At 39.4% G+C, this 72,089-nt stretch overlaps 2 protein-coding genes across 2 annotated transcripts; one reads left to right on the plus strand and one right to left on the minus strand.

The window, feature by feature from the left end:
* The first annotated feature begins 3,263 nt into the window (after window positions 1–3,263).
* Window positions 3,264–7,666, plus strand: LOC120570863 (kelch-like protein 10). The gene is made up of 5 exons (XM_039819459.1): window positions 3,264–3,481; window positions 4,134–4,617; window positions 5,592–6,203; window positions 6,875–7,024; window positions 7,206–7,666. The coding sequence occupies exons 1-5, from the start codon at window positions 3,330–3,332 to the stop codon at window positions 7,575–7,577; spliced, it is 1,770 nt and encodes a 589-aa protein (XP_039675393.1). The 5' UTR covers window positions 3,264–3,329; the 3' UTR covers window positions 7,578–7,666.
* A 13,789-nt stretch (window positions 7,667–21,455) lies between these two features.
* Window positions 21,456–33,070, minus strand: scrt1a (scratch family zinc finger 1a). The gene is made up of 2 exons (XM_039821155.1): window positions 31,790–33,070; window positions 21,456–25,402 (listed from the first exon to the last, which is right to left on the minus strand). The coding sequence occupies exons 1-2, from the start codon at window positions 31,911–31,913 to the stop codon at window positions 24,627–24,629; spliced, it is 900 nt and encodes a 299-aa protein (XP_039677089.1). The 5' UTR covers window positions 31,914–33,070; the 3' UTR covers window positions 21,456–24,626.
* Window positions 33,071–72,089: the final 39,019 nt, after the last annotated feature.

Raw genomic sequence — 72,089 nt, forward strand, 5'->3', positions numbered from 1 at the left:
TTTTCCATGGAGAATGCATCTAAATTCATCCAACTATTGATGAGATATTTTATTTAAAACTACAAATGTCAACCCAAATGTAAAATTATTGTCAGGGTTCAATACAATTATTACAATTAATCCTGAGGGGAGCACATATTTCTTTATCAAATTTCATGCCAATCCATCAAATAGCTGCAAAGACATTTCATTCTAAACCACACGTCAAGGTGTTGGTGGTGCTGGAGGAAAGGTCATGGGATCTCCAAAGTAATTCATCACCTGGAAACCATGAATTGTCTATATATGTATATATATATATATATATATATATATATATATATATATATATATAATTTTGATGAATTTTTTCCCTTATTAATGGGGTTGGAACCATCAGTTGTGTCAGGTTGATACACAGCCGACAGCCCTATTGGACAACTGTTAGAATTCATATTATGGCAAGAACCAATCAGCTAAGTAAAGAGAAACGAGTGGCCATCATTACTTTAACAAATGAAGGTCAGTCAGTCCGGAAAATTGCGAAAACGTTGAATGTGTCCCCAAGTGCAGTCGCAAAAACCATCAAGCGCTACAATGAAAGATGAGGACCGCCCCAGGAAAGGAAGACCAAGAGTCACCTCTGCTGCTGAGGATAAGTTCATCCGAGTCACCAGCCTCAGAAATCGCAAGTTAACAGCAGCTCAGATTAGAGATGAATGCCACACAGAGTTCTAGCAGCAGAAACATCTCTAGAACAACTGTTAAGAGGAGACTGCGCGAATCAGGCCTTCATGGTCAAGTAGCTGCTAGGAAACCACTGCTAAGGAGAGGCAACAAGCAAAAGAGATTTGTTTGGGCCAAGAAACACAAGGAATGGACATTAGACCAGTGGAAATCTGTGACTTGGTCTAATGAGTCCAAATTTGAGATCTTTGGTTCCAACCGCTGTGTCTTTGTGCGAAGCAGAAAAGGTGAACAGATGGATTCTACATGCCTGGTTCCCACCGTGAAGCATGGAGGAGGGGGTGTGATGGTGTGGGGGTGCTTTGCTGGTGACACTGTTGGGGATTTATTCAAAATTGAAGGCATACTGAACCAGCATGGCTACCACAGCATCCTGCAGCGACATGCCATCCCATCCGGTTTGCGTTTAGTTGGACTATCATTTATTTTTCAACAGGACAATGACCCCAAACACACCTCCAGGCTGTGTAAGGGCTATTTGACCAAGAAGGAGAGTGATGGAGTGCTGCGCCAGATGACCTGGCCTCCACAGTCACCGGACCTGAACCCAATCAAGATGGTTTGGGGTGAGTTGGACCGCAGAGTGAAGGCAAAAGGGCCAACAAGTGCTAAGCATCTCTGGGAACTCCTTCAAGACTGTTGGAAAACCATTTCAGGTGACTACCTCTTGAAGCTCATCAAGAGAATGCCAAGAGTGTGCAAAGCAGTAATCAGAGCAAAGGGTGGCTACTTTGAAGAGACTAGAATATAAGACACGTTTTCAGTTATTTCACACTTTTTTGTTAAGTACATAATTCCACGTGTTCATTCATAGTTTTGATGCCTTCAGTGAGAATCTACAATGTAAATAGTCATGGAACTAAAGGAAACGCATTGAATGAGAAGGTGTGTCCAAACTTTTGGCCTGTGTGTATATATATATATATATATATATATATATATATATATATATATATATATATATATATCTCCAATAATCCAATAATCCTATCATTTCCCACTAGAATTGAATTTCTGACAGAGGGGAGAAAGCTCTTAGAAAACTGATTTTAGATATCATAAAGGGAAACTCAGGAACATACAACTATTAAATTATTTTAAATAAACATCAAACTGCAGAATGAACTAAACATATCCAAATCATTATGAGTTATCTGCAGGAGTAGGGGCTTGGTTGACCTCAGTATTTCTAACTAGTATTTCTGAAAGAGAGGCAGCTTACCTGATAGATCCAACAGGTAAAGAGCTATCATGCTGCAAAATACTTCGATAATAACCTTAGTAGTTGCTCCAGTATTGATCTTCCAGCAATTCAAAATGCAAATAGGCTGCTGTAAAAAAAAAAAAATAATAATAATAATAATAATATATATATATATATATATATATTCCAATTTTGGAATTGGAAAATGAGTTTTGAAAGTTATTGTTATTGAAGAACAAATATATCAGCCACATTTTGTTATTTATATTCCAGTTTTTTTGTTTTTTGGCCTTTCCCCTGTAAACAGAGTGATTTGATAACAATCACAATGACCCCGGTGAATAAGTTCAAGTAGTCTGATGAAATCTGTTACATTCAGTCATTCTTCTCCACTGCCTGTTTGTTTTTATGAACACCTCCTCGGATACTGTTTAATCAGAAGTGGCTGTATTTAGCAGCCATTTATCAACACAATGCTGTCCCTACTGTTCACACATTTCCTCTTTATCACAGTAAAATGTCGTGAACTGAGTTTAGATTTCTCTTGGATCGGGTCTTTACTCAGTCATCCAAACGCTAACTAGCTAATTAGATCTCAGGCTACCTGCTGTGTTTGCCCTCAGGAAGGCAGCGGCTTACTGTTTTACCAGGGAGTGAGTGCAGATTTTTGGGCAATGAATGTTTGACTGTGTGTAAGTCTGTGTCAACGTGTACATGAATGCCTTCCTGCATGGATAGCACTGTGAACTACTACCGATATACATGTAGTTGAATTAACAATTCTCTGAAAGTTTTAACAAAAACTAAACGATGATCATCTGGCAGATATGTTTTAGTGGATTACATTATATTGTATAGGTGTACCTAATAAAGTGGCCAGGGAGCTTAATATAATAGTCAAATGACTTAGTTGCTTACAGTATTTTTCCGGTGGACCTGGGAGATGATAATCAGTGAAGTGGACAAAACCATAATGTGCACCATTCTATGTAGCTTCTGCCAAACTCATTTATGAGCAACATCATATAATTGTTTACAGTGTTGGTTAGCATATATGCAAAACATAGCCACATTTATGTTTTTGCCACAACAATATCATCTACTGTACCTATCAGACTGATGTACTGTAAAACACATAAAAACTAAATTATAACAACAAATAATGCACAAGTTAATGCTTGTTTGTAAACTGAGGTTGAATTGGATGGTGTTCAGTCAGTTTATTAGTCATAATGATGTAATAATAATCCATTCTAGAATGAAAACTCAGGTCTAGAATTTAGAGCTCCATCATGATGCATGATTGTGTTCACATTCTCTCTCTTGACTGAGCAAACCTGTTTAGACTCATGAGATAACCCCCAAACTGAGAAAAAGCTCTCATATTTAGAAAATCAAGATGAGCGACCAAGGCAAATCTTCACACAAGTCAAACTTAGTGTTTAATGATCTCCGTCTGGAGGGAGAATTTTGCGATGCGGTCATCAAAGTCGAGGACTTCGAATTTCAAATCCACAGGGTCGTCCTCTGTAAATGCAGCCCGTACTTCCTGTAAGTTAGTTATCTGATATCACAGGGAAACTGATGCATTTATATTGTTCAAATGAGCCAGTTGACAACAGTAAATAATGAGAGAGTCTAAGAGACCGACCAATCACAATACGTAATGAGTTAAATTGTTTCATGGAGCATTTGTGATAAAACAATGTTGACATATAGAAGACAGGATATTAAACAGCTGATGGACACCTAAATCAAAATACAGAACATATTTTAAAGGATAATTAAAATTTCAAGTTTAGTAATGTTGCAGGTCTCCTGTCACATAGTCAGTATAGTTTCAGATATCAGCTCAAATGAATGTTTACAACTAAATATCCACTTCCATGATGTGAAATTTGCCATTTATCATTCAAAACTCAATGCTATACTTTACCTCATTCCAGATGTCAGAAAAGACCCTACATGTAACCATACTAATATAATATGTGTGCCATTCATTGCATTGGGTTAATCAGTGCTGTGGTTTAAAGATGTGTGTATACTGGGAAAGACCCTTTGTATCAACCATATTTCACTGTAGCTGCTGTTTTGAAAAGTGCTACAATAAGTTTTTTGTATTGTTCTCAGTGTGAATATGAGAAGAAAAAGCTGAATTTGGTTCATTTTCAGTCCTATGCTGTGCTTTCAACTTGATCCACAGAGCTCTCTTCAGACGCTGGTCAACCCCAGACAAAAAGGTCTTTGACATACCTGGCCTATCTCCTGACATGATGCAGCTCATCATTGAGTTTGCATACACCGGCTCTGTTTCTGTGACAGAGGACAACGCACAGGAGCTGCTGCTTGCAGCCGATCAGCTCAATGTAATGGACATTGTGGAAATTGGCTGTGAATTCCTGGGGGAGCAGCTATGCCCAAAGAACTGCATCGGCATTTTTCAGTTCACCAACATTTGTTTCTCCTCCGAACTGCAGCACAAGGCCTACCGCTGTATTATTGATCACTTTGAGGAGGTTGTTTTCTCTGAAGAGTTCCTGCAGCTCTCTGTGCAGGAACTCACTGACATCCTTGATAGAGATGACCTCAATGTGAGAAAAGAGAGTGCTGTGTATGAATCTATCCTTCGCTGGATCACCCACGTGCCTGAAAAACGAAAAGGACACATCACTGTACTCTTGTCTAAGGTACTGTACGAACTTTCTGTCACTACATTTAGTTTATATTTACATCTTCAGCATTTGGCTGACTGCAACCATAATCAATACTGTAAGGCCACCTGCACACTATTATTGGCTGGGGACTTTACACCCAGTGCCCACAGGCTGATGCCCAGAAACATCCTGAACACAGCAAAATAAAGAGAAAATACAGGCAGAGGGCATTGGCTCTGAAGATATAGACACTGTCACACACATTTAGTGGGTCAAGTAATGATTGCTAGGGATTGTTTTTGTAGTCTATACATGTATTTGAAGTCTATGCATTGTATTTCTTTAAAGGTCCCATGACATGGTGGTCTTTGGATGCTTTTATATAGACCTTAGTGGTCCCCAAATACTGTATCTGAAGTCTCTTCCCCGAAATTCAGCCTTGGTGCAGAATTAAAGCCACTAGAGCCAGTCCCACAATGAGCTTTCCTTAGTATGTGCCATTTCTGTGTCTGTAGCTATTGAGGAGGAGAGGGGGGGGGGGCAAGGTGGAGAGTGGGGGTGTGGCCTTGATCAACTGCCACTTTGCTCGTTTGAAAGCCATGATGTCTCTCTCTCTCATGGGTGGGCCAAATTCTCTGGGCGGGCAAAGCAGAGAAAGGGGAGGTAACCTTGCTTCTTATGACCTCATAAGGAGGAGATTCCAGATCGGCCCATCTGAGCTTTCATTTTCTCAAAGGCAGAGCAGGATACCCAGGGCTCGGTTTACACCTATCGCCATTTCTAGCCACTGGGGGCCCATAGGCAGGCTGGGGCAACGCATATTAATGTTAAAAAACCTCATAAAGTGACATTTTCATGCCATGGGACCTTTAATAAAATCCTACTCGTTCTGCCTACTGAATTTTAGTCTCAGTTAAAATAATTCTAAAATGGCAACAGAGGTCTTGACACTGGACTCAAGTACAACAGTTAAACACAAAAAATCTGTCTTGTTTTTTTCTGTGTAGGTCCGGCTGGCCTTGACGGGTATGGACTACATGAGGATTAACGTTATGTCCAATCAGCTGGTAAATAGCAACACTGAGTGTCATCTTATGGTCAAAGAAGCCATTGAGACCATATGTCACAACACAACATCCTCTGTGTCTGGCCTCTGCAACCCTCTCTCTCGGCCTCGCCTGCCTAATGCCATCCTGTTGGCCATTGGAGGCTGGAGTGGCGGTGATCCAACTAACGGCATTGAAGCATACGATATCCGCGCTGACTACTGGATCAATGTGACGAACGATCAGGAGCGTCCTCGCGCCTATCACGGCACTGCTTTCCTTAATGGGAATGTCTACTGTGTTGGTGGCTTTGACAGGGTGGAGCATTTTAACAGTGTGCGCAGGTTTGACCTGAGCACACACTTCTGGCATGAGGTGGCCTCTATGTACTACCGCCGCTGCTATGTGAGCGTCACTGTGCTGAACGGGTGTGTTTATGCCATGGGAGGTTATGATGGGCATACACGACTTAACACTGCAGAGCGCTACAAGCCCGAGAACAACCAATGGAGTCTTATTGCACCCATGACAGAGCACAGGAGCGACGCCAGCTGCACAACACTCCACAACAAGGTGGGAATAATTCAGAGAGTAACAGAGAGTATGCTAGTGACTGGAACATTGCTGATTTCATTTTTTTTACCTGTTTGAAACAAGACCGTAATGATCACACTGGAGAGAGAACCAAACTGTAAGATAAAAGTTGAGTTTCACAATTAGTTTTTGACCTTGTGCATTTATGTTGAAGTAAATTGAATATATGTACAGAGGGTAGTCTCAGACTAAAGGTCCTCAGCAACCTATATCTGAAGAATTTATGATGTTGTGTGCATTGAAGTGTTGACAGTAGGGTTAACCCTAACCCTATACTATAGTACATTTGTGTGAGGATGGTGTGAAAAGGTCAACATGTTAAACATTTATGGATGAACTATTTATTACATGTATGGCACCGGTTTTCAATTACCTCTAACATATCTTTCATTTCTGTACTGCAATTTCTTATTATTACTCATCAGCCAACACTTATATTATTGGCAATAAGTTAACATTGGAAAACAAATTTATCGGTCCAATTTATTTTTCAGTTAGAAGACTAGATTCTTTAATAGATGCATGGGTCTCAGCTGTAATTCACTAATTATCTTGCTATAGTGTAGAAATCTTTATATATTATTTATCACCAGTTGAAGCTAAGAGAAGTGTTAAATTACTCCTGTTAATGCCCCTCCTGTTCTCACCAGGTTTACATTTGTGGCGGTTTCAATGGGAACGAGTGCCTGCAAACAGCTGAATGTTACAGCCCAGAGACCAACCAGTGGACAATAATCGGCCCAATGAACTGCCGGCGCAGTGGAATTGGCGTCATTGCATACGCAGACCATGTCTATGCAGTAAGTACATGAAACACTGCTGACGCTCACATAACTCACAAACTTTAATGTGTAAAGAGATTTGGTCACCTGTTTTTTTTTTTATTCAGAGAAACTTTGAGGGCAGGTGTTCTTTGTTGCGACGGTGTTGAGAAACTTGTTCAATCTCCATTTCAACTTTATTTTACTTTTCCTCCCAAAGGTTGGTGGCTTTGATGGCAACACCCGTCTACGCAGCGCTGAGGCCTACAACCCCCGGACCAACACCTGGCTCGAAGTGTCCTCCATGTTGACCCCCCGCAGCAACTTTGGCATCGAAGTGCTCGATGATCAGCTCTTTGCTGTCGGGGGCTTCAATGGCTACACCACCTCCTATAACGTCGAGTCCTATGACGCAACCACTGATGAGTGGTCTGAGGCCTGTGACATGGAGATTTTCCGCAGCGCCCTGAGCTGCTGTGTGGTGTACGGACTCCCCAACATGGCCGATTACGTCGTCCCTCGTGACGCCCTGCTGCATTTACATGCAGAAGATGAGACTGTGGAGTCTGTGGAGTCAGGAGAGTCCGTCTAACAGAGTACTGCCCTGTGCCACCATCCATCCTGGCAAGACTTTAACATAAAGTAATGGAATAAATGTCCACATGCATCCAACTGCTGTTACTCCAGTGTTTCCTTTAACTTATCAGTTTATGTGAGTTTGAAAGTTGTATGCTATGTGAGGAGGGTGCTGTGTCTAACCTGCAGACACAGGGATTGCAACAATGACCCCTCTGTATGATAAAATGTCCCGCACCCTCCCTGCGCCCAGTTGTCCCCCATAAAATCAAGGATAGGCTCAATGTTGTTAGCAGGCTAATTTTTTAAGGTGTAAAAGTGTTTATTTTATGAGGTAACCAAACTACAAAATTAAATGTTATCTGGTAAATATGTAAGCAAGTCTGTCTGTCTGTGAGCCAGGCCATAGTTTTGTCATTTTCAATCCCCATATATGGTTGCTACACAGCAGTCGAGTACTGGTCAACAGCTAACTAACTAGTGGACAGCAAACAGTAGTCAGAACCCCTAAGTTATAGGCTACTTTAAATACATTATTAATATTTTAATCACCTTAATCAGGATCCCTGAGAATCCAGAGTTGAGCAGGAGCTTGTTCTGTCTGTAAACTTTTTACGTTAGTTAACTTTAGTTGGCCAAGTCCTGATGAAAAGAGAATTACTATCTCACCCTACTTTTTACCCATATGCTTTTGGAATATCTAAAAAGTCGCATTCCTTTAATGTAATTGAAATTGTGTGTTTTATCTAATATAATATGTCTAATATCAGTTGTCACCTCATTTCATTAGTCTTTTGAAGCACCAGTCGGGTATACATATCCCCCTTGAAAGGAGCAGTGACCTCCCTAGAAAAGTGCTAAGGGGCCAGTTTGACCTCCTCCCGGACAACCCCGGCTCAAACACTGAGACATACACATAATAGTGCATCACTGACTGACAGAGAGAGAGAAAAATCAGAGTGGGGAACTAAAAGAAATATGGCAGGAAAAAAGAGAACAGAGTGATGCAGAAAGAAAGAGGGAGAGAATATAAGTTGGTGATGTTTCATGACTTTCTGGCTGATGTCAAGGACTGGATGTTCCACAATCTCCTCCAACTAAATTTGGACAAAACTGGGATTATTCAGGGGGAAGAAAATCTTGAATGACTTCAGTCTGTCCTTCTCTATTTTGCCGCATGCCGCATGTCTCTCTCTCCCTCTCTTAATCACTCACTTCCTCTCTTTCCCTCCTTTCTACTCTCCCTTTTTTGTCTTTCTCTTTATCTCACAGACAAAGCATTGATGGCTTGTTTTTGGGCAGAGTCACCTTGAGTGTGTTGTCTTGTCTTGTGTTTTTTTGGACAGTATAGTATGAATGTGTACATACTGGACATACATTGATATGTATTTGTTTTTATATCAGCGGAGGGGAATAAACCATTTTCCTCTTCATTCACTTAAAGCATGACTGGACTCTTTATTTTGGGGTGTGCGTGTGTGTGTTGGTGTTCATGGTGATGTGCCTCAGAAAGTGTAACATTTCTCAGTTTATCTCTGAAAGTAATGGCTTTTTGGCTTTCACAATTTCACACTCGGTCATAGAAACATTTTTTTCCAATTACATTTTCAATATCAATTTGCTTTTTAACATTTGTAAATACATACATAAGTGTTACTTGACTATGTGTAGGGAGATTACCAGAGCAACTTTTAGATAAAAAATGTGATCTTTGTGACGCATTGCGGTCTCTAGTAGACCTACATGTCTGAAAGGGGTGCGTGTGTGTGTCCTGAGAAGATGTAAGGTCTTATACAAATTCAGGCTGACAATCCCAACTGTTACATCGCCCACACACATTGGGGAGGAGCCCTGACATGCACAAAGCTGAGGTTTAAAAAAATTATAAGCTAAAGTTGCTTGGCTGATGGTCGATGTTCTAAAAGCCTTGTGCAATACAACTTTAATAGCACTGGCAACAGGGTACACACATACACACACACACACAGACACACACACTCTGATTTCTCTGTCTCCTCCACGTTGTCTGTTTCTCCTTTGTCTGTTTGCCTGTTCCATAGCCGAGGGCTAACAGTAAAATTTAGCTTCTCACTCATAAAAGCAGTGAAAAACACACAACCTGTTATTTTTCTATGTGAGCAACTGTCAGCGAACTGACAAACGACACAGGATTAGTGCTTCACCGACACAGATCATGACATCAACAGTGTGTGTATTTATGCTTGTGTATGTAAGTAGATGTATATTTCATTGTGTCTGTGTGTGTGTCCTACGTATTGTGAAATTTGTATATATTACTCTAAGCTGAAGATACTGTACTATGGTGTGTGCCATGTGTTTATATGTGTGTGAGGTAGAAATAGGGATTGTGTGTGTGTGTGTGTGTGTGTGTGTGTGTGTGTGTGTGTGTGTGTGTGTGTGTGTGTGCAGCGCCTCAGGGCTTTGTTTTGTACTGGTGCAATAAAAGACACATTAGAGAAAGAGAGCGATTACAGAAAAAAAACATTATCACCCATAAATGGTGGGTTTTTTCTCTCACAGAAAAAAAACCCCAATAAATATGTGTGGGTGTGAGAGCCAACAGAGCAGAGTTTCACATGATGCATCTGCCTGGAAATCCTGAAAATACAACGATTTACAGAAACATAAATTTTTTAAGGAGTTCCACATACAGTTTGTTGTAAGATATAAGGTAAAACCAAAAAATTTTTAATGTACCGATCAATGTCCTGCGACAGCTGTGACACACTGTCGGTCGCATCGGACAAGAAAAAAAAATATCAGAGGAAGTCTGTAAAGACTGATCTGGATGATGACTAAAGAGAGAAGAAGAGGAGGATGGTGGCTTAAAGATAATGGAGGGACGATAGAGAAAGCAAGGGTTTGTGGTGTGTGTATTAAGGTAGAGGGTGGAATCAATTTCATGCTTAACACCTGTCTCACCCTTACAGTTTGTGTGTGTGTGTGTGTGTGTGTGTGTGTGTGTGTGTGTGTGTGTGTGTGTGTGTGTGTGTGTGTGTGTGTGTGTGTGTGTGTGTGTGTGTGTGTGTGTGTGTGTGTGTGTGTGCGTGCGTGTTTAAGAGAGGATGGACAGACAATACTTTGCCAATTGGAAAGGATTCAATTTATAACCAATCTATCGTCTGCCTTCCTCTCTTTCTCTTTCTCTGTCTCTTTTTCACACACACACACACACACACACATACACAACACACACACATACATACACACACACACACCCCCCACACACACACACACACACACACACACACACACACACACACACACACACACACACACTAACACAACAAGACAGCTCTTACACTCTCTCTTGACCTCTATATGACCTTTGTCTGTTTCCTCTTACCTGTGTGTCAGTCATATGACATCACACTGCTCTGCTTTAGCTCACAGTTAACATCCTGTTCACCATCCAAACGTTGCACTGGAGGAAATATCTTTTCCCCCCAAGTTTGCCAATAAAGTCAGACTGAGGATGAACATCACAGTGAAAGAACAGAGAAGAAGAATTCTGGTTTTATTACAACTTCAGGGTTATTTTCATGTTTCTGAACATCATGTCATATGGCAACATCACTATACATTACTATAAAGAAGTCAGACAGGGCAAGAAACCTGAGCAGTCAGGCATTCAGACAGATTTAAATGAACCCACAGGTTAGAAAATGGTCAGATGGTTGTAACCGTTATCATGTTAAAATGGATGTATTAGGAAAACTGCCCAGTCATTACAGTAAAAAATAGCTGTTTTCCTGTTGTCCAGCCCACTGCACATGTGCATTATGTCTCTCGCTCCAAACCTGTCAGCTCATCCCCTAGCCTTTACATTGAGATGATGTCACAAACATAAAACTATAGGTTTTATAGGCTTTAAAGGAGATTTTCATTTTTCATTTTCAGGTTCATACTTGTATTTTGGGTTTCTACTAGAACATGTTTACACACTTTAATGTTAGAAAAAGATAATATTTTTCTCATACTGTCTGTCTGAATATACCCGTATTTACCCTCAGTCTGAAACGCTCCATTTAGCGTCTGTCTCTTTGAGCCCCCCTTCTGAAAAGCCCAGTCATGTCTGATTGGCTTGCGAGAAAAATATGGCACACCTTTGCAAAGGTAGTTCTCAAGCTGTGGGGGAGAAACTCAGATGGGGGGGCGGTACATTCTAATGAGCCTGCATGTGACATGGGAAGGGGAGTCAAATCTAAATGGCTGGTTGAATCCCATGTTTTTTTCTGAGCCTAGGCAGCCCACAAAAAAAAACTGGGTTGTCTTCTTTCACAGTTATGCACATCACAGAGTAAGAGCTACTGACTTGCTGCAGTTGTGCGCACACAGTTTTCCTGTGAAATTAATGATTATTGCAAACATTTTTGATTTTACTTTCCGTTTAACCTAAAAATAGAGTGTCTATTGGCTTGTTTACAATCTGTCTTATCATCTGACAGCTCATTCCTTTTTTACCACTGCTAATTCTGTTTATCTATTGCATGTCTGTGCAAAAGTAGGAATCCCACCTTTGTTGCTCTTCCTGAACTTTGCCACTTTTCCTCCATTTTCCTCATTCAAAGGGTGTCAAGTGAAACACAAACCTTATTATGTGATATGTCTGTGTTGTGCTGCTGACACTGTTAGCTGAGCTTTTTTCCCCATACTTGAAGTGGAGTGAACTGAACTGTAAAGCCCCCTAAGACTGTGATTATGGGCTATATAAACAAAACTGACTTCACTTTAACTTGACTTATCTTGCTCGTGGACTTTGTCATAGCAATGTCTCCATGTTCCCAGATCTCAGCAATCATAACTGACAGAAATGATGTTCCAATCTACCAAAAAAAAAAGACCCAAATTAAAATAACAATATCATTATTTCATAATACTTTAATATAATGAAACTTTAGAGACAAATGATCTTGCAATGCTGCACTAACTGTGGTGTTAGTAGTATATGCACACTCTGTGCCTGGTAGGAAAGGTGCCTGCAGGATTTCCTCATCCTCCAAGCCTCAGCAGACTTGCACCCAGGGAAAGACTCCTCTATTCAGGCCGTCTGTGCAACAGCCTCCTCTGACAACCCGCGAGGTCAAACCACTGTCACTCACAGTGATAGAAGAGAGAGAGAGAGAGAGAGAGAGAGAGAGAGAGAGAGAGAGAGAGAGAGCAAAGTGAATATACAGAGGAGAGATAAATAGAGAAAGAGAGTGAAAAGAAAGGGCACATACAGAAGGGAAGTGGTAGGAGAAGAGATGAGAATCCAAATGAATCTTCTTTACCCCACGGACAGACTGTCAAGTTCTGTGTGTGTGTGTGTGTGTGTGTGTGTGTGTGTGTGTGTCTTACCTACTAATTGAAATGCGATGAGGTGTGAAACACCCCTTTAAAAGACCTATCACCACGTGTAAAGCTAAAGGTGTGTGTTTGGGGGGTTACACGTGCATGTGTGTGTGCAATGCAGATCAACTTCTTTTGAGCATAGATACGATAAAGCATGTATGTGTGTGTGTGTGTGTGTGTGTGTGTGTGTGTGTGTGTGTGTGTATGCTTGTTTGTTTGTTTGTGAGTGAGTGAGTTAAATGCAAATGTGTGAATGTCATACTCAAGTAGGGATATACCTGTTTGCATGCAACAGGAAAGTAGCAATCAAATTAATTTGTGAAACAAAAGTGTGTTTGTGTGAGTGAAACAAAATATGTTTGTATATTGTAAATATGTTATGTTTGTCCAGGTGCACAACAATAAACCGTGAAAGCTTGGTACTCCTGTGGATGTGTGTGTGTGTGTGTGTGTGTGTGTGTGTGTGTGTGTGTGTGTGTGTGTGTGTGTGTGTGTGTGTGTGTGTGTGTGTGAGAGAGAGAGAGAATGTGACTGTGACTGTGAGTGTATGTGTATAATTTCATTTTGCTGTCTCAGCCTCTTGTTAAGAAGCCATTTAGAACTCAGGTTCAGTTTCGTCAGGGCCTCCTGACACTTTTTTCCTCCTCATTGCCTCTCTGACTCCCAGCATCTTTTCTCCATCTCTGTCTTATTATCTCTGTCTCTTCCTCTTTCTGTCTTTTCTCCTCTCACCCTCTATTCTGTCTTTCTCTCCTCTCTGTATTTGGTTACTGCACTACACAATCTTTTACCATGCTTTATTGGTAATGTGCTTTATTGGCTATGTGTGTATGTATGCACCAATTACCAAGGCAAATTCCGCGTAGGGTAACTACTGTGGCAGTAAATCCTTTCTGATTCTGATGGATAAAATGTTTAAGTTGGAAAATGGACAAAAACACTGATCTTATGTGTTTCTGGCTAACGTATGCAGGATATTGCAGAATTGTCATTGCAGGTTTTTCCTATGCATCCTGTATGTTAAGTTTTCACTTGTCAGTGGGAATATTTTGGTTAATTATGAACACACTTTTTGAAAATATTCAGTTGCAGCGCAGTCCTCTAGGAGCATGTGTGTTCATGAGTATGTGTTTGTGTGCTATTTAATAAACACAAAACGTGGGTTTGGAGTAAATGTTGCGGCATTGCTTAAAATGTATTTTCATCTGTATGTTTGTGAGTATGAGTGAGTTTATGTCCATGCTTGCCTACCTACAGACTTTGTGCTGCAGGTGTTGCATATAGATATTCATGTGAGTGAGTGTGTGTGTATAAGAAGCCCTCTATATGTTCCCTATCAGATTGGTGAACCGTGATATTACACTCTAAGCTTATATACATATTCATCCATTTGCCCACACACTGGAAGTCACTTGCCCTCTAAGGCCCTATTAAAACTACACTGTGATATTTTCAGGCAAAAATATCCATACTTTTAAAGAAAAATATGCATACAGATTTTTTCACAGAGGTACATATCCCAAAGCTGGAAGGTGTCACAGCAGTTGTGTCTGCACAAATTACGAGTTCAAGACATACATTTTTATCTCGTATTGATTGCATTTTTACCTCTGCACCTTAAACTGAATAATTATCAAAAGGTTCACCGTAGATCTTAAATTGTGCAAATACGAACCTGAAATCATATCATTTGTCTGTCAAAACAGTTGCAACAAATCAAAGTTTCAAGACACATACACATTGGTTTGAAAAGAGCTGGGACACATGAAACCAATACAATGACAATAGGCAGAACTCATTTGTACCCAACATAAAAATATCTCGAGGTAACGTTTCTGATAAGTCTGCTAAATTTTTCAACCAAATACATAATTTGCAATTGCCTTCCAAAATGACACATGTAAAAAAAATTCGAATATGACGCCCTTATCTGCAGGACGCCCACATTTGACAGGGCTGTCCAAAACCGTTACATTTTTTTTTTTTTATCTGATACCACTATGTCTAAGGTTTCGTTTGATATAGGCACAAAATAAACCTGTTTGGCAGGAAACAGAAAGCAGAGAGTGTACTCCTGTTTTGTTGATCCCTCTATCCACCCCTTATCTCTTCCTTCTGTGGACTTTGTGGCACTATAATAAGGTCACCCAACCTCCTTCTTTGCTCCTGATGGACAAGGGTCATTCTGTTGTTTTTCTTGAGAGTACAGTTCAAACATTTCTGAGCAAAAAAAGCAGTTCAGATTATTAAACAGTTCAGATTATTTGCTATGACAGGTCCAATATATATATATATATATATATATATATATATATATATATATATATATATATATATATATATATATATATATATATATGTATATATGTATATATATATATATATATATATATATATATGTATATATATGTATATATATATATGTATATATATATATATATATATATATATATATGTATATATATACATATGTATGTATATATATGTATATATATATATATATATATATATATATATATATATGTATATATATATATATATATATATATATATATATATATATATAGTATGTGTAACAGTAGGTGCGGACAGCACTTTAGGGAAATTCACACCCTTTATAAATGGATGGAAACTACTAGGAGATAGTGTATACACCGAAAGCTGGAAGGAGGACAGCCAAAGGAATACAGGAATAGCATATTAAATGCGCAAATAGAAATACATATGAAGATTATGTTAATGGTTCTTTCTTATTTTTTTTTTTTGTATGTCTTATGCATGCAGACAAAGTCATTTTTATTTGGAAATATCATTTGGTTTGGTTATTAGGTTTCTGATTGAGTAAGTTATTGTGTCACAGCACCCATTCTTCCAGTTCAAAATGTTGTGAAATCAACTCAGTTGAGGACTTCATTTTAATGTGGTATTGTAATGATTTAATGAGAGTTTTGAGAATGTAAGAGTTTACGGTCCAGCAACATGCTTTGAGCTAATCGCTAATGTCAGAGTGCCAACATGCTCACAATAACAATGCTAACATGTGGATGTTTAGCTGGTATAATGTTTACCATGTTCATCATGTTAGTTTAGTCTAGTTTGGGGTGCTACCATACCAACATTTGCTAATTAGCACTGAACACAAAGTACGGTTGAGGCTAGTTGGAATGTCATTATTTTGGCAGGTATTTAGTCATAAACCAAAATATTGGACAAATTAAAAATGTTGACCTGATGATGGTGACCCTGATGACATCACTGTGACATCATCAGGGTTATTCTCTTGGATTTGACAAAGCTCCCCCAGAGCCACAAAAGACATCATACAGCTGTTTTCACTGGCTGAGTAGGACTCTTGAGAATGAGTAAACTGACCTTTTGTGTAAAATCAATAGAGTGACCCTTTACAGAAAGCATTTACGACTATGTATGTTAGCATCTGCTATACAAAAGCCATAAAGTCATTCAGACTTGGTGATCTTACAAAAGAGCCCTTCAATGCAGCAAGCTCTATGGTAATGATTAATTATTAGCATATTGATAAATCATCATGCTAAGAAATAGCATGGGCACACTGTGAACATTTTAGATAACAGTAATAATAAAATAATTTGTACAAGTTTAATACATTTAGTTTTTGGCCCCTGTGCTTTTATTACTCAGTAAATGGTTAATTGGTGTTTTGTAAAATATTAATTACGATGATTTGCCTTCAGCATAAAAAACTGATTATCATTCACAAGGCCCTTCCTCTCTCTCTCTCTCTCTCTCTCTCTCTCTCTCTCTCTCTCTCTCTCTCTCTCTCTCTCTCTCTCCCTCATTTTACCCTGTGGCGACTGTGCATAGGTCAAAATCTGCAAGTGACATCATTGCACTCTAGAACAAAGTACTGTGTGTGTGTGTGTGTGTGTGTGTGTGCGTGTGCGTGTGTGTGTGAGTGTGTTTGTGTGATTTTACTGTATTTGCTAATTTGGTGTCTTATATATGAACAGGGACGCTGATGCCAGGGCAATGTCCTTAACCCCTTGTGACATAATGTGTGTATGTGCACGTCTTAATGTGTATGTATGTGTATATGTATTAAATAAAACCATTTTTAACATACAGTTCAATGTTTTAGCAAAAATCCATTAAGGTTATAAATATGGACGTGAAAGCAATTGTGGATACAATATATTAAACTAAATGTATGCTATGTTATTGATGTAATACAGGTAATGAGATAACACTCTGTAATACGTGGTTATACAAAACCTTTAAAACCATGTATGTTATTGACACCAACTCTACAGTAACAAGTAACCAGTACAGTAATAAGCACCATAGGCAAAAGCAAACAAAAGGCCTGTATTGTGCAGCATGTGGGCACAAAATGGCCCCCCTTATATACAGTGAATGTGTACTGTATGAAGCACATAAGTTGCAAAACATAATGAGTTGCTGCCACCACAAATTGATTAAAGAGAACTTTCAATTGAATTACAGTTTTTTTCGATTGCTAAACGACAGTGGGCACAACTGGAGTCACATGTGCAAAACTCTAACTACAGTCTGCACAGCAGCAGTTCATGTGGACCAAACTCTAGTTCATTTTTCATTGCTTGAACACAGTTTTCAAAACTCTACACACTTATCCCATGACTTTAACCACAACGTGCAAAACACTGTAGATTTACAGCACTTTGTTCAAATGCTAACACACTGCTGTCAAAACTGTAAACCACACATTCAAAACAGAATAGATTTCAGTCTGGTGCCTATCAAACACTGCTGATTGCAATTTTAGCTGAAAGCCTAAGCAGGTGTCTTGTTTTAGACTAGTTAGTGAACATATATGGTATTTATACAGAGAAAGCTCAGAAAGTCTTTTTTTGTATACAAACACCAAATAAGAATGAAACAATTCTACACTGTACCGTTTGAGAGAAACAGGTAAAAGAGCAAAGATACCAATATGTCCAGGTAAGATGTCTGAGGTTATATACACAGCTATAAAAAAAAGTGAAAAACACAATATCTTTACAATAGTAAAACTGCATTCTTACTGTTTTTCAGAAAGTAATGGAGGTGAAAGCAATAGAAACACCACATTCATTTGTATTTAGAGATGATGCAGACATCCAATGTGATGAAGAGAACTTGCCACATGATGCTGGAGAGAGGCAGGATTAGTCACACTATTCGTTGGTACTGTTATGTACCTTTAGTTTTTTCCCCAGTAATTCCATAAATTACTAGAGACAAAATACTTGATTGAAGAAAACTGCTGATTTTCATTCCTTCTTGTTTACCTTATGTAAAAATTGGTATGCTATACAATCTATATTTTTTCCTTAAATAAACTGTTGAGTAGTGTCAAGTCACTCAAATTGTTCAAACTGTAAAGATGAGAAAGTTTGTAATTTCTGTATTGGTGTTTGATGCTAGTGTTTTTACCCTCAGTGTGTTCTGAGTGACAGTGTGTGTTATCTCAGTGAGGCCTGTGCATACTGTTTGAGACGTGTGTTAAGAGTTGTGTTGCTTTGAATGAGTTTTGCAGGTGATGTGAACTGTTTAGCTCAGGTGACTGTAGGTAGTGCAGACTGTAGTTAGAGTTTTGCACATGTGACTCCAGTTGTGCCCACTGTCGTTTAGCAATCGAAAAAAACTGTAAGCATGTGCATATTTTCTTGAAATGCAAGTGTGGTTTCAATCAATTGGATTGGAAAAAAAGGAGAACTGTAAGACACCAGAGATTACAGCCATTCCCAGGCATAATGTGTCTTGATTTATTGTAATTCCTTTTCACTGAGCAGCTTGTTTTCCCAAACAGAATTTGGCTAAGATTCAACATTTTTCACTCAAATGTTAAACCATCGTTTTTTTGTTCAGTTTTCCCTGTGTTTTTTTTTTTTTTTGCCATACATGCTGTTGCTGCATATTACAAGAGTCTCTTATTTGCTTGTTTATAGGTACGTGGATGTGTTTGTCTTTGCATGTGGTGTGTGTGTGTGTGTGTGTGTGTGTGTGTGTGTCTGTGTGTGTGTGTGTGTGTGTGTGTGTGTGTGTGTGTGTGTGTGTGTGTGTGTGTGTGTGTGTGTGTGTGTGTGTGAAAAGAAGCCTTTGTATCAGTGTCAACTGGTAGTTTAAAACTCCTGTTAAACTACAAGTTGGTATTTCAGTTTATGTTATTGTTAACAAGGCAGAGTCTACAGCCATGCTAGCTGCTCTTAAGCAGCTGGCTTCATCATACAGCAACACCACAGTAGCTTTAACTCCAAAGTAAAGTTAGCATCACTAACCATCACTCTGCTCTCAACAATGATTAGTATTAAAGATGGTCTCCATAACACTGTAACATAGATCACTATTGGCCACATGGAGGATCCCATTGACTGTGATTGGCCACCATCTGCCAGTAATTTACCTCTAAAGATTAATGACCTTCTATTAAAAGGTGATTGATTTTCTCCTATTGCTACTAAAAATATTGATTTTCTTATATTGCCTTTGGTTCACTAATGATACTAGTTCTAATATTCACTGGACCTGAAAAAGGGTTTTCTATCTATAATAGCTACAGTCAATATATGTGTGTGTGTGTGTGTGTGTGTGTGTGTGTGTGTGTGTGTGTGTGTGTGTGTGTGTGTGTGTGTGTGTGTGTGTGTGTGTGTGTGTGTGTTTTGTACAATCAAATCCATACTAGCATTATTTCACTTTGTTATACTCTACATTACATTACAGCAGTCTGAACCAGTATGGATCTACTGTAACAGATGGAGCATCACAGTTGAGTTTAATCGAAGAGGAAATACATTTAAAATGAAGAAATGTTGTGAACACAGAGTTGTACCTACACAACCACTACTTGTTGACATCTACAGCTGAAGAGTGCACTACTACATCTTCTGACCTCATATATTTATCTTTTAAACACAACTATCTAACAAGACACACTAAGAAATGCATTTAATATTACCCAAATGTTGAACACATTTCATCCAACTCACTGTTGCAGTATGTGTCCACTGTGTTAGTGGCCTTGTTAACAGGTTAGGTGTTAACCAACTGAATTCAGACATTACTGTAGGAATTCTGCATTGCATTGTCTTAAAGCAGTGCAGAATGTAAACAAAGGGAAATATCTCTAACTACAGTAAGTCTCTGGTTACCTTACTAGCAATGTTGGCATGGCAACCTTTTCTTTGCCTAATCAGATTGTTCAGCTAAAACGTTAGTCATTAAAGAGATGTTTTGTTGATTTAAATCATGGCAGGGCTAGTCTCGCATTGCCAGACTCCACAGCACTGCGGACGAAAGTCTGGCTAGTCCACACAGCATTGGGACACACAGGATGGGAGAAAAACGTGCTCTGGTTTATTAGCATTTACTTAAACCAATCACAATTGTCTTGGGTGGTGCTGTGCGCCGAGCGCAATAACGGTGCCTCTGCAAAATAGCCTCAGGAAGGAACTTGTTTTTGGTGGAACATGTTCTTGTTCAAAAGATGTTTTAGTCGATAAAACTCAGATTTGACAGATAGTCTAGATATCTGTCTCAATTTACCCTGCAGAGATTTGAGGAGCAGTTAACCATAGTCCTCATAAATCCACCGGAGTTTAGAATGCCAACACAAAGACAGCAGAAGGTGAGGGAAATCCGGCCAAAAATGAAGGACATCCAGGGGATTTTCCGGTGGCACCGGAGCAATCCCGTAAATGTATCGTTGTCAATATAGACTATGGCAGGGCCAACACATTCTCACTCCCAGCGTGTCAAAAAGCGACGCTTGGTCAGGTGCCTTTGCCGTTTGTAACTGACACAAAAAGTCTCCTTTAGTGTCCAGCCCTTTGGTGTAATTTTTAGACGCTCTTAGTCTGGACTGTTGGCATCTCTTTTTGACGCTCTGGGTCGGGACGTACGTTAAACTGACTTGCAGCACAAGAACGGGACAGTTAGGTTTAGGAAAACATCGTGGGTGGGGTTACAAAATGTACACTTCACTGACACATGGGTAAAGAACAGGACACAAACCACGGTCTCCTGGGTGAAAGTCCTCTGTTGTTTGACTCATCCACCACCCAACCTGCCTGATTATGTGGATTTTCGTTCTTTTATACTACTCGTAATGTCGCTCTTACTGTAATACTATGTAATCTTACAGCGCTGCGGCCGAGCTACTGCTATGCCCGGTGCATTCCGTACAAATGCTAAAGGGTGATTTCTGTGTCGGTATATGATGCTGACAGCCACTGACCAAGCCCAGCAGCGGAGATCTGCCAAGAGCCGCCAGATGATGTGAAGTGCGTCACAGAGGTCCACTGAGATCTCGGCGGACCTTGGCTGTTCCGAGCTCCATGCACTGGCGCCACGGAGGGAAACCAAACACAGTTCATCTAAACACACTGCCCAAACAAAGATGACACAGAGATAGATTAAGATCTGCACAGTATCCCTTTAATAACAAAAACAAATAGGTAGGCGAATGCTTGTTACCACTAAAAAATATTAATGGTGAATGCTTTTGAAGGATTCATTGAAAAAAAGGCATCTCAACACATGACATTTTTAAACTAATTTTTATTTAGGAAGTGAAACAAAATGCCCAGTGTTGTCTTTGTGCTTTACATTGTTTCAAACCGCCACAAGAGGTCCCAAAAAACCTCCAAGGAAGAACTTAAAACAAAGCAGGAAGCTCCAGAAAAATTCATCACCATCACCATCATCATCATCAACATCATCATCATCGTCACTGTCACTCTATACTATACAGATCTGTAGAAATAATCGGACTCCAAAGTCACATCCGTGCTTATTTACAAATCCTCTTTCCGGAAAATAGTCGAGTTTTCATTCACTCTTAAAAAAGGTGTGGTGAAGATGCTGTCACGCGAATATGTTGAAAAATGACACGACGTGTAATAAAGGTGTCCTTTAATACCTTGTGTCATTTTAAAGCATGTTTCCATGTGTTATTTAAGGACAACTCAGCCTGTGTTATTTCAGCATCTTTGTTGTTGTTTTTACCTTTAATTCATCATAGTAGAAAAAGGAGAAAGAGGTTATTTCTACATACAAGGCATTGTCTACCTGAATCTAAACTCTTTCGTTGTGCTACTATCTTTGAACAAAAAAAGTTGTAAGATATAATTCGTAACAGGAAGTGCTTTTATATAAGAATAGGTAAACTAGCTTGTGGCTATAGTAGGCTACAGTAGTTCATAGTAGAATCTAAGTGTTTGTTGATGCACTCTGGTGCTGAAATATTGACCAAATGTTTTCTCTTCTTTTTCAACAATCCTTATAATTGCATTGGGGATCGCCACAACAACCTCACAACAGCCAGAGATGATGGAAATAAAAAACAACCTGAAATTGTGCAGGCGGTTTGATGAGTGTTGTTTACTCCAGAGTCCTCATATGGAGTTTGTGAATTAACATATTGTGTAGAGCCAGAACTGTTTTTTTGATAGGATTCAAACTGAGAAGAGAGCACATATCTTTTGGGATTTTGACCCAATCATAGGAGGAAATTTCATCTTTATCACTGATTAAAACCTCACAAGGGACAAGCAGGGACCTGCTCAATGACTACTGAGGGTCTAAGAGCTTCACATTTAGCACCTGCTGTTGCAAAACTCTCAATGGTTCTTGTTCTGGGTTTGTGTTTTCATCCATGTTTCAGCACCAGAGGCCTATGGTAGTACCTTCTACTTTCTACAATATTTTAGAATAATAATACGAGGCAGGCAGTGCATAAACCATGTACAAAAAGACCCGTCCCGACCCAACCCAGAGCCCTCCACCTAAAGGAGTCGTTCCATCTGTGTGAATCCTTGGAAGCACCAATAACTCCTCATGCTTAGCTTGTTTACAAGCTAATGATGCCAATATAGACTTATAACTAGGAGGCAATTGTTTTAAATAATATTACATACTAAATTAGCAGAGATTGGAAAACTGACTCTCAGTTCTTGCTAATTTGAACTGTTCAAAAACTTCACAATCACAGAAGTCACTGGAGAAAGCCTCAAATAATCACAACAGTGTCACAATTCCTCCAAATACAGAGCTCTTAACCCAACCCTCCATATTTAACACTAACTTGGTTTGCTAACTCCCTGAAATTTCATTTCTCATAACTACATAGAATAGTGGTACTTGAAAAAATCAAGATGTAACAAGCAGTTATGACTCACGTCTCTTCAAAAATATCATGCATTATTGCTCTATCGGATATGAATGAAATATTGCCCAAGACAGAAATTTGCTTACTTTGCCCGTTGTCTTAGAGGTTTGGCAAAATATCCCAAAGATTCATAAAATTGGCATAGATTCCATTATTAGGCTATTGTCATTTTTTGCATGCAGTATTTTTTATAATTAAAGTGGCGGACAAAAGTAAAAAGGTATTCAGTAATTAAAAAGTGTCAAATGCTTTGGCATATTTCTAACAAAGGCAAAAAAAAAGTAAAGTGCAAAATGAATACATCTACAAAAACATGAGAATAAATAAATAAATAAATTAGGCAATAAATAGACATAAAAAAAAAAAAAGACCTCAAAGCTGAATACTGTGTCCCACTGGCAACAAAAACACTATTTTACAACACTTAAAAAAGGTTTGACCTTTTGAGGAAAATCAGGACATTTTTAATGTCCGGATCCTCATCTGACATTGACAAGTAAAAATAATAGCATCAGATTTAGGTTGTAGGAAAACACTGTTTGTTAAAGAATACCCTGGTGGCTCAGTGGGAGTTTTCAGACATGGAAGTCCAGTTTTTCTCCTTAATTCCCTTTAACGTCCCACTGTTTATTGTCAAGTAAAGCACAAATGCCAAAAATAAGTCAAAAAGAAAAGAAAACAGCTTGTATGTCTGTGTCCGTTTAAGACGTTGGTTTAAAGAAAAATCACAAAAAACCTACCATGTTATGGAAGGTTTGTACTTTATATTTCCATCACAGTTCAGTGTGGATGTGTCTTGAGCCAGCACAGTATACAGGAGGCAAAGCATGTCACTAGTGTAAAGGAAAACAAACTTTACACATACTTTGTTTACTTGCAGAGAACAAACGCAGTGTGCTTTCTTTGTTTTGATGCTTTATCTCCATATAAAGTCAGTCCAAGGTCAGTTTCACCAGGATACCACATGTATCCTTAGATTTGTTTAAAAAAAAACATTAAGTATAAAAGTTAATTGAATCTCTTTGCAAGAAAACTGATAATGTGATTCATGCTTTAAACTCCTGTGATATTCCTGTCACAGAAAGAGAGAGGTGAGGGAGGAATTGTGCTTTAGTGTTGTTTCGTCATGGGTTGAAAAAAAAGAGGGACGAGGATGGATATGGACATAAATAGATCTAGGTTTCTTCAAAAACGATGAGCTAGATGTGGTGTGCTTTATTTAACTTCAGAGATACTTGAAACAGCCACGGAAGGGGATGAATCTTATCGAAGCAGGTGGCAATCTAAATCAAGCATCGAAAAATGTTTGCTCCACTTCCAGATAAGAAAAAGAGGAGGCAAACAAGGGATTGGAGGGTCTTGATAAAAATGGACGTGTCCTCAATCTATTTTTGTAATTTGCCTCATGATCCTTGCAGAGAAAACACTCCTCCCTTACAGTGCTCGGGCGTACTGGTCTTCTTGTTGGGGAAAGCATGAAAAGTAGCGGGTGAGGTAAATCAAATCTGATTTAAATAAACAAAAAAGTCAACCTTTCTAAATCCATCATTCCCCCAGTGAGCTTAGAGGGGAGAAGGCCCCCTTGAAACACGCCGACTCGTAGTGCTTGTTCAGGTAACTCTTGAGTGCAAACGTCTTGTCACATCGTTTACACTTGTAGTGCTTGAAAGCTGAGTGCGTCTGCATGTGAGCACGCAGGTTTGACCGGTCAGCAAACGCTTTGCCACAGTGCGCACACCCAAATGGCTTCTCACCTGTGTGCGACCGCATGTGGCCCTGCAGTAGCCACGGCCGGCTGAATGCTTTGCCGCACACGTCGCACTTATGCTTGAGGTCGTGGGTCAGCAGGTGCATAGCCATCGCAGGCATGGAAACGTAGACTTTTCCACATGTGGGGCACTTCTTGGCCATCTTGCTGTCTATACTCCTGTGCGTCTGCTTGTGCCGGCTCAGGTTGGAGGATGTGGCGTAGGTTTTGCCGCACTCGCTGCAGGTGTGCCTCTGAATGGTTCCTTTGGGGTTATCTGTGGATTTCCTCCGTGATCGTCCATCCATGATGAAAAACGCATCCACTGTGTATCCCTCGCTCACGGCCGCATCCCCATTGATGTATCCACCAGCTGATGACGAAACTTCAGACCGCGGGCTGTCCGGCTGGTCCGAATCGCCGTGGATATCACCATGGATGCCAGAATAGGTGTCGTCGATGCGGCTATAGATGATTGACGGATGGTCAGGGGACGGTACTTTAGAGATGACAGATGAGTCACTTCCCACCACATCATCATAAGGAGATGGACTCAGATAATCACTGACATAGCCTAAAGAGAGAGAGGAAGAGGTTAATCCTTTAACCATGACAGGAATTGAAAAAACAAAAACTGATTGGTTTGTAAATCTTTACAGAGAAGCTACATGAGCTCTACAAAAGTGATACAGAAACCACAAAGGGAAAATGTTGCCTCTGTATAACAAGTTTAAAACCTCTAATTATATCAAACATTCATGTTTTTCCATGTTTTCGAGTATTAGGTTCCTTCAGGGCCAGCTCTGGCCATGCAAACACATGTCAGTCGAACTATCAGCCAAACTGCTGCAGTGAGTTATACAATAGAAAATGATTTAAATATCTTTACAGGGAAGCTACATGAGTGCCAACAAATTGTGCATGAGTCACTTTCATCCTCAAAACCACAAGAGTATGGATGTATCCACTACTACCAATACAATTAAAAAGATTTCATATAATTGTAAAAACACAAGCCACAAATCAAAGTCATTCACCGAAGTTCATTCATTATTCAGAGATGCTACTTCACATGCTGTCTCCTGATAACATTACTGATTACAGCCTGCTGTCTCTGGTTTCTAAATATCAATAGGACCCCCCCAGTGTTACATTAACAACATGTGCATTATGCTGCTAAGATGAACTTTTGTTTTCCCATCAAACACCAAAGAAAAAGTGGACACAAGAGATACAAGTCCATTCTTAAGATACACCCACACACTAAGAGGTTTTGTCCTAAACACAACCATTTTTGAAGGTGGTATAAAGCAGAGAAGAAGATGAAAAGACACATGAGAAGTTGAGGTATTTATAGTGGTAGTAAAGTGCTTTTATGTCTTTGCCAGCGAGGAGGAGACACTTTCCTCTCAGTGGGAAATCTTTATTTAATTTTTTATAGAAGGGTTCAGTGAGCATACTGTCTCCTCAACAACTGCACCTTTCCTGACAGGTCTACAGCTGCACACAGTCACACCTCTGAGCTGTCAAAACGTCAACTGTTGTACACAGAGCATCTCTATTTCAGCAGTTTGGAGTCTAGTGCTTTGCTCAAGGGCACAATGGCACGGATAACTGGAATTTGACCATAACCTTCAGTCTCCTTGAGCTAAACCATATTTCATTCCTAAGCAATTTGTGTATTTTTGCACAGCTCCCGACAAATCTGATCAATTGTTTGTTGCCGTTTTATGATGTCAGCTGCTTCATTATTTCTATTACTATTATTAGTATTGGTTTCTACACTCAACAGGCTGAACTCCAACAGACACAAGGAGAGTCTGGTAGCTAATACCCCCACAGCCATGACTCCTGTGGATCTGTGTCGATCAATAGCTCTCCATTTCAATTAGCACTATGTGAGCATTAAGACACAGGCAGCAGAGGAGATAATATTGCTGGTAATATAATTTCATGATGCAGTTCTGAGAAAAGCTCAGAAGTCGGTCGATAATATGATGAGAACAAGAGACACAGATAGATAGACGGGGAGAGAGGAAAGAGAATCATCGTGAGATGAGAGATAGCAAAGAAAAGAAGAAATGGGGCAGGGAAAAGAGTTGTGGCACAGTGAGAGTGTGAGAGTTGTGTCCAATAAGTGGTTAGGTGGTTTGGCAATACTGTTTAAAGCGCTCATGCTAATATAACGTATTAAACCAAATTAAGACGGAGCCATAGAGGACAGACAATAGATGGGGAGGAGGCAAGAGAGAGGGAGTCGGAAAGAGAAAGAAAATCATGAATCATGAGTATTCAATCATTACACTCTAGAACAAAGTACTGTGTGTGTGTGTGTGTGTGTGTGTGTGTGTGTGTGTGTGTGTGTGTGTGTGTGTGTGTGTGTGTGTGTGTGTGTGTGTGTGTGTGTGTGCGTGCATGCATGTGTGTGTTTTGTGTTATAGAGCATGAGTTCATTTTAACCCTTATTAAGTTGACTAAGAACTGATCAAGTCTTGGAGATGATGTAGAACTTAATAATCACTCAAATTGGCTGCTTCACCGTAGAACAGAGTTGTACTGGTGGACACTGAACAGCTCCACTGGAGGGGTCACTGCATTCAAAATGTTACTTGAGTACAAAAGTATTATCAGCCTAATGTACTTAAAAGTAATCACTCCTTTCAGAGTGTTATATTATTGATAATACATTGTATCATTGGATATTATTACCTAATGTCATTTGTCAATGTGTAGCCAATTTTAGGTACTTTATACAAGACTGGTTAGTTTGATAGTAATGCCCTGCATCTTGTTTCATAAGCTCCTTGTGTTTTACATGTAAATTCTTAATATTAAAAATAATTGGCGAGTAAAGCTATCAAATAAATAGCACAAGATTTCTCTCTGAAATGTAGTAAAGGAGTAGAACATAAAAGTAAAACTACTTCAAAATTGTGCCTATGTGTAGCACTTAAGTGAATGCACATCCCACCACTGGCTAAAACTGCTGTTGGCAACTAGAAACATTTTTTTTTTTACCTCCCTCCTCTAACCACTCGCTGTAGTTTAGGCTTAGTTATAAGAAAATCTAAATAAGGATGTTTGAAGTATTTATTTTTAATTTGTTTAGGGCTCCCTCTATGGTGTCATTGCAAAAGTTTACTACATCCCACTGTATTTAGGATTAAGTGTTGGATGGAACAACAAAGATTTTGTTTCTCCTGAGGGTGGCACTTAAATAGAAAAGGTAACACTCAATAGAAAGCCTTAATTTATTTGAAAACATGTTTGTGTGTTTAGTAAATGATGGCAATGTGCCTGATACATTTAGAAATATCTTGTGCACAAGTAGAAATTTTGACTAGATGGTGATGCTGTAGTAAAGGAAAGGGTCATTGAATTCATCCTCATAGGAGCCACTACGATCTATTGCTTATTAAATTGATATCTGCCCAATAGTCGTCACAACATAATCCTTAAGACCAGTGTGTTGGATGGAAGGAAGGAAGGACAGACTCCATAAGGATTTGGAGTTTGACCCCTGGTAAAAATGCCTTGTACAGTAAGAAAGAATACGTTATCCAATGTTATTCCCTTGAAGTGTGTATCATGTTACTTCTTTTGTAGCTGTATTTGTTTACTCTGCTGTGAAGATACTAGCAGCAGGCTGAGTTGTGCCTATGTGACTGACAGGTAACAAATCAAAACAAACTCCATCCCTGGTTTTAGGATGGAAGAATATAAGATATAAACATGTTTCTACGATCCCTGCCAATTAAACATGACCGTTCCCCACTATCCTCTTTTTAAGTTTTGTTTTTTGTGAGCCGTAATTGCTGAACATCTCATCGTCTACGTACCGTCGCTGTTTGTTTGTCTTTGTCTCTTTCCAACTGTCTCGGTCCCTGTCTCGCTGTGTCAACTCTGTATTCATTTCAAAGCACTTAGCAGCATTAGAGCTTATAACTGTTCCAAATGCTTATTAAAGATTAAAATGCTCTGCCAAACCGAAGCATCCCTCTTTATGTGTCTTTGAAATGCAGAGAATTAGAAAGACAAAAAAAGATGGAGAGGTAATGAGAGACTGAAAGAGAGAGAGAGAGAGAGAGAGAGAGAGAGAGAGAGAGAGAGAAAAGCTGCAAGCTACAATTTAATTTTTGATCCAAACCAGCAGTAACTGACACACACTTGGACACTTGTAGGTCACTGACTGCTGTGTGTGTGCGTGTGTGTATGTGTGTGTGTGTGTGTGTGTGATGCTGTGCACTCAGCTGTGCAAGCTGCCTGGGAAATGTGCCGAGTTGACAGAAACACAGCATTGCGCGTACATTCATGTGCATGTGTATATATGTGTGTTTGTGTCTGTGTGCATTGTGTGTGTGCAACAAGCTAGAGTTGCTTCAGTCAAACTCTTGTTATATTTATAACAATGGTCTTCAGTCTTTACATGCTTGTCGCCCTGCTGCTGCTGCTGCTGCATTGTTCTCTGTTCACTCTGTCATCAGAGCACCTGGGATCTCTTCATCTCACATTTGACCTTGATACAATGTAAAACCACCAGGTTGTACTAACAGTGTTGCACACTTCTCCCTGTGCTGTGTGGCAGCCACAATTTTTCCTCTAGTTCTTTAAAGCTGCATTAATTAATTCTTCGCCACTAGGGGGCAGAAACAAGCTGACAGATACACACCCCTGACAAACTATTGCCCCGTAAAGTTGATATGGCCAACGTGTGACCAAACAATATTTACACATTTAGCAGACACATGGCAACATAATCGTCCCACTAGAGTCATGTTTTTAGCTACCAAATTACAAAGTTAAATATTCACTCTCGGGTACCTGGGTAGCTCACCTGGTAGAGCGCTCACCCATATATAGAGGTTTGCTCCTTGATGCAGCAGCTGCTGGTTTGACTCTGACACGTGGCCCTTTTCTGCATGTCATTCCCTCTCTCTCTCCCTTTATGTATTTAGCTGTCCTATACAAATAAAGGCCTTAAAATGCCCTGAAAAAATCTTTAAAAATAAATATTCACTCTCCTGTGTGCTCTGTTTTTGTCTTCATTAGTAGAACAATCACAACATTTGACCACTTCTTCTTTTTAATGGTGAATTGCTACCGTCTGGAGCATTACTGCCACCTATTGTCACCTGGCAAAATATCTGCCATCTTATTTTCTCATCCAACTACAGTGAAGTGGTACTTGGTGAAAATAAACATATATAACTTAAATTCACCATTTTAATCACACCGCTGCAGCTACCTCGCCTGCCATATTCACAACTTGAAAAAAACGTTGGTGGTCCCATAGCTTCCGCTACGTATCTAAGATGGAAATTGTTCAGCGTGAGTAGTGTCCAGCTTTCCACACTCAACTATTTCACCGTTATGTGCGTAGCATCCGGGTATTCGTAGTGCACTGCATTTTGCTACTCTTTTCAGTGTAAATGCACTTGTGCACTCAAGACAGTTAAGTGTGTGAATTGAGACACAACAAGGGTTGTTGAGAGTGGCGATCCATTACAGTAAAAGTGGCAATAAAAACCAAAACAATGAGCCAATAAAGCTTAAAAAACTTCATGAAGCTGCACAGTTGGAAGTCTTTCTCTGTGGGTTTGTGACTGCAAGCATCCCCTTTTACATTGCACATAGTCATTTGATCTAGTGTTAATTTTTAAATATTAATGCATCTTTTAAATAAAAAGGCTGATACCGTTGTGCAAGTCCTAACCCCTAAATGCACAAAGCGTCTGTTGCACCAGAATAAAAACAACCTTTAAGAGCAAACTAAGACTATTTCCTCAATACTGGAACCTTTCCACCGAACGTTTGACCCAAATATTTACCACTCTTCATTCACTGAACCTGTATTGTATTTGTGTATCCAGGTTTATACAGCGCGTGGAAACCATTTAGCATAAATGTAGCTTCGCAATATTGTTGAAATCTTGGAGAGAGACTTACATCTGCTATACACAAACTGATTTGAATAACATACTGGGCAACAGAACAACAGAGAATCCCACTGCATGTGTGCTGGTGACATTATGGATCAACATAAATATGTCAGGTCTCTGGCGTCCTGTTGCTTATCAGCTGTCTTCATATTTTCTAAGGAAAATACAAGATTTTTTTACTTAACTTGTAAATGTCAGCAACTATGCTGTTTTGAATATGTGTTTGCTGCACTGTATTTCTAAGCTAAATAGATGAAACACCAGGAGTACTTTTTTCTTTTCATGTGGCATCGAAATTCATTTTAGGATCATGAGAGTGTGGGAAAGCCAAACAGCCAACATTAAAAGAGTAATGGACTTTAATTTGCTGTTTTATAAGATATTGTCCATGCTGGCACAACATCAAAAAGTTTATCCAGAGAGTCTGGCCTCACCATAAATTCCCATTTGAAAACACTGGAATTTAAAAAGTGTTTAATGTAATTTCCATACATGTTTTCAGGTGTTACTGTCAATTATTATATACAAATCCTACTCAAGGGAGTGTATATGTCATCTTTATATTGCATTTTCACATAAAGATTAGGTTTGTTCAACCACTGAGTCATGGAAAAACCTTCCCTGATGAGGAACATCTGAGCTCTGTGTATTTATTACATTATATTACTTAAACAGTGTTTGTCTCTTTTAAAGCTCTGAACATGTGGGGATTCTCAGTAGGTATAAGAGTTTCTGACTTCCTGCCATCTCTCTGACCTGCTTCTCTACATAATACTGTTTCATGGAAATAATATTTGCAAGATTTTTTTTTTCAATGCCTGTGATTGGTATATTTTAGGGTTGTGACCGGCATTTGACCCTGTAATTCCTTTTTCGTCATCCTTCTGAAACAGTCATGACTAATGATTTAAAGCTGGGGATAAAGAAATGCCCTGGATAATGTATGGCATATATGGTGTGTGTGTGTGTGTGTGTGTGTGTGTGTGTGTGTGTGTGTGTGTGTGTGTGTGTGTCAGACTAACCTTTGTCACGATGATGGAATTGCAGCCTTAGTGCTTCTCTTCTGCTGTGACCATATGAGCTCTCCAGCTCTGCAGCCGAAAAATCGTCCAATTTGACTTTCTTCACCAAGAAAGACCGAGGCATGATGGGACAGTAGTTGCTTCTATACTTATGCAATAAACACACACTCTTCTGTCTTCCAACCCACTTCAAACTTATAGCTGAGCAAAACCTATAGCTAAAACTCCTAATCGCTTGATTTTAATGATAATGCACTCTCTGGTTTCAGCTACTAAAGGGGCGTTCGCTCCCTCCAATCAAACAGCCTCGAAAGTGGAGAGGAGACATTTTAAAGATTAGACAAACCAAGCGGTTCTCACCTTCTGTTTTTTAGCATTCCTTACATTTACTTTTGCTCAGGTGTGTCAATTACAGACAGCTTTTTTTTATGGTCCTGGAGGAAATAGTATTTTTTCCTCCAATAACTCGCCACTGGAAGACCTGTGGCTATTGCCACGAGGACAAAACGTCTCCCTTTTCCTGTTTATTGTTTTATTTCCGTTGTTTAAAAAAAAGAAAGAGAGACGACCATTTTCTCTCCTGTTCCAACCCGTTGCTCTTCAGCACGAGGAAAGCTCCCAGCAGTTGTTTGCTTGGCCCTATAGACGGTCTCGTGGTTTCAGCACCGGACAGCTCCCCTCGGCGCCGGAATGTTCTCTCCCCTTTCTCCGCGTGCCACAGCCAAGCGCCACTGTCCGCTCAGCACCAGAGAGAAAAGAAGGAATAAGAAGTTTCCACCGGTTCGAAATCAGCTCAGCAAGAAGCGCAACACATTCCCGTGGAAATTCCCACGCAGGTCAGTCAACTCAATCTGGATGTTTGTGTGTGTGTGTGTGTGTGTGTGTGTGTGTGTGTGTGTGTGTGTGTGTGTGTGTGTGTGTGTGTGTGTGTGTGTGTGTGTGTGTGTGTGTCAAGAACGTTAGATATACCGGTGTCTACAAAAGAAGCGGAAAGGTAACGAGTTGTAGCGGCAGGATAACGAAGGTTAAGGATGTTGAAAAAGATAACCGTTGAGTCCAGAAAACGTCTCGAGAAGACTTCTCAGCAAATTGAGCCAAAACGTCATCACAGTTTATTAAAAATATTGCTCAAAACATTTTGCTAAAAAAAAAAATGCAGTTGGAAGACCAGAATAGCTCATCTCCCCGTCGCTAACTCTCTCTTTCACTCTCTCCTCCTAAGCTCCTCTGTCTCTCTCTTCTCCTTTCCTCGGCGCGTGCGGAGCTGCGGCTCTTTCTGAAGCACGAGATCAGCTGTTGCGGCTTTATATGCAAGAGAGAGAGAGAGAGAGAGAGAGAGAGAGAGAGAGAGAGAGAGAGAGAAATGGAAGTGCTTAATTTTATTCATCAGAAGTAGAAAAAAGAGCATCTTGTCTTGTGGGACCAGCAGCGGCGCGCGGAGATGGCAGGGGATGGATTTAATGAGGTGGTTTAAAGTGTGCGCTCACGCTGATTTTTATGGAAATGAAATTAAAAGTCAGGATGGATTGTTTGGTTCCCAAAGAAATCCTTGTAGCATGGATACACGTGGCAATTGACATATCAGATGTAGGCCACATCCAAAAAGTTTCAAGAAATAGCCTAATCAGTCAAATTGGTATTACTCATTTTATAAATATTGTTTTGTTTACATTTGCCATTTACATTTTTTTTTGGCATTTATATAAATCATTTCAGGGTGACTTACAGTGAACTTAACTGTGAAAAGCCTAAATTAAAATGCCTATACGGAAATTACATGCCATCTATTGCTTACGCAGTTCATGGCTCAGACCACTAGCACACAGACTCTGATGCAAATATTTTATAAAACTGAAGTAAGAAAGAAAGGGGCGGGGATTTCTGAGAGAATCTTTGTTAATAGAGGTATCCTTTTAGATTTTACAATCTATTAGTATAGGCTATATTCAGACTATAACACAGTTACCAACCAGATTAAGATTTCATAACATCAGCATAGCATGTTTCATTGTAACATTATGTTTTATATATGTAACATTTAATATCATATTTACTACTGTGAATGCAAAGGTACAGTACTAACCGTTGGTTTACAAAAAAAAAATCTCCCTCCCACCTAATTATTCTGGCCTTTCTCGGAGACTGAGAACCATCACATCAACATGAAAACCAACTTCTTGTGGCACTGAACACAGGTCAATGCTTTTACACTGCAGTCAACCAATTGAGTTCACTTTATGCAAATTAGATCCTCTGGGCCAATCAGATCTTCTGTGCTTAAATCCAGACTCAGCATTAGCCAATGAGTTTAGTTAATGTAACTGAGGTGAAGGTGTTTTTACTGAATGGACAATGTCAGAGCTTCATGTAGGACTTTGCGTTACACCGTCATTTCAGAGGAAAAAGACATGGTGCAGAGAGATGATTTGGTTAACTGTTTTGGTGTTTACACACTTAAACAAACAGACTTCTCCCTCCAGCCAGTAGACAGCGACACACACACACACACACACACACACACACACACACACACACACACACACACACACACACACACACACACACACTCACCCACTCATGCAAAGCCCTACCCCCATTCATACACAGCCGGGTAGGATGATGGTGTGTGATGTATTGCAGTGACGTGTGCGTTTATGTAAGTTCTATTCAGTGAGGTCCTTGGAGTTAATCTATTTTTATACTTCATTGATAAATGTTTGAGCAAGACAGAGGGTATTATATTTTTTTAAACTCATCTGTGTGTGTGTGTGTGTGTGTGTGTGTGTGTGTGTGTGTGTGTGTGTGTGTGTGTGTGTGTGTGTGTGTGTGTGTGTGTGTGTGTGTGTGTGTGTGTGGTTATGTGCATTGCAGAGAATTGCTTTTTAACTTATCTGTCTGGTCTGTCTGTCTCTTTGGTCATCACTTGCAGTACCGTGGCTGCTTTTTGTGTTGATGCAATGTAATAAAGGGATTTCTTACTCGCTCTCAGATGGACTTTATAATATTAGATACATGCAGGAACTAACAGTATGTGTTTGAATATGTAGTCAAAAAAGACTCCAAACAACAAGGGAGTTTTCTAAATGGGACCAATACATCACATTTCTTTTGAACTTTTGAATTTTTATTTAGACCTGCCCTATTTAATACCCTGATTTTACCGTGTGTATTGTTAAAGGGGTTGTTTGTGGCACCGAACCCACTGAGAATCAACATCCAACTCTGCACCCCAATGCAGCTTTCAACCTCTTTTAGTTGTTAGTAGTTAGTTTATTGTTTTGGTTTTCCAGCCCACACAAACTTTATAATTGAGTTTCGCTGGTTTTGTCAACCCTCGCCTATTGTGTGCTACCTGCAGAGCACGAAAAGGCATCCTCTTTTTGTCCTCCCAATAAGAGGACAGTATCAGCCAAAAAATGACATATGTTCACATTGAAGTGACAAAACCCTGTAGTGGCTGAAGTAATTATGACAAGCACGAAGGAGAAAGTCAGGTGCAGTTATCAAAAAGTCTGCATAGGATGGAGGTCAGGGAGGATGGATGGGTCAGCTAAGCATTAGTTTAACGTAGGAGACTGCTGTTCCTTTCATGTTTCCAACCGACTGTGAAATTTTTTTTAAAGCAGGACTACAATCGTTCCATAACCTTAACCACGTCTTTATTAATGTAACCATCACAATGATACTCCCATAACCTTAATGTACTTATTTTAATTGAAACCATGACTAGGTGGTGGACATAGTGGAGCATTTTGTAACAAAAAAGAGTAAATATTTCCCTCAGAATTTAGAAGAGACTCAAAAAAAAAGCTAAAAGAAAGTAGATATTGGACTAAAATGGTTGTTACAGGCATGACTCCAAATTAATGATAATGTTGCTCAGTAATTGCTGGATGTGTAAATAAGCAACTGTTTGCTAACAACATAAAGGTGACGATATGTTAATTTTGTGTTAGCAACTATTTTCTGCTGCCCTCGAGTGGCAAAAAAACATGTTGCAGGTTTAAAACAAGTGTGTCAATATGAATGTTTGTAAAATTAGACCTGTAATACAATTTACCGCACTGTGCATTTATACAAGAAAAATTTAGAGAAATGTATTATCCTTTAGTGCTTAACTCATCAACGATACACCTATGTTTTATACAGTCTAGTGTTAACTACACACCTGAATATTTGTTGAGCAAAATGACAAGTGTTGTTCATTGTATAACATGTATACTTTCCTCACTGCACAGAGACAAATTCAGAAAGTGCAACAAGGTATTCAAAGGTGTCTGTCTGCGGGGGTATACCCAGGTGGGATTTCTTTCTATGCCGATCAGTGACACACCAGGAAATACCAATTCTATTTGGTTTATTTCTATGATGGTGAAATTGTCCACTCGTTATTTTTCCTGCTAGCCTGTGAGTGTTGCTATACTGCTGAGCTCAGTGAAATGTTTGTGTGTGTGTGTGTGTGTGTGCGTGTGTGTGTGTGTGTGTGTGTGTGGTTACATGTGGAGACTGGAGACTCATTAGCATAATAATAGACTCGGATGCATGTAGACAGGCTGGCGGTGTGCGAGCATGTGTGTGTGTGTGTGTGTGTGTGTGTGTGTGTGTGTGTGTGAGTGAGTCCTGTCAGGAAACACAATCAAAGGGTCCTTGTTGACTTTTCATTCCTCTGTCTTTTAAAGAGCTATTTAAATGACAGCTTTTTAAATAAAACTCCATTCAAATAGAAGGGTTTTTACATTTAAAGCAATATCCAGATGAAAGGATTTGTAAACAAAAACTGACAGAGAGAGATACGGTGCAAGAGGGAGGAGAGAAAACAGAAGAAGGGGGGTAAGACAGACAGAAAAACAAAGAGAGGGAGTGAAACAGAGACAAATAAAGAGGAAAAACCACTTATAGATGACAAATGGAAGGTCAAACAGGGTTTTAAATGTAAGGACAGAGAAAGAGAGAAGCAGCTCACAGTAACATAACTGTCACAGTGGATAGATAAAGGTAGTAGTGCATGACCATGACTTGAGACCCATTGAGAAAAACAGATTTTCATTCTAATTATACATCTGCCTGCGTAGTACTTACAATACTTTATAGTGAGGCAGTTCATGTTTGATGTTATATTGATCATGGTTTATCATGGAACTGTTACAGATGGGTGACAAATTTAAGTAAAAAAACAACATCAAGTGTCTTATTAAACTGTCAATGTCTGGCATGTACAGTACAGTATATTGTATTGGGAGAGGAATACATCATGGATGTGGTAAGGTGTTCAGATCATTGTGTTATGGCAAATTTAATTTAGGCTAAAGGGATACAATTATATTGCAGAGAGCTGAGAAACAAAAAATCCAAGAAACAGTTATCCTAGACAGTAAAAAAGACTTTAATCATTGAAATATGTACAGATAGTTTAAAATGAATCATCATGGCTTAGAAAACTTTCATACAGTTTAGAGTGATCTGATTTGCTGCTGTTCATTCTTTACTCTGACAGAAAGCTGTGCTTTACCTTTCATTTAAAATCTTAAGTGAAGGACATGGGCTGGTATTACACTGTCACAGAGATTTGTCTTACTTATGCAGTACAAACCTTAGAACCCTAAAGGGTGTTATTGCTGATTATTTAATTGTATGGTCACATAAAAGCCCATCATCACTCTGGTATTTACTGAAATACTCACAAACATGTTGGACCGTGGTAACATGAAAGACATAACCAGCGAATGTGTCAGCAACATAGACTGTAAAATAAGGTTGGCAAACAGCTCTGCCAGAAAGGTTTTGATTGACTGAACTAACTGACATCTACTGTAGTCCATTGTGTAAGCCATCTGAAGTGTTTAAAAGCATAAATAAAGAGTGCAGCTTTTTGTCCATGTGGTGAAGACTAAAGAGAAATCACCAACAAGTTATATCATTCTCAAGTATTAGAAACTTTCCAAGCATAGCTGGGGATTCATTATGACTATTCTGTTCCCAGTTTAATATCAGTCCTCGCACAATCAAGGCATTTCCTGGATTTTGATTGGATTGGTGTTTTATTGTCATAGATGGCAAAATTGCAATATTATTGGTTCTGTAAAAACTGCAATTTCCTTGCATTTTTTATGCAATATTATTGAATTAGCTGTTACAGGATGCCTTTGCTACGTTCAGACTGCAGGCAAAAGTGGCCCAAATTTTGGGGTCAAGTGACCAGGTCAGACTTCTTCAGAAGTAGTGTGAACACACAAATCTAGCCCAGATCTGATTTTTTCAAATCAGATTCAGGCCACTTCCATATGTGGACCTGAATCCGCCTTGGTTCAAACTGCGGCTGCATCAATGCAGGCGTCAGGGGTCTGCAGCGATGTCGGCAACCCACCCGACCCGTCTTGAAACACGGACCAAGGAGTCTAAAGCGTGTTTTACAGTAACCGCAGCCCAGCTGGCGCACACATATGTGTCATGAAATCGCTGTAACTGTTTATACTCGCACTGGTGGTCGCGACACTAGTTGCAGTCTTTTCCTGAACAGCGGTGGGGCCAATGAGCAAAGGCTACCGACGTTGCTCTTTCTACGGACTAGAAGAAGAAGAAAAAGATAAACAATGGCAGAACTGGCAGCAGCATTGCCGTCAATGCTTCGATTTGATTCAATGACCTACTTCATCGGATCAAGCCTTTCATTCACCATGAAAGAACTCATCTTAACCCAGTAAGTTTAGAAGACAGACTTGCAGTCACTCTGAGAGTCTTGGTATCCGGTTGTCGCCGAAGTCATTCAGGCCTCCTGTTTCCGCTTTGTTGCGCGCCGCTGAAAAAAAAAGAGCCGTGCGTGATCTCGGCTTGTGCACCATAAATCGGGCACGCTGGCAGGATATTATGTCAATTTGACGTCACAATGGTGCGCGCCACCTTGGATGCGGCTAGTATAATTCACCTTTAACGCACATGCGAGTCAGAGGGTCGCCCCGTGGTGCAATGAAAGTGAGGGCCGGCACGCGCCCGATGAGGTGGGATCAAGGGGGTAAGATTCGCTTCAGAACTCAAACCTCCGATGGTGCAATTTTGTTGCTACAAAGGTATCACCTCCTGTTAGCATTCCACTGACCGCCATTTTTTTTTTACGTCACTTGACTGCGAATAACTTTACATCTGAAGCGTTTAAAGACTCTATTTGTCCATTGTTTAGTTCTAAAGAAACACGACAATGTATAAAAGGCTCCATTACCTTGTATCTCACGTTATGGCTCCGTAGCAGACGTTTTTGTAAAAATAGGCTAACGATTGTGTCATAACCACGCAACTTACTGTCGCACAGTAGAGGAATTACCCTATAGTACAGGAGAAGCTCACAGGCAGTTTCGACTTACATGAGCTGTTTAGGTTTAATTACTAATGTTAACTAGCATGTTAGTTAGCAATAATTAGCCTGTGCTTATGTTATCTCCTTACATATACCTACGCTCTCCGTCTCTGTAAGATTGGGAATGATTGAGATTTCTCTTGGCACAGCTACCAGAAGACTTACAACTTTCAGACACGTTGCTCACGTAACATTTACGTTGTCTCTCTCAGTTGGAGGCTGCGCAGTAAAGAAAGAGATCACCGGAAAAGTGCTTCTAATAGCCTTCACTGGTCTCTGTCCAGAGCAACGGGGTCTATTGGTCCATGATATATATGTCAATGGGTGGGATCCCGGTCCCTTGGGGTCTTGCGCACCACCGGCTCGTCCCGCCCGCACCGTCTGGGCAGGGCGAAGCCAGAGGAAACTCTGGTGGAGGCCCGTAGCAAATTGATGTGCAAATTGGTCGTGCGATCACACAGACCTCTGTAGTGAATTTGCAGCCATAACCCCGCAAAAGGCCAAAATAGCCAATTTGCCATTCTTTCTCTTCATTCTTATCCTCCTCAGCACCTAATCATTAATGTTATGGCTGCCATTACACAAACATTTTGAAATAAAAGCGAAAATGCTAACTTCCTCCATAACCTCTCTAACTTTAGTGCAACAGTGTGCTGCGTCTGATGTCATTGTTATTGTTCTTTTGCGCATGCGGGTCAGTTCGAAACCGCAAACAATTCACTCTGGAATCTGATATAGGCCACATTTTAAAAAGGTAATGTGAACAGCCAAACAAAAAATCGGATCTGAGCAAAAAAATCAGAATTAAGCATTAAGACTAGCGGTGTGAACGTAAATATAGAGATGGTTCTTCTTCTATTTCAAAATGTGAATATAATTGTACTTGCTATAAATCCATCAATATCTTAAACATTTACTGCAAACGGTTTATGTATCATCACTTATTTAAGGTTGTTGGGTAACAGGTGGCTCCATTAAGACGGACCTAATTATTTGTATGACTTTTATAACATTTTTACTGTACCTGTTTGTCTACATACATCTAAAAGCCCTAAAATGAAGGTAAACAGATTCAAAGTTTACAGCTTCTAAAACTGTATATTGTTTACCCAGATTTAGTTGTAATTAGTTTTAAGCGGTCACTACTTATTCTTTCATGTTTTGTTAAAACCCATATTCATTACTAAATCACATTAGTTGTTTGTAATAATCAGCCTAAGTATGCAGTGCACAGATGATATTAAGCAGAGATAACTAAGGGTGTTAAGTTTCTGTATGGGAGGGGCGGGGTCATTTGAACTGTTCTGCGCTGAAGCGATGCAAAGGCTCATGGGAAAAGTTTCTGTCCTAGTTAAAGTGTGTTTTGATAATGTTCTGTTCATGTTTTGGGTGTGCATTTATGTTATCTGGGTTTTAGTTTTGTATTGTTGATTTAGTGTTCATGTCATCTACATTTATTGTTGCACCATGACCGAGACCCAGGTGGGGACTGATGGCATCTGGGTAGTGAGGTAATATGCAGTGGCATATATACACATTGAAAAGCATTAATTCTGGCTCTAGGCAGTACATTATGTTTTCCTTTTTGATTTTTGGAACAAATGTTTTGAATACATTATTCAAAAAATTAAACTGTCAAAAAGGAAAAAAAAATTATAATAAAAATTATTTCTTTAGTATTGATAAGTAGCCTAATGTTTTCTATTTGTTATGTTTCTTTGCGGGCCCTATCTTGCACTCAGCGCAATTGCCTTTGTACACCGACGCATGTATCATTCCTATTTTGCACCTGACGCACAGCGGACTATTCCCTCCACAGACGCACGTTGGTAAATTAGGGAATGTATTTGCGCTCCTGGGGGCGGTTCAGCGAAAGTGGCGCTAGTCTAAAGTCAGTAGCGCGTTATTCAGATGTTATTTTAGGGGCGCATGCTTGGCCATAATGTAGCGTGTGCACAACGCGCATACACTTCTCTCATCTAAATGGATGCAGCAGTTCCCATTTTTGCAAACCATACATAATTACAAAGGAAAATATTACTGAAAATGCGCTTCAGGTGTTTGGATAGATCAGGAGGCACTTTACAGTACAGTCCTCAAAAAGTTGCAGCATTCTTTGTGGCTTGTTGTGATTTACACATTTCCGTGAATCATGGATGTGTTGATGACATAAATGAGGAAATATTAGAGGACTTAAGGAGACGTGATGTTGAACTACGGCGGGATCTGGTCCGGGAGTAATGCGCGATGTGCTCCTGATGGAGCGGGTGGACGGAGATGGAGTGGGGGGAGGAGGAAGGGGCACAACAGGAGCAGGTGGTGCGTTTGGAGGCCCACGCTCCATGGCTGCAGCAATCCTCTCCAGACTTGAGGAGGTGCGCCCGAGGGGCCCGCAGCAACATCGCCACCCGGCCAAGACGGGCATTTATTAATTTGCCGCATCCCGGACAGCTCCCGCTGGCGTGCGCCAGGCAAATCCGCCGTCATAATAGCAATCTGCCATGGAACAAGCGCGCCTGCTCTTATAGGGAATGTGAGATGACGCTCTGATTGGTTTATTGCACGTTACGCCCAAACCACACCTAGCTACTTCAGACCAACCCATTTTAGATTTGCGTCGGGCGCAAGACTCATTTATCCCGCCGGTATAATAGCAACAGCGCCCGAGATCCGCCCACAAAGCTACTTGCGTTTTGTGTTTCATACTTGCGTTTCAGATTGTTAAAATAGGGCCCTGCGTGTTTAAAGCTATAGTGTGTAGTTTCTGTCTCCCCCATGAGGAATTCAGGAAAAACAAAACTGTCGGTGCGTCCACATGATAAAAGCCTTCCGTGATCGCGCACCACCCCAACCCCTCCTCCCCTAGTTGCTAGTAGCCAATGATGACACGGAGGATTAAAAAACATGATGGACTTTTCAGAAGAAGTAATTATCTTCACTCGAGTTTCTACACACAAAAGTGGCCGGACGACACCAGTGTCTGAATGTAGCCGTACTGAGAAATACATAGAGTTGTGTGGAGATGATAGTCTTAATTAGCTTTGTAGCAACTCATTTGGCAATGGCTTGAAAGTAACGGATGTTCATTAATATCAAAAAGTTACGCACTAAAGCTTTAACTTAACATGCTTATTTTAGACAACATGACTCCAGAAAAAAACTAAATTATGTTTATTAATGATTTTTAGTGATGACTACTAATGTAAACTTGATTTGTCTACTGCATCAATTTACCGCTCTGTATTAATACAACTTGATCTGTTAAGTTTTACCTTGTGTAAAAACGGTTTAAGGCAACGGGTTTCCACGCAAATTTCTCGTAAAGTCAATTAATTTGGGATAACAGTGGTAGTTTTTGCAGTAAGAAAAGGAAAAACATTGTAAAGTGCACTGAGAGACACTGGGTTTTAGTGATATAACCCACAGTCCCTCATATCGTATCAGCTGCTGTCTTATATCAACCTACTATAATGACACATATGTGCATATGGACCCAACTATCCTCTCTATCCACCTCTCTCATGGTATACATTTTGTTTGTCTTATATTACAGCCAGTTATTGCAAATATGATCAGAGTGTTTGTCCACAAATATTTAGCTTATTTCCATTAGTGAAAAGGGTAAAGTTTCCCCTTCTCTAGTCCCAAATATTGCCCATATATCATCACCTCAGGTCCAGGGTTATAGTGATGATGTGTGATGATGATTTCTGTTGGACAAGTTCATTTTTTCATTTCCCATGTCCACAAATAGGTCCGAGGTCAGGGTCAGCATCAGGAGCAGCGTCCCCCTCGAATGAAAGCGGGTGGGGGGGGGGGGACTTTAAAGTCTTATTCCAAGACATTCATGTTTGAACTTCACTCACGTTATCACATACCTGTCATATTAGTTCAGATTCAAATGTAGATTTTTCACTCTCATCTCTCCTCTTCATCCATCTCTTTGTCGTCTCCTCTTCCTCATCTTTCATCTGTTCTGTCTCTCTGCTTCGCCTAATAAAACAGAAATTATATTAGATAACTCTTGGGGTGCAGCAGTCATCTTGTGGGTATCAGGTGCTATGTGTGGCCCTATCCTAATGAGCCACATGTGCCCAGTTAAGAAGGACCCATCTGATCTGCCCATTCGCCTCATTACCGCCCAATACATATTAATGTCCAGGGTCACATCGTATACATACAACATACATATTCATAGCACACATGCAGGGTCATATATGTATCTTTATGATATGGACATGGCGGGTTTACTGGTGATATTTTGTTCTTTTCATCTCTGTTTTTTTTATTATGGCCAGCTGTGTGCTGCTCTTTCTTAGGTCTATTGTATTTTGTTCTGTTATGTCCTGCACCATTCACATGTTAATGCACTGGACATATTCCTCGCCACTATTTTACTAAGTCCTCTTGTATTGCATGGGGGTTACACTGAATTACATTACTGTGAATAAAGGCAGTTGTTCTTAAATCTTTGGGTTGCAACCTTTTAAAACAAAGCAGTGTCTACTTGTGTTGACATAAGTTCTGAGCAGTGCATTTTCCTCCTCATATCATTTTATGTGAAGAATTTTTACTGGCCTGAAAAAGTATCCAGTATTTTATGAAAAAAGCTAATTTTAAAAAAGACAAAAAGTGTTTAAAGACTTATCCATTTGGTCATATATTTTGATTTATATTTGGACCGCTTAAAATGTTCTCTAAAGATATCGGTAAATGTCTCTGAAGGGTGTTATAGATAACTGATGAGCTAGTCTATATTGATGACGTTTCATTTCCCGTATTGTTCCGTTGCCGCCGGAAATTCCACCAGATGTCCCTCATTTTCGGCCGGATGCCCCTCATCTTCTGCTTTCTTTGTGTTGGCATTCTAAACTGTGATCGATTTATGAGGACTATGGTTAACTGCTTCTCAGATCTCTGCAGGGTAAATTCAGACAGCTAGCTAAACTATCTGTGCAATCTGAGTTTTCTGTTGCACGACTAACAACTTTTGAACGAGCACCAAAACAAGTTCCCTTCCCGAGGCTATTTTGCAGAGGCAAACCACAGCAGCTGCAGGTTTAAAAATGGTGAATCCTTTTTTAGCATTGGTCATTTAGAGTTTAAGGTTTTTAAATGCTCTTGATTGTAGAAGGCACTGACAAACAATGTTGTCCTGGCATAGGGATCTCAGATCAGAAAATGTATACGGGTTGTTTTGGAAGACAATGTCAAATTACATATTTAGTTACGTTTAAAAGACTTACGTAAAAGTCAAAAAGCCATATACAGGAAAAATAATTATTATGACATCAAAGTTTAACATTTATATCAAAGTGTATGCCAAAGTTTGTGCACATTTTGGGCTGTTTCTAATTCCAACATACTGAGTCTTATATGAACAAAGCTTATGATTTTAACATGTGCTGATGTTTATTATTCCTTTCTGGGTGTGAAATCCACCTTTATGAACCCAAGTCTGGGGCAACACATGTTCACCGACAGATAGACGGATAGATAGATGGACAGGTTTATGAGTCATTAATTCAAACAAAGGAAGCTTATTAACCGATCTGTGTTCACAGCTGGCCTACACCTGATACCTTCAACAGCCCCTAGACTCCTTCTGCATGCTTGTGTGTGTGCGTGTGTGTGTGTATGTATGGTCCTGTGGTGCCATAAAATGATAAGAAATGCTTTAACTGTTTCTTCTCTGATGTGCCCTGCCCTCCACATTTAGTGGACAGCTTACAGTATCAAAGTACTCAAACACATTTGAATTTTTGAACACATATTTTTTGCATTAAGGACTGTCTGACGATGGATACAGTACATGAGGCTGGAGCGCACACAATGAGACACAAGCAGAAAAAAAAATAGGACTAGGACAGCAAATCTGACACTGCTGTGCATCTGTGACTGTGATGAAAAGCTAAAAGTGATCCCACACAGCCAACATGCTTACAACATGCACAACCACCCATGGTTAACATCACTTATGCTGCATCTGAAATTCCATGGCAGGCAGCGACCAAGGCAGCTCTGTAACGTCTATAACACTTCAATCTAAGTGTAAGTATAAGCTTTTACTTTGCTAGGCGTAATATAGTTTCTGAAGTAGCTCAGACGAGTTCACACGAGGTTCACATTTTGTTACTGTATTACATTAAAGTTTTAATACAGCAACAATAGTTTATTACCTGTAGTAGTAATTGTGTCAGTTTATGTGGTTAAATTAAATTGACATATGAAATCAACTCAGACTGCCTGACCATTTTTATTTGGTGCAAAATTTGTGCAGCCTACATTTATATGAACAGGAAATTCTTTTTTTTTATAATTTTTTAAAAGCAGGGTGTTTTATTCAATGCTAACTCAAATCAATGATTTTAGCCTCAAACATACAGATACAGTACATAAAGTGATAATACAGAATGTAAACACAAACATGCTTTAATAATCCAGAGACTTAGTAAGAAAAGACTAGACCTCTCCATTATGAGATGTACATGTTGAAAAAATAATACATATGTAAAACATTTAAAATGACAGTGATTTCATTTTCTATTAAACCAATACTGTCATAATTATACTAATTTCTTGCTCTACTGAGATTTAATGCACATTTCCTTTATCATTTTCAACAGGAGTTCTTCTGGTTGAATGCATGTTAAATAATATTCCCAAATCCTATTGAGTGTTTATTTTCTAATTGCGATAAATGCAACCAGCAGGACCACCGGTGATACATTTACCCTCCCTGCTGTTGAGTAAACTAAGGCATGTTCAAAGGCTGCCTCTCACAAAGTAAGTCAAGTGTAGTCCTTGTCACCTCTTCAATTCAATTCAAAGAGAATAAGATGAGTAACTAAAAATCAGCTAAAATTAGAGAGGTAAAAAGCAAACCATAGACCGTTTTGATTGGCAGTGATGTTCTTGTAATGAAAAGATATAAAACCATGATATTTGTAAAGCAATCTGCCTCAAATTTGAATCTGCTTACAGATCTATTTTAGCTCAGGTCTCAGCTGTGTCAACACGTTAACCTTAATACTGTATGAGGAAAAGAAAAATCCCATTATGCTCCTCCCATGACCTCGGACAATTAAGCCTCCATTTGCAAACATGAAAACATCACACCTAAAGCTAGTTATTTAAATTGTCTCTCATTTTGTGCAAGAACTCAGCAGAGAGAAAAGATTCAGGGGGTTAAATGGGTCTAGGGACACAGCACACACACACACACACACACACACACACACACACACACACACACACACACACACACACACACACACACACACACACACACACACACACACACACACACACACACCATCACCACCAAATCCTCTTAGTTTTATAATGAAGGAAGTAGAGGGTAAGGAAAAGAGAAGCAGAGACAGAAACATGGTGAAAGAGAGAAGAAGAGAAAGAGGGCACGGATGGAGAGATGAGAGAAAGAAAGAGAAGGAGACAGAGATGCAGGTCAAGATAAAAGGATAAACACTGAGGGATAAAAAAGCAGCGGATGCTGTGATGGAATGAACAGAGAAATAGGAGACAGAAAAAAGTTGAAGGGGTGACAGTTAAGAGTGGATTGTAAAATAACAATGCTTTGTTGCCATGGAAACAAACATTTTTATCAGCCCAAGAGGCAAGGAAGTAACCTGCTTGTTAAACCTCCAGTGCTATCTTGTTAAGCTGCTGTTGTGTTTGTGCGAGCAACAGTATGTTTGCAGTCGTGGCGTTCCCTAATGAAACACTGTGGGCACACGTCTGACTTTGTTCTGTTTTTTTTTATTCTCCCTAGATTTTTAGTTTAATTACGGTTTTCTCTTTCAAATGACTCTGTGAGTTTTTGTTTCATAATTTCAGTAACAAATAATTTGTATTTAGGCCACAATAATTTAGGGAAGTTGAAAACCTTTCATTCATAAAAAATTTGCCTCATCTTAATTACTTTGGTTTTTTATAAAGGTTGAAAGGTTGTTATAATCCAACTAAGGTTAAAGAATTTTCTAAGTTCATAAAGGAGCATGTTGTTTTTCTAAAGCACTTCTCGGAAAACATAAAAATTGGTTATCTGGTGATAGAAAGTTTTCAACTGAAAGCAACAAAATAAACTGATTTTCTGATCTCTGTTGTTCGGGACCAAAACAAGCAACCAGATGTAGTCGGGCTTGTATTGTTATCAGTTTGATATAGTTTGGACACAATAGAGGTCATTTATATACAATCAAAAAAGAAGACAATAAACATAGAGCATGAAAAAGTAATGCTCTAACAGAGCTAACACAAATACCACCCATTCTGCAAAGAAAATCATGTCTTTCGGTAAACCTCTGGGGAGCTCTGTGATTACAGACAAAATGCTCAAATCAGGTCAGTTCATATCAGCAGCTCACATACCTCCTTGCATGCTAATTTGGCACATCCCTTTTCAGCACAAAGCATTGTCAACCGAAAGATAAAATGTAAGTCCTACACCTGATGATTTGAAAGAAGACTGACAGTTTATTTGATGGCCTCCAAACACAGCCACAGCCACAGGAGATTTGGCCATTTCATGTGTGGACATATACAGTGATGTATAAAACAAATCCTTCAAAAGCCAATCTAATTTACCCACACTCTGTTCTCAATGGTTACGCTGCTGAGTGTTACATCTCTTACATTTATATGTTTAATTAAAGTTAGTTTTATTATTTCTCTATGTAGTAGTTTTCATTGTTAGTGGCAGAGTCTGTCATTCCCGCACTGGATTCAAATTGCCTACTGACGCACAAGGGATTCACAGCAAACAATGAATGCATGTAACCTGACAATGTTATCTCATTGATATCAGCCTCACTGTTTACTGTTCACTCTCCTACCACTGTATCAGAGCTGTATTAAGTTACTGCTAGTGCAAACCGAACATTTCTTACTGCTGCTACTAGCTCACATTAACAGCATATTTTTTACTGATGTTAGCACCAGGGGGGTAAGCGAGCCTCCACAAAGCGTAGCTCCTATGGAGCCATTTTGATACTATCAAGCATCACCTGCCGTTAGCATTCCATTGACTGCCATTCATTTTGACGTCACTTTGACAGTGAATAACTTTACATCTGAAGCGTTTAGAGACTCTATTTGTCCATTGTTTATTTCTAAAGAAACACAACAATGTATAAAAGGCTCCACTACCTTGTATTTCACGTTTTGGCTCCGTAGCGGACATCTTTGTAAAATAGGCTAACGATTGTGTCATAACCACGCGACTTACTGTCGCATAGTAGAGGAATTACCCTATAGTACAGGAGAAGCTCACAGGCAGTTTCAACTTACATTAGCTGTTTTAGTTTAATTACTAATGTTAACTAGCATTTAAGTTAGCAATAATCAGCCTGTGCCCATGTTAACTCCTAACATATACCCACACTCTCCGTCTCTGCAAGATTGGGAATGATTGAGATTTCTCTTGGCACAGCTACAAGAAGACTTACAACTTTCAGACAGGTTGTTCACATCACATCTACGTCGTCAAGCTCAGTTTGAGGCTGCGCAGCAACGCTCAGCCATCACCGGAAAAGAGCTTCTAATAGACTTCACTCGTCTCAATGGAAATCTACGTTGTCGCTTTGTCCATTAATTTTACTGTCTATGGTTAGCGCTGACAGCGACTGTTCATTACAATTGCGTCTATAAAGCAAGACAATGTATTTTTCCTTAATTGTAAATCCTGAATTGGAGCTTAAATGGACAAGTAGATTTTGTGTCAAATGTTTGTCTGAGGAATAAAAGCATTTATCAAAGTCAAAATTTTTAGTTTCAAGGGGAACGTATTTTGTCCCAGATAACACATCCTCGTACCAGTGACAGGCGAACATTTTGAAACGGTTGCAGCTCTAAACACATGGTTGACATTGTGATTCAAAACAAAACTACTTGGTTAGGTTCAGGAAAAGATCCTGGTTTGGGTATTTTTTATTTTTTTTATTTTTTACCTTTATTTATTCAGGGACGGTTCATTGAGAGGAAGCCGCAGGAACACCCTGATCATATTTACACAGTTACACATACATACCTGGAAGCTGCCCAGTGCAATGACAGTCTGATCTGCTGGCCACTGAGCAGCTGCACTGGAGCGGTTGGGGTTAAGGGCCTTGCTCAAGGGCACCACAGTGGTGGTAATGAGGGAGGGACATGCGCTGCTCTTTCACTTTACCCACCCAGACTTTAACCTGTCATTCTGGGGATGGAAGTAATGACCTCCTGGTCACTGCCCCATGTTACATAAATTAAGTATGTTACATTAAAATAAGTCAACACTGACTTTTGGTTTCACAGAGGACACAAACAGCCGTCTTGTGTTTGTTTGACCCATCTGTCCACCCTGACCTCTTCCCTATACGTACTTTGAATGCAGACTTTGAATGAAGACTTTGATTAGAAACCTATTTGTGACACGTCAAAAATTATCCTAATCCGGGAGAAATAATGGAATTGAGAATTGACTTTAGTTGTATGGGAATGTCATTTTGAGGAGACAGGGCTCCAAAGTCCATCAGTTTTACTTTAAAATTTAAAACATGACGTCATAGGACAGGATAGACAGAAGCTCATACAATCATTTTGGCTCCTGCATGGTGTTTGAAAAGTGACTCATCCACACACAGTGATATGACGCAGATGATGGAACTGTATTATATTCTGTCGTTGTCAATGTCAATTTATTTATATATAATTCTAATCTTATATTCTCTATAGTGGGCCGATTATTGCACAAAAATTTCTTGGTCAGCTAAGACAGTAAACAGATCAAGGGAGAATATAATATAGAAGTTTGGCACAAATACACCAACACATGCATCGGCCAATCCTTCTCCATCACTTTTTCCTCATTTCCAGTGAACCTCTCCTTCCCTCTCTGTGATACTGCTGATTCCAGTGTCACAGAGTTGCAGAGCCATGCAGTTATTCCATTGAGTTATACCATATCTACTCTAGTGGAGGAGAACTAGATCATATCTATCGTCTGAGACAAAGATTAAAGGCAGAAGTTATGTGTGTAATCACCAGATACCACATACAGACCACATTGAAGGTTTTTCAAATTAGACAGAGACCAAATTAATGGTAAGGGATAAAAGACTTTGATGAGATTATTAAATCAAAACATCTTTTATCTTTATTTCGTATCATTATAGTTTTTTTCATCATGGTATTACATTTAATTCCTTTGCCCATGAAAAGTTGGCTTTTGTTCGAAAGTGCAAAAATAATAAATTCTTCTCTTTCCCAAAATATATTTCTGACTATCATTTTTATTAACTGACTTTTTATTAACCGTTATGAGTCTAGTAAGTTATTTTTTATTTTATTTTTTAACTCAGATATGTCTCTGCTCACTTTCCTTATTTGTCAGGCAACTCTCCGACAAAAGACAGTCGTTGATTGAGACTGCTTAAATAGACGAGCTCACTCCATCTGTGTTCATGTGTTATAGGACGCAGGGGGAACAAAGGATTTCCATGACACAAGGGGCCCAGGACAGGACCGAAGGGGGTTGAAGGAGGAAGGGATAAATTAGGAAAACCTACCCCAGCAGAGCCGCGAACAGACTCTGAAGGAGTCGAGACAACAGAAGAGGGGATCAGAGGATAAATGAAGAATAAATGACAGGGAAGTTTTAGAAAGACATGCTTTAATGGTTTTAGGGTTGAGCACTTCTGAGGGCTTTTTTTTCTTTGCAGTTTCTCAGCCCTCAGAGTCATTCAACTTTGTCTCACAAAGCTCAGTGGAAGTCGAGTTAAGTCAGCTCAGGTCTGTTCAGTTAATGAGAGGCTGTGAGGACCAGTTAACTGAATTTTGGGCTTCAAAAGCCAACTCAAACAGCCAAAGTCATTCTGACCTTGCACAATTTTATTTATAAAAATACTAGCCTTATTCTCTCTGCTTACATCTCAAATTTCTCTCAGTGAATCAAAAAGTTAAAATGACAAGCACAAACAAAAACAAAACAAGGCTGTCTCCTAGAAATAGTTTTTTTATCATTATAATGAGGAAAAGTATTTGCTCAGGATGCAAATGGAACATTTTGCTACTTTTTAAAAAATTTTTAAGTAGCATGTTCACTGACAATGTTTTTTTTTTGTTCACTCTGTGCTCATAGCAACTAATGCATGATTACATTTTTTATGATTATGTTTAGGTTCTCCGGTCAAAGTCTTTATAGACTGACCATCCTCTCCGATTAACTCCCTACAACGTTTTTGCGTTAAATGTTGTTATGGAAAATGTTACCGCCACACATAATCCTGGCAGAAATAAAGTCCAAAATGTAGCTGTTTCAACAGTGTTGAAGAAAATGGCAAGTCAGTCTGATTATCACGCTACATCAGTACATCGAAGATCATGGCTAAAACTGACACTACAATACATTTTCTATTACTGTAATTGGGTACAAATATGTGTGAAATCTGTTTTAAAGGACCAAACAGAAAGAGGTCACTGTTTTTCTTCTAAAAAAACAAACAAAGCAAAAGTTTTCCAAGTTTCTCTCAAACACATCTAACAGAGTTATTAATCTTCAAGAACGCAAAAGAGAAAACAAGCACACGTAGAGTTACACCAGGGACAAAGGGATTTATGGACAATTTGATTTTTATATCTGAGAAACACCAGCATTAACAGTAACAGTCTTCCAGTTTAGTTTTAAGGCCAGTTTAACTAACATATTACAATTCATTTCACTAAAATTATTGGTTGAAAGTGTTAATATAATAATATGAGGATATATTTTGACAGAATCACTATTTAAACTTTTATTAGTTGACATTGTATTTAGTTTAGGCTTTGTACTGTCTGAATTGGTGTTTTTGTTTTTGTAAGTTGTGTCAAGCTGAGGTACAGCATGTGAACGATCTTCCATGTTGTCACGCTGTTCTGGAAAATGCTTTGTAAAATCTGGTTTGATGGTTGATTATCAGCGCTCACCCAGACGTCTGTTGTTCCCCCAACAATAGACTACCACCACCAGCCCTTCTCTGTGTCTGTGTGTGTGTGTGTGTGTGTGTGTGTGTGTGTGTGTGTGTGTGTGTGTGTGTGTGTGTGTGTGTGTGTGTGTGCGTGCGTGCGTGCGTGCGTGCGTGTGTGTGTGTATGTGTGTGTGTGTGTGTGTGTGTGTGTGTGCGTGCGTGCGCGTGCGTGTGTGTGTGCGTGCGTGTATTAATCATGCAGCTCTTATCAGCGACCGTCAGACCTGCAGAGTCTCCGATGTGCTCCCTGCTGATAGCTGCACACACAGAGGTCTCCTCCCCCATTGGGGCTTTAAATAGAGAACTAATAGACCTCGGCCTGGAAAATAAAAGCCGAAGATCATTACCAGGCGAGAATGAGAACTCGGTAGAACAGTAACTAGAGTAACAAACAGCTGATGATACACTGGCCTCTTCATGTGCAGTCACTGAGTGGGAAGGAACTGAGAAAGACACCGCTGTACGAAACGCCTCCATCCGACAGAAACCACATTTTACACGATTTTGCTGCAAAGTCTTATGAAAACATATACTTCATCAAGCAGAAGATCTCAGCTTTCAACCCCACACCACACTGTCTTTTGCATACATTGACAAAAAATGCAGAAACGATGTCTTGAAACGAGCAGAAGGTTTCAGAATGGAAAAATTGTGATCTAGAGGCACCTCTTTCATTCTAAATAACATGTTTATTTTAAATTTGTAATAAACAGGCATAAAGAAAGCATTTGCTGGATTATATCTGTTTAGCAACCTCAGGCATTAGAGTTCATATTGAGTTGACTGTGTGTGTTTCTATCATGTCCTGCAACTCGTGACTCCAGATTTTAACTTTGATGTTGAGAGAACGACACGCGGAGAGGGGGGGGTGAAAGGATACAATCAGTCATTAGAGTCTATTCACTCTGTCTCTATGGTGCCAATGAAAAGGCTCTTAACCTGCTGACACACACACACACACACACACACATATACATACACACTACACACACACACACACACACACACACACAGAGCTGTAATGAACAGTCAAGGGAGTCCATTGCCCCTTCTGTTCACATTTAGACTCCTGATTGGCCGAGACCTCTGACCATGAAGACCAAAAGGTCAAAATTGTGACACTAAGGACAGCTGTGTGTGTGTGTGTGTGTGTGTGTGTGTGTGTGTGTGTGTGTGTGTGTGTGTGTGTGTGTGTGTGTGTGTGTGTGTGTGTGTGTGTGTGTGTGTGTTGTATCCTGGATATTTCAATGGAGAACTTCAATGTTCAAACCTTGATGAGAGGATTTTTTTTATGAATAAACACATCATAATGGGTCAGTGTGAATAGCAGGTCAGCAGCTCATGAACCGGAGGTTTGTTTGGATGTGTGGGAACTCCAGTCTGCAGATGACAGCTCGTTAACAGAAGGAGATTTGACCATCAACCCCAATCACTCTCTTTCTCTTCCCCCATCCCCCCTTCATGCTCTGCAGCAACAAGGTCAAATGCAGAGGTGGAGGAGGGTGGCGTGATACAAGCAGGAAGGTGTTTGTGCTGATATTTCATTTAGACACACACACACATACACACATACATGCCTGACATATCAGTGGGATGAAGAGTCCGTCTCCAACATGTGAGATGTCTGGTCCTCAAAAAAAAAAGACCACGCGTCTGTCTCTTTTTTTTCTCTCTCCTCTCTTTTTCCTGATAGGCAGTTTTTTTGAAACCCTGCAGAGCATTGTGACATACTGCCCGACAAACAATAAGATACCCAGAAACAACAGCAATAGAGAGAGGAGCTTTATAGTGAGTTACAGCTCACTGTATAGCAGTCCTGCAACTTTACTGTTTTTGTTCACACTCAATGCTTTCATGTGGTCATTTTCATCCACAACAAGCTGCTGTTTTCAGCTAAAAAGCTCTAAAAAAACCTAACCCTAACCCAAACAACAGTACTGCTGAGGTGCCCTTAAGTAAAGCACCCTTTGGAGCTCGCATCTATTCCTGATATTTACAGTTAGCTTTCTTACTGTATATCGTATATTTCTCTCTAGGACCTGGTTATACAAATACAGAATACATGTAACTTGTTAAGTTCTTTCTTACTTTTTAAGTTCTTTCTTTTGCTAACAATAATTTAATTAATATTATTATAATTAAAAACGTTTTTTTTGTTTGACAGCCTATTTTTTAATCAATATTATTTCGTCACTCTGTAATCTGTTACCTGCATTAAAGTTCAAATGTAGCTTTCAGCCAATAGCACCACGTTGGAGGCATAGTTAACCTCCAAAATGTCACTGAAATAGGAGGAAATGACCAATTATTAAGCTCAGAACAACTCTGTTTACCTCGCTTGCACACGCTGTGAGTGTGGGTATCTTAATTGAAGCAACTGGTTGTTTATGTTTCTGTGCCGCTCCACAGTTTGCTTGTTTGCAACACTGTACTGAATTTTTAAAATAGGCATTAGTGGAGCCACACAGCAGCCAAAAGTTTTGCACAGGGCAACCTGTCAAACTGTTGAATGAAAGCACTGCACTGCTTAAAAAATAGATAAAAATATCAAGACTGCTGGAGGTGAACAAATACCTGAGACATTGTTAATGAAATCACACCACATCATAATTGCTTATCATTTCACCCATCTCTCTTTAATCTTTAACTAAACATGGTAGTAATTGTGGGGTGTTGAGGCACATGTCAGCAGAGGATCACTACCTGCAGAGTGGATGAAAAAGATGACAAAGAAAAGAGATACAGATGGAGAAAATTCTGCAAATAATGCAATGGGAGTCATAATCCAAAATCATAAAAGTATAACTTTAAGTTGCAAATAGCAGTTCAAAAATTAATCAGTGTATAGCAGGATGTATGATGGAATGAAAAAATAAACAAACAGAGGCAAAAGGGACCAAGAGGTGTAGAGATAAAGAATTGGGCCAAGCAGGGATCAGCTTCACACAGAGATCACAGACATGTCTTTCTACCAATTTTTTTGTCAGTCTGTTTACCTCCCTTGCTCCATCTTTACCACCATCATTGTTTGATATTTTTTCTATTTGTCTCAGCTTGTCTCTGAGAGAGAGACAGGAAGAGTCAGAGAGAGAGAGATAGAGAGAGAGAGAGAGAGAGAGAGAGAGATAAGATAAGATAAGCAGAGACAGAGAGATGGAGCTGCTGTAATAAACAGGCGGTTAGATGAGAAAGAAAGAAGAGAAAGAAGACATGAAGGAAATGCAAATGAAAATGTTTTACGGCTGGGTCAATGAAAGCAACAATGGTCCTCTCTCTCTCAATTTCTCTTTTTCTCAATAGGCTGTGGAAAGAGCAATAAGTTCAGAAAGAGATAGAGAGAACACTCACACCCTGATCAATACACATGCCCTCAAAAAGACTACAGCATTTCCCTGCTTTTTAGATTTCAAAAAAGCTCTGGAACAATGTAAAAATTACATTGGAACATATTACTTCCCCCAAATCAGAGAGCTGTAAAACATGTTAGCAGTATTACTCTAATCCTATTTAAACCATCAGTGAATTGACTAAATCACTAGAACGATCAGATATATCTGGTCTCCCTCTGTTAGATACTTAAATTAAATGCCTTATGTTTGCAGATGACTCGGGAATCAGCATGGTCTCTGCTGGAGTCTGCACACAGTTTCCTACTCAGCCATGTGCACAGTTATTCATGTGTAAATACTCAAGCTCTCGTCATTACTGGAGTTGCTTTTGTTTTCTGATGCAAATTTTCAGCAAGCATGAAATGGACAAAACCTGGACAATCCAATGGACAAAACACTTTCATAATGGCTGTTATAGCAAAGTTGATGAATGACTTTAAAAGATACCTACTACATTTGACTATCACGTATACCATATTAGCTTCAGTTGAACTTTGGAGGACTAAGTATTCTGTTACCCATCTTTAGCATTGGAAGTGCTTTAGGATTAGAAAGTATAAACAGGAGGAATGAATACAGTTTCGGTGTATGTATGAGTACAGTGTTCACAGTGTTTCTCTGCGTGCATAAATCTCACCTTAAGGCTGTTCAATGCTTCTGTGTCGAATCGACGGCGTACCCCTGCAGAACCCTCTGCGTTGCCACGAACCCCCCTCCGAGCCCTCCGCCGTAGCTCGGAGTAACTTTTTTTTGTTTTTTGTTACTTCGCGTCGAGGCGACACAGACCGCAAGGTTTATGATTGGTCAACTTATCCTGTGCTAATTCACTGACATAAGCTTTGCAAATAAACTCAGACATATTTTGGTTACAATGACGGGATTATCCGTTTGTAAAGTGTCTATACGTCAGTAACGTTTTGAAATTAGCACTTCGCCAGCAAGCAGTACTTTGTGGGCAGTTGTGCTAAAGTTTGCTTGCTAACTTAACATAAACTGGCTGGCAGACACCTTGCAAATAACCTCAGACTTATCACCCCCTAGCATTATGGCGGTGAAATGCACCGAGATGCAAAGCAACCCCAAATGCAGAACTCCGAAAGGGTCACGACGCCGTAGGAGCGACGCCGTACGAGCGACGCTGTAGGAGCGATGCCGTAGGTATGGCGTGGAGTTGACGCGGAAGCATAAAACAGCCTTTACTGTTCAAAGTTCAGGGGCTATTGTGTGTGTGTGTGTGTGTGTGTGTGTGTGTGTGTGTGTGTGTGTGTGTGTGTGTGTGTGTGTGTGTGTGTGTGTGTGTGTGTGTGTGTGTGTGTGTGATTGGACGGATTATGAAGAAGGAGCAGACAAGAGGAGATCGTGATGACAAAAAAATATCATGCACACTCTTATACATATACACAGGAAGAAGAGAGGAAATGAAGAGTGTAATCATCTTCAATCAAGATGTTATTGATTTGCTGTTTGATTTCTCTCTCTGTCTCTCTTTCTCTCCCACCAGCACCTGGCTCTTGTCACAGTAGGACATTGAGGCTCAAAGCAGCTGAGAGAGACAGTTATACATCATTATCTTTCCATCTTACATGGAGACACCGTGCGTGTGTGCGTGCGTGCGTGCGTGCGTGCGTGCGTGCGTGCGCGCGCGCACGCGCGTGAACAAGATGTTTTTTGCTCTCTTCTGCTCTCCAATCACGATTGTCTGCTTATCAGCCATAACAACAACAAAACACAAATACACACAAAAAGATTTTAGGGCACCTAAGTGTCCCATTTTTCACTACTCATCTACTGTTCAAAAGTAACTAAGTACATTTACTCAAGTACTGGACTTCAATGTGATACCTTAAGTTAGTTACTTTGCAGGTTTAGATTATTAATACAAAATATAAATCAACTAACCCCGCCTTTACCAGCAGCAACATTAAAGTGATATACACATGAATGCATCACTAATTATAATCCAGTAACATAATATGTATGATTCAGAAATGGGCCACTCTGCACAATGAGTTCTTTTACTTTTGTTACTTTAAGTATATTTTGATGCTAATAATTTTACTTATGTAGGATTTTAAAGTGATGGTTCGGAGTAATTCACCCTAGGGTCCTTTGCACCATGACCTCGAGCCAAACACCCCCCCAGAAGCTTTTTTCACCTGGGTCGAACATTGGGAGAGTTAGCTAGAGTAGCGTTATCAGCTGAATAGCTTAGCGCAGGGGCTAATGGACCCACGTTTGTATCTTGTAAGTTACCCCACTAATAATGCCCGAAATGATACCAAACGTCTACAGTAGTACAAATAGGTTATGCTCTCATAAAACGATGGATTGGAAAGTTTCTAAGTACACCAGAAGTTTATGAACACTTGCCTGCTCTCTTCAGCTCTCTGTTGCTGTTGCTGCTGCTGCTACCTGCAGTTAGACGAGTGCTTAGGGCCGTCTACAAATTACTACACCGAAAAGAGATACAACAAAAATATTTATTAATTCAATGATTAAATAAGGTAATGTCTCCAAACTTACCTCAATTATTACTTGTCTCCTGCTAGTTATACAACAGCACTTACTTAAAAAAAAAAAGTTAAATTAAAAAATATTTTTGTTGCATCTCTTTTCGGTGTTGTAATTTGTAGACTCGCCCCTAAGCATCGTCTTTCACAGCAACAACAACAACAGAGAGCAGACGAAAGCAGGCAAGTGTTATTTACATAAACTTCTGGTGTACTTACAAACTTTCCAATCCATCGTTTTTATGAGAGCATAACCTATTTGTACTACTTGTAGACGTTTGGTATCATTTCGGGCATTATTAGTGGGGTAACTTACGAGATAAAACGTGGGTCCATTAGCCCCTGCGCTAAGCTATTCAGCTGATAACGCTACTCTAGCTAACTCTCCCAATGTTCGACCCAGGTGAAAAAAGCTTCTGGGGGGGTGTTTGGCTCGAGGTCATGGTGCAAAGGACCCTAGGGTGAATTACTCCGAACCATCACTTCAAATGCAGGACTTTTACTTTTATTTAGGTTTCCTCATACTGTCTAATATTTTCTCAGATTTTTCAATCAAGTCCCTAGAGGAATCATAAAGTAGAGTTACATAACTCCTGGAATTCAGAGATGTACAAAATTATTGTTTCCATTATTCTTCTATACAGTAAAATTGTAACTTCCTCCTTGCGTTAAATCCCACATGGTTACATTTGTGAATTTCAACAGGGCTGCTCCCTCGTTATCGGTAATTTCACTATTATGGATTAGTTGACAAAATCGTATGAGGTTAGTCCACTAAGAATTTCTTTAATCGAGGACAAGCCTCAAATTAAATAAAAAAAAAAGTGTTGCACTCTATATCTAAAAGTAGAAATATTATATTGTGCCTAAAGTAAAGTTGATGATAAAATCCTTTTCACATGTGCGTATTTATGTGCAGGTCACACACCCGGTTGCAGGCTGTCAGAAAAACAGCTGAAGGTATCATGAGGGGTTCCCCAGATGTGTTTGTGTGTGTCTGTGTGTGTGTGTTTGTGTGTGTGTGTGTGTGTGTGTGTGTGTGTGTGTGTGTGTGTGTGTGTGTGTGTGTGTGTGTGTGTGTGTGTGTGTGTGTGTGTGTGTTTGTGTGTATGTATTTGTGTCAGTATGTCAGTGTGTCTGCAGCCGTATGTTAATCAATGCTGTTAATGTAGCAATGAATTAGTAGTTTAGATGTCACGGGACGCTTAACACAGCTGATCCTTACTAGACACCCACAGAAACACACACACACACACACACTCTGGACCCCTGGGGACCACAGGCGGACATTGTATAGTAGGCTAATTATCCCAAATTGCCAAAGTAGTAAAGAGGGTGTGTGTGTGTGTGTGTGTGTGTGTGTGTGTGTGTGTGTGTGTGTGTGTGTGTGTGTGTGTGTGTGTGTGTGTGTGTGTGTGTTTGTGTGTGCGCTCTCACAGCTGCTCCTGGTGTCAAGCCTTTGATAGATGAGAGATAGAGAGAGTGTTCATTTACTGCTCGGAAACACACACGTGCGCACACACACACACACACACACACACACACACACACCTGACTGCTCATTTATAGGTCTAACAGATTGGTCTTTTGTTGCTCAGTCGCTGGTTCACGCTGGAAGAACTGCCGAAGTTCAGACTACGACGCTCGGGGGGAAAAGCACCCTGTTGTCAAGCGTAAATGCCTTAAATGCTGCAACTAGACTGCCTATGAAATTTGTGGTTATAATTAGGGAAATAAGAGGCATCATAAACAGACAGTAGTATGATATTGAACAGACGCAGAGTAGAGTAAGTGTGCGATGGATGAGTGAATATGATTTCCTTCAGTGAAGACAAAAGGAATCCCAATTTACACTCACAGGGGCTTTTGTTGTCTGGGAAGTTTTCTAACTACATATAGTAAGCCTAGTGAAATTCTAAATTGAATCATTGTTCAGTCAATTTGAAAGATTTACATGCTCCAGTAGGAGTGAATGGACATTGGGAAAAGTGCAACAAAAAATGTAGGCTAGTTGTGTTGAGAGATGGACCAACACATTTGATTTCACCCCTTTATAGGAGTCTTTTAATGAGAGATATTGACAATAAAAACAATACTGTAAAATAACACCTTTAGCCTATAAGCCTCTACAACTGGGGCTATGATCCATATGTACATGTTTTAATTCTCTCAAAAATGTTAGCTTGGCTACAGTACATTTTAATTAAAAATAAAGATACACCAAAAAAGTACAGTAGTAAGGACAATTGCTCTCTTTTGTTTAGTTTGCAGACCGTAAAAGCAGCAACAAGGATGTGCAAAGCCAATATAAGTTTGATTTATATAGAGATAGATAGATAGCTAGATAGCTAGATAGCTAGATAGATAGATAGATAGATAGATAGATAGATAGATAGATAGATAGATAGATAGATAGATAGAATCCCTAATATTTTGTCCTCTTTCCATTTCCCTTTTTTGTGAGACAATGCTTTCTTCCTTTCTTCTCCTCCACCCATTTATCTATCTTGTCATTCCTCCATCACTTCGATATTGATGAGGTGACAGGGGCCACAGGCTTTAAGACACCACCTCATCTGGTTTAAATTACCTCCAAACCACACACACACCTGCCCCAGCACCACCACGTCTGTGTGTGGGTGGGTGTAGAGGGCGGGGGTAGTGCCTCTGGGATAGGTGGTGGAGAAACGCCCATGACCCCGACCATACAGATAAACACACACCCACACCCACACACACACACACACACACACCCACACACACGCACCCACACACACACACAGGGAGAGCAACAGAGCGGGTGGGGTGTGAAATAAGCTGTAAGGCAGCAGGGATATTAAGCTGCCACATGTGTTCTGTTTACTATTCTCTAATTAACCCCCAGGCTGTCTTATAGACTACACAAACACACACACACTCACCATATCTTGTCTGCAATAAATTGGCTCTGGTGTCATATAGTCTGAACATCATCAGCATTGAGATTGTGTTGCTCCAAACATTTCACATGATGCAAGCCACCAAAAACATATTTTACCAAGTATTTGTGTGTATATAAAAAACATATTGTACTATAAATGATCTTTACATAAAGCATAAGTGTGTGTGTGAAGATGCTGACCTCCAAATTTGAATCCTTTACACGTCCCATGGTACACAGGGGGTGGCCGTCTTACTCATGTCTATGATAAATGGCTCACCAGTAAACAGACTGGAGATGTATGAGTTCCTCCACCTGCACCATTTTGTACTTCTGAATGAGAGCTTATTGTTGGGCCGCAGGACGGGTTATAACTGACAAAATGATGATATAGTCTGTGGTGAAAGCTAACTACTGTACAGTGATTGCAAAGAATAAAACAAATAAGTGCTTTGTCAAAGTTAGAGAAACACCTTGGTTTGGATTAAAATGATATGATCGATGAATGAATGAACGATCGCAGCCATGCTTTAAAACCAACCTTGACTGCTGGTTGGAAACAGAAAACAAACAGCCGTCTCCCGTGTTAAAGTCTGAAGTTTTTTTTAATAATATACCACATAGCTAGCCTGACAAGCCAGACCCACATCAAGATGTTAGGTCTGGGAACTCTCCATTGACGGAGCTCAAGGGGGCGGGATAAACGGTTGTCTTTCAAATTCCCTCTGCACGTAATAGGATAGCTTTACAACCAGGCAGAGCAACAAGGTAGGTAGCGAAGCTAGTTGATAGATTAAACTTTTGCCGTATCCAGTCGGCAAAATTCTGAACACATCTTCCTTTTTTAAGAATGACTTCAGTGCCGTTCTTTGTTCTTTTCTCAAAGAAAAGCTGAACTCCCAAGTCTTCCAGAAGACCGCTGTTCCCAGCAGCCATAAGCCCGCCCACCAACTCTATACACGATGTGATTGGCCTGACCAGAGTTTGGTTTTTCCAGCTCGCAAGTCAACGGAGAGTGCCTAGACCCCCCTGGCTGCAAAATAAATTTGCTGCCACTAGGGTGCGTCTAGATTTCTAGGCTACCACATAGCATCATCTTCCTATAATACAGTAAAAGTTTATTCTGCAAATATACAGTACAGGCCAAAAGTTTGGACAAACATTCAATGCGTTTTCTTTATTTTCATGACTATTTACATTGTAGATTCTCACTGAAGGCATCAAAACTATGAATGAACACATATGGAATTATGTACTTAACAAAAAAGTGTGAAATAACTGAAAACAGGTCTTATATTTTAGATTCCTCAAAGTAGCCACCCTTTGCTTTTTTGATAGCGCTGCAAAACCTTGGTGTTCTCTCAATGATCTTCATGAGGTAGTCACCTGAAATGGTTTTCACTTCACAGGTGTGCCTTGTCAGGGTTAATTAGTGGAATTTGTTCCCTTATTAATGGGGTTGGGACCATCAGTTGTGTTGTGCAGAAGTCAGGTTGATACACAGCCAACAGCCCTATTGGACAACTGTTAGAATTCATATTATGGCAAGAACCAATCAGCTAAGTAAAGATAAACGAGTGGCCATCATTACTTTAACAAATGAAGGTCAGTCAGTCCGGAAAATTGCGAAAACTTTGAATGTGTCCCCGCAAAAATCATCAAGCGCTACAACGAAACTGGCTCACATGAGGACCGCCCCAGGAAAGGAAGACCAAGAGTCACCTCTGCTGCTGAGGATAAGTTCATCCGAGTCACCAGCCTCAGAAATCGCAAGTTAACAGCAGCTCAGATTAGAGATGAATGCCACACAGAGTTCTAGCAGCAGACACATCTCTAGAACAACTGTTAAGAGGAGACTGCGCGAATCAGGCCTTCATGGTCACGTAGCTGCTAGGAAACCACTGCTAAGGAGAGGAAACAAGCAGAAGAGATTTGTTTGGGCCAAGAAACACAAGGAATAGACATTAGACCAGTGGAAATCTGTGATTTGGTCTGATGAGTCCAAATTTGAGATCTTTGGTTCCAACCGCTGTGTCTTTGTGCGACGAAGAAAAGGTGAACGGATGGATTCTACATGCCTGGTTCCCACTGTGAAGCATGGAGGAGGAGGTGTGATGGTGTGGGGGTGCTTTGCTGGTGACACTGTTAGGGATGATTGCAACACTCAATATAAATTACTGTAAAAAAAAAAAAACACAATGGTGAAATAAAATATTAATGAACAGATGTTTATCCAAAACCATCACATGTTTGGCACAATTAACACAGATATTTCAAATCTGTTTACTGGTTGCATTATTACATTAGCTATCAAAACTTGTGGGAATATCAAACAAATCAGTTGTTTTCAATCTAAATAATTTCTGTAAACACAAGCTTTGAATAAGAAAAGAAAGATGGTATGTGTCCCTATGTGCACATGCGATGATATCACCTATAATGCAATCAGCTGTCACCACTAATGCTCTCATCTGAGTGAGTCAGAGAAGAGAAGAAGAGAAGAGAAGAGAAGAGAAGAGAAGAGAAGAGAAGAGAAGAGAAGAGAAGAGAAGAGAAGAAGAGGGGGCGGACACTTGCTGCGTTTTGAGTGTTGGAAAATGAGTGGCTTCTTAATAGAATTCACCATGGTGCCTTTTCCTAAGGTGTCACACATAGATACATACACACAGAAACACACACACACATTCATATATACACACTCAGAGGGCTGTGGGATGTGAGCAAGTCTAATTGAAATGAACCAAGCAGAGAGAAATCTGATAGCTGGAGTTTGGCCTGAGGGAGGAGGAAGAGAGAGGAAGAGAGAGAGAGAGAGAGAGAGAGAGAGAGAGAGAGAGAGAGAGAGAGAGAGAGGAGGAAAAGACAGGAGGGGAGATATAGAAAAGGGAAAGAGATGGGGGAGACGAGGAGATGGAGGGAGATAAAGAGAGAAGAAAGAGACTGAGAACACAAACTAAGTGAAAGACAAGTAGTAAGCAAGTAAAGACAGATGGTGCTTCTTTTTTACTTTTTTTGTGACAATTTGAAACTTTTAGCAGTTAAATCCTCCAAACAAATGTTGCAACAGCTAAGTTTAAAGAGTTAATTGACCAAAATAAAATGAAAACAAACAAATAGTGTATTGCTTTCCTCCACGTTGGTTTAATTTGTCTATACAGTAGGTTTTGAGATATCTGTGTATGAGGTTACCAAAATACAATTGAGGTAAATGGAATTTAGTTTGTAGGCCTCACAGCTTTGAAGAATTACTACTATTTTCAAACTTTTTTTCAGGTTCTGTTTTCAGTGTTTTCAGCTACATTCCTCTGCTGGTTGAAAACTAGGTGATACAGTACATGCTGCAAACAGAGATTGTGGTCGTCACTGTCGTCACCAGTGTTTGTTCAGTGCTGACTCAGTCAGAAGTGTCACTATTTCTTCAGCGGTCTGACTTTCTTCTGACCTTGCACATGTCTGATATTATTGACTGTTTTCATGTCCGGCTTTTGCAGTGTGTAATCAGTTTTTTGTTGTGACTGACATCTTGTATACAGTAAGTCATTGGGTTCATCTGTCACAAAAAAAATAAAGGAACCAAAAAAATGTTCCACATTGATGCCATACTATAGAATGGAGTTTTCCGGACACAAACACATTTTACCTTCTCTCTAATTAAATGCTTTTTTCTCCCGGTAGTGTATTGGAAAATAAATTCTCACCATCTTTTCTTCTTTTTGCTTAGGTTGTTGCAGATTTTACAACAAGAACCGCAGTGTCTTTTAGCCAACAACACCATGACCAAACGGAGAGTAAAAAGAGGGAGAGTCCTGCACAATGTCCCTTTGTCCTGCCCACACACACACACATACACACACACACACACACACACACACACACAATGTTTGGACACCAACATGGACTAATGAGAGTTAAGAGTAATTAGTCTTACTGAGATATAGTAATAGCAAAGGACAGAAAGTGAATTATATTATAATTCAAACAAAGGCCATGCACAAACACACAAACACACACACACACACACACAGCAGCAGCACGGCCTTTGTTTCCACCGTCTTCACTCTCACATGTAATTAGCCTCACTCTCTCTGTCCGTCGCAGATACCGATAGCACACAGGAGGGGGTCAGTGTGTGTGTGTGTGTGTGTGTGTGTGTGTGTGGCACAGGGGGGGTCCGAGCGTCTCAAGGGACAGGTTATGACAAATAAGATTAATGTGTCCCCTATTTCCAGACTGGTGCACTGGCCTCTCTTCTGCTCTCTCACACACACTCACATCGTAAAAACACACATACACGCCTCCCTGATAGCCTTTTCTCTCAGGAGACAGTCCATATGGGGACTAGAGTCTGGTGGGAGTGTGGGTGTGTATGTAGGACGTCACCTCTCTGTCTTTTCCTTTGTTGTCATGCAGAACTGAAAAACAATTATGTTTAAAGATGCAATCCAGAGTATTGCATGTTTTTGGAGACCTTGACTCACAGCTGTCAATTTTTTTTTTTTTTTTATCAAAGTTTTAAAGAAATTGTATCTTACTAGTTTAAGCCAATAAATGCAAGTGTGTAAACAAACCTAGTATAGAAAAGGGTAAAAACCATACGTGAATAACAATTAATACTAAACTTAGTATTACTAAACCTGCATTACTTTCATGACAGTATGAACTGCAGTCATTTGTCAACCGTCTCATATGAAACCAAAAGTCAACATTACCAATGTTGATTACTCAAAAGTAATCAACACAACTACGTTAGTATTTAACTATGTCATGGACGTAACTATGTCATGGACGTAACTACGTCACGGACTTACGTCCGTAACTAGGATTTTTTCCTTAACCTAACCAAAACGTATTGCCTAAAGTTAACCAAGTAGTTTTGTTTCACAATGTTAACCATTTGTTTACTTTAAAACTGCGACCGTTTCTCAACGTTACAAAGAATGGTCATATGAGCTTTGTCGTTTTGGGAGTCATTTGCAAGTGACCTAGTCTGTTGTTTAGGTATCTAAACTGTGTTTGGTTCCTGAAGAGTTGTTCTCAGTGAGGGAAATCCATAAGCACACACACGCTGCTCAACCAACACGCCCCTGCCCCTTTCCAACTATTGACCTCTGCTCTTTGGCCCTCCATGCTTGAGTGGTCATTACGCATCACCAAGACAAAGAGGAAATGTGTCAGTGTGTCAGAGACAGGCAGCGAGACAGATAGACAGAGAGAAAGTCAGTCAGTTGTCATGAATGATACAAAGTACTGCATGCATAAATCTCACCTTACTGTTCAAAGTTCAGGGTCTTTTGTGTGTGTGTGTGTGTGTGTGTGTGTGCGTGTGCATGTGCATGTGCGTGTGTGTGTGTGTGTGTGTGTGTGTGTGTGTGTGTGTGTGTGTGTCAGAGGTATAATATTTTCCCCTTGTATCCCGCTGTGCTCTCTCCCCTAGATCTGAGCTTGTACCCCCGACTGAAACCATGTGTGCGTGCGTGCGTGCGTGCGTGCGTGCGTGCGTGCGTGCGTGCGTGCGTGCGTGCGTGCGTGCGTGCATGCATGCCCCCCCCGGCATCTCTGACACACCCATGCCTGAGGGCTCCAAAGATAGCAAAAAAGCAAAAGACAAACAGACCCATGAATGGATTTTAAAAAATATGTTTTCAATAAAATACACAATTTGTTGGTGAGGGTGAAAACCATGCACACAGGTTACTCGCTCTAGCTTTTGTAGAGATGTACTAGTAGAAGTAGGAGAGGAAGATGTAGAGGCTTTTCCAGAGAAACCAAGAAAAGCATAAAAGGAGGACACAAAAAGGGGAGAGAATAGATGAAGCAAAATCAACAATTTCTCAGGCCTAATTGGATTAATAGGAAGCGAAATTAATGTGGGATGATCTGGTGTATGAGTGTTCATGTGTGCGTGTCTATGTGCAGCAGTTGTTGCGCCTAAAGCAAAAATATGAAATAAGAAATGAAGACAGATTTAGACGGACATAGAGAGGGAGAGAGACAGATTTGGACGAGAAAGACAAAAAGAAAATCATCATGGGAAGAAGACAGAGAGAGGGTGACGTTTCTCCTCTCTGTCCTGGTCTGAAACTAATTGGTCCAGGATTAGAGGAGATTATATATAAAAAAAAATACAGAAAAATTATACAAAGCCCTCCACAGGTCTGGTTTCCATGGCGATAGTCTGCTGTGCAACTGCAACAGGAAGAGAAAATAAAACCAGTTGCTTATTAAAAACAGTTACAAACGAGTCGTACAAGGCTGTTTAGATTAATACCAAAGCTTGTTATCGATCCAAACAGGTAGTGAACCTGTCTTGTGTAACCAGTAACAGTTTTAGAGCCTGATAACACCAGGCAGCCAAACTGTATAGTCTAATGTAAATATAAGAAAGGAGTGTGTAGTAGTATCCATGCTGCTTATCTGTTTGGTGAAGCTGTGCAAGAAAGTAGAGCACACAAATCCTTAATTATCATGATGCATTTCACAATAGAGACATCTTAAGAAGGAAAGATGTGCAGGCCAATACAAGTCAGATTTAACTTTAAATAACAGAAAAACTTAACATTTCAAGAAATATGCTTATACTCAATCTTCTTTTTAAACTTGTTTTTAAATTACTGTTGTTGTACGGGTTAAACGAGAAAGGGATTTAACATAAATTAGTGAGTGTTACAGATCAGATCCAACTTTACGGCTCAACTTTTGTGCAAGGCAGTGCACTGGCCAGTCAAACACATGCAAGCATACATTCCTGGTAGATTATTGTGGATGATTGTAATATCTGTCTTTATATGTCTCAGGGTATATTAAACCATTTTGCAGTATTGTAGCATCTGGTAAGCCTTCAAACTAAACATCCGCTTAGTAGACACTCTAAACGTTGCAATTAACCAAGCTAGTTGTTTCCCCTTGCTTCCAGTCTTTATTTCAAAGTTATTTCAAAATATTTCCTAAGCTAATCAACTCCTGGCTCCAGCTCCATTTTTACTGTACCGTCATGAGCAAGAAAGTGAGTAAGCCCTCTAAGCTCACTATGCATACAATACATTTTGTTATGTTGCATGTTACACTATGATGTAACATAACTCATTGTGAGACCACATGCATCTATTAATTTTAAATCTGGATCTGTTTTGTGTTAAATGTTCCCTGTAAACAATATTTAAATAATAGATTAGATGAATGAGAACATGACGACAAAAAACATAAATAGAAAAATCCATTATAACATTGAACAAGACCAAACACACACAACCTTTAAGGCAGTATATGGAATTAATAGTTTTTTTAAAGGAAGTGCTGTCATTAAAATCAAGTTTAATTGGGTGCATTAATCACAAAAACAGTTAGCAGTGGGAGGACTGTCATTTCTTTTTCTCAAGCCAGTGCACATGACAGCAGAAAAAAAACACTAAAAATCTCATGATACTGAATATAAGAAGTCTTTGATATTTCAAAAACAGTCTCATGTCTTCATAACTATGTTGAAATTCAAAAAGAGTGAGAGAATAAGAGGGGGCAGAGGTGTGGAGAGAAAACAGAAAGCTCCTGAGGCGTCACACAGTGTGAACAAGTACACTTCTCAAAAATGTTAAACTTCAATTATTTGCTGAGACATCTTGTTTCAACATCCAAAAAAGCATCTGCTGTTAATTAAAAACAGGCTTTTACCTTTCAGAAAGCCGCTGATACTCCATCTGATTACAGATATCAGCTTAAACATTCACATGTGCTGCTTTAGGCTTCAGATCCACCTCTGTGCTTTACAACGTGTCAGCTGTTGTTTTTTCCTTCGGTGTCACGCTGCTGGTTCGTCTGTAAAATGCACTCGACTCTGAAGCAGAAAGCTTTCCTCCCTGTCAGTCTTACAGGCTGATCAGAAAGGCTAAGACATCAGTTTTTTTCTTGTTCCATCACTGCTTCTGAAATATATTCTTCAATCTTTAGAGAGGGCATCACAGACAGTTGTAGCTGTGACAAGCAGATACAACAACAACAACCAGCCAACTACCCAATAACAAGAAACTGTTGTTTATTTGGTGAAATAGGACACATTTCCTATTGTGTTCTTTTTATTTTCTTCTACTGGCAATATTCAGTTTTTGGGGTCTTTCTTAAAGTGGCCTCGGGAGCTCAATCGGTACAAATTAAAGTTACCATCTGGAGTTTTTAGCCACTAGTAGCTATGGAGCAATGTTTTTAAGAGTGGTCCCTGTTTTGTTGGAGGATGAAGAGCATGTACATGCATGCACGTGGGAGCCACCGTACTTTTTATGCATATTTTGTATGTTGTACATAGTTGTATGTAGAGCTGGGCAATATATTGATATTATATCGATATCGTGATATGAGACTAGATATCTTCTTAGATTTTGGATATCATAATATCGTAATATGTGTTTTCCTGGTTTTAGAGGCTGCATTACAGTAAAATTATGTCATTTTCTGAACTTACCAGATTGTTGTAACTGCTCTATTATTTGCCCTTACCCACTTAGTCATTATATCCACATTACTGATGATTATTTATCAAAAATCTCATTGTGTAAATATTTTGTGAAAGCACCAATAGTCAACACTACAATATCATGGCGGGATCGATATCGAGGTATTTGGTCAAAAATATCATGATATTTGATTATCTCCATATCGCCAAGCCCTAGTTGTATGTTCTAAATACATAACCAAAAGATCACTGATTCAAAACAACACAGCTATTCTAGTCTCTCTTTCTCAGTCACACACACACACACACACACACACACACACACACGCACACACACACACCTGGTCTTTTCCTCCCTTGCTCGTCGAAATGTTATCATTGAGATTTCGATGTAAAATCAAGTGTGAGAAATGTTTTTAATTATCTAGCCACCTGGACAGGGTTGTAGCATGCAGACACACACACACACACACTCACACACACGTGCACACATATGCACAAATTGTTTCAGGTAACAGATGTTGTCCTTCGTTTGATTAAAGTCAACAAATTAAGACATTGTACCCACTCACTGCTGCAAAAACACCACAATATTCAATAATCGGCTGTAGGGGAATACTGCAGATTGTTTAGTAGTCAATGCAATCTTGGTTACTAGAAAATGCATTTCGTGCAGAAAATGCTTGTGACTGCTTAAATGCTGAGAGCTAAATTGCTAAAGCTAAACTGGATTGCTAGCGAAACTGTGTAAAGTGAATTTCTGAAAATAGTTGGAAAAGTGGGAATGGTTTTCATTAGTATGAATTTCATTGAAAAGTTAAATAACACCACTAATGTAAAAAAAGGTGTGGAATATTCAAAGGTTTTTTGAAAAAAATTCAGTAATGCCAAAAGATGTAGAACATTGTACGGTTTGAATTTATTTCCTACCTGAAAGTATGAGTATGTCTAAAAAAGTGATAGTATAGTATGTTAAAAAAGTGATTAAAAAAAGTGATAATATAGTATGTAAAAAAAAAGGATAAAAAGTCATAGTATAGTATGTTGAAAAAAGTCATAGCAAAGATGTTGAAAAAAGTGATTAAAAAGTCAGTGTAGTATCGCGAAAAAAGTCATAAGAGTCAAAGTATAGTATGGCAAAAAAAAGTCTGTTGTAAAAAAGTCATAGTATAGTATGTTACGTAAAAATGTCATGTAAAAAGTCATATTACAGTATGTTGAAAAAAGTCATATAAAGGTCATAGCATTGTGTGGTGAAGAAAGTCATAAAAAGCTGAAAAAATGTTTTTTTCAACATACTATACTATGACCTTTTTTGACTTTTTTTCGACATAATATACTATGACTTCTTTTGACATACTATACTATTTTTTTTTTCGCCAAACTATACTATGACGTTTTTCAACATACTATACTATGCTGTTTATATGACTTTTTCGAAACACTATGCTATTACTTTTTTCAACACACTAGGCTATGCTATGACTTTTTCGACATACTATATTATGACTTTTTTTGACATACCATAGTATACTATGACTTTTTTATAACATTTTCAACATAATATACAATTAATTTTTTTAGACATACTATACTATGAATTTTTTTGACATAGTATATATGACTTTTTTCAACATGCTATACTATAACATTTTCGACATACTATACTATGACTTTCTTTATGACTTTTTTCAGCTTACTATACTATGACTTTTTTATGACTATTTTCGACATATGACTTTTTTGGAAGTACTTTACTATGACTTTTTTCAATTCACTATACAATGACTAAGTCATAGTATAGTAAGTCAGAAAAAGTCATAGTATAGTATGTCGGAAAAATGTCATCATATAGTATGTCGGAAAAAATGTCCTAGTATAGTATGTCGGAAAAAAAGCATAGTATAGTATTTCTGAAAAACACTAAAATGTTGAAGAATTGAACCCTCAATCTCAAATTTTTATGTTTAGCAGCAGCTTATCTCACTGAACTATTGTTAAGCTCATTAAAGAATGGTTCAGAGCTTGTATTTAGTGTACAAACCAATGATGACAAAAAAGTCATAATAATTCATAATATTGTAGGTAAAAAAGATTCATGAAAAAGTCATAGTATAGTATGTTGAGCAGGTGCACATATGCTTTGAGGCTTATGCCTCGACGCAGAGGTCCAGGGTTTGAGTCTGACCTGTGGTGGTTTTCTGCATGTCTTCCCCCTCTCTCTGCCCTTTCTCACCTAGCTGTCCTGTCAATTAAAGGTGAGAAAGCCCAAAAAATAATCTACAAAAAAAAGAAAAGTCATAGTATAGTATGTCGAAAACAATCATAGTATATTAAGAAATGAACCCTCAACCTCACATCTTATCTCACTGAGCTAGTTTATAGGAAAAAACTGTCATAGTATAGTATGTCAAAAAATAGATTATAGATTATTGAACCTTCAAACTCACGTCTAGCAGTTTACCTCACTGAGCTATTTGTGAAGCTCATTAAGAATGTTTTGGAGCTTGTATTCATCGTTCACACTACTGAAGAGAAAAATGTCATTGTATAGGTAGTCGGAAAAAAGTCATGGTATAGTATGTCATAAAAAAAAGACAAAAGGTCATAGCATAGTATGGTAGGTAGAAAAAAGCCATAAAAAAGTCATAGTATGTCGAAACAAATCATAGTATATCAAGGAAATTAACCA

Source organism: Perca fluviatilis, chromosome 13 (genome assembly GCF_010015445.1).
Source record: "Perca fluviatilis chromosome 13, GENO_Pfluv_1.0, whole genome shotgun sequence".
In the NCBI taxonomy this organism is placed as follows: domain Eukaryota; kingdom Metazoa; phylum Chordata; class Actinopteri; order Perciformes; family Percidae; genus Perca; species Perca fluviatilis.

Coding starts and splice junctions, on each gene's coding strand:
- LOC120570863 (XM_039819459.1), top strand. CDS start 3,330: ATGAGCGACCAAGGCAAATCTTCACACAAGTCAAACTTAGTGTTTAAT. Junction 3,482..4,133: donor AAATGCAGCCCGTACTTCCT/GTAAGTTAGTTA, acceptor CTTGATCCACAG/AGCTCTCTTCAGACGCTGGT. Junction 4,618..5,591: donor TCACTGTACTCTTGTCTAAG/GTACTGTACGAA, acceptor TTTTCTGTGTAG/GTCCGGCTGGCCTTGACGGG.
- scrt1a (XM_039821155.1), bottom strand. CDS start 31,913: ATGCCTCGGTCTTTCTTGGTGAAGAAAGTCAAATTGGACGATTTTTCG. Junction 25,403..31,789: donor ATTCCATCATCGTGACAAAG/GTTAGTCTGACA, acceptor CTCTCTCTTTAG/GCTATGTCAGTGATTATCTG.